General features: G+C 42.6%; 1 pseudogene; it reads left to right on the top strand.

Moving 5' to 3' along the window:
- The first annotated feature begins 29,609 nt into the window (after window positions 1–29,609).
- On the top strand, window positions 29,610–62,927 carry LOC144263791 (bifunctional heparan sulfate N-deacetylase/N-sulfotransferase 4 pseudogene; annotated as a pseudogene).
- Window positions 62,928–72,089: the final 9,162 nt, after the last annotated feature.

Here is a 72,089-nt window from a genome sequence, read left to right as displayed (position 1 = left end):
TATTACACACTGCCGAATTGACATTCACAATTATGTCAAGCAACAGTTGAAAAAATATATACAACTCATATCTAAGTTTGAAGATAGTGAGGAAATCCCATCTTAATGTTGTAATGATCTTTATAGAGGTTGGCACTAGGATGGATTATTCCCTTGGAAAAGTTCACACTGAGTACCTCTCTTTAAGAGGAAAAATAAAACAGGACAACAGTGTCATTGGATCACTTCAGATTCTTTATGTGGAATATAATTTAAAATATTATAATGTATATTATTATATCATAATTATAACCAAAGATTCTTTATATGGGAGAAAATGGCTACTAAAACATTTTATTCGAGGTAAATTTAATTAGAGGTGTTCTGGTAGATATATATCTCTCTTTCTAGTTTACCTGATGAATTACATTTAAAACAAGAGAAAACCTCAATTTAGGAAAACTTCTCTATAGAGCACTGGTCTGAATAGGGGTAGATTTAAGTATGTGCTTAGTAGAGCTGGTTGAAACAATCTTCTGCCAGAAAATGCCATTGCAACTAAACTGATTTTTTTGTGAAATCTTGTGAATTTTAGGCAAGTTTGTTTTGAAACCAAATTGGAAAAGACACCATACAAACATCAGAATATCCTGATTTGATGTTTTTGGAATGGGAAAGTTTTGATTTTTTTTAACTTGGTAAAAATAAGAATGAAACATTCTGATTGACCCAAAATGGAACATTTTTGGAATCTTGTTTTGTGGGGAAGATGTTGACATATTTTTTTTTCTTTTTATCCACATTAAGGATGAAATAAAAATTTGAAATCCTGAAATTTTGTTGTAACATGGAAATTTTCCATCCATCTCCAGTGCATAAGGGCCTTCCAGAAATTGGGGCCTAGGTTTGCATAAGTCAAAGGAAGAATAAAATAAGATTTTCTGCCTTTTAAGGAGTGGCTCTTTGGAGCTTGGGACATGGATATTTTGGATCCCAAAACGTTTATGATCCCATCAGTGGCAGCAGCAGGGAGGGTCGCATAATACATCCAGCTTTTTTATTTTTATTTTCCTCAATTTGGCCTAGATCATACAACACTACTGGTATAATAGTAAGTAAAATCATGTGGATGCAGGCATAGGCACCGACTCCATGGGCTGAGCACACCCCTGCCCCAATTCCCGGGCCCAGAGGAATCCGGCACCTATGAATGCACGGTGGTAGGAGAACTACACTCCTTCAGTTCTGGCAGTGGTCTCTTCATTTTCATACCCTTTATGGCCATGTTATATTCACATTCTAGTATCACATGACTTGTCAAATTGTTTTGAGCTTCTAGTTAAAAATGTCCCAGATATTTTGTAGAAAGGTGTGGTAAGCAAAGTGCTTAATTTAATGCTGCAGGAGTTTATTAAAAATAATTGATGTTTTCTTCAGTGAACACCCATGTTACTGTAACTTTAAAGAAATATTTATTCAGTGAAGTTGGCAGTGTAAGCATCCAGACTTTAATTTTAGTGCTGCATCAGAAAATACATGGTTTTAAGATCAGGCCAAATATCAACATAGTACGAAAATGAATGCTTTGGAATATAAGTCATACTAGTGGGTGTATTTTAGTAATGAGATTTGGATACTGAGTGAAGAAAGGGCAAGCATCAAAAGGTTAGAAGTTTGAAATGTTTATCTGTCTCTCTGAACTCTCAAATCTTTTAAGGCCCCCAAGCCTACAAAACCAACCCTACTTCATTAACACCCCCCTCCCCTTTTCCAGGAAATAATTTGGAGGGAGGTTCCCTTGGTTTCATACCTTGAGACCCTAGTCACCTGGAGATACATTCAGGGCAGTTATAAGATTTATTTACTTTACTGATCCAATATTACTATCAAGAAGGAAAAATAATGTTCTTAATGGATGCTTATCTTTTCAGTAAAACTAGTTTCACTTGTCAAAGTGGAGAATTCTTAAGTTTCAAGTGCTGGAATTTCTGTAAAAATAAATAAATAAATAAATAAATTCCAGTGTGATTCTGCCTTGTGAACAAAAACTATCAAGCCTTTCACCCTGCTAAGCTGGTTTCAAAGAAACAATCTGGGTACTTATCATGGCCCCAGTGTCTAAAATATCCAAGCACTTCACAAGCATTTTATTAATTATCACTACACTGAAAATAAGGAAGTAAAATACAGAGAGATGGTTAAAAAACTATTTTTTTCTCTGTGTAAAATCTTGATTTGTTTTCAGCAGAAATTTGAATAATAAAATCTAGTTTTCACGTGTTTGGTTTTTGAGTAAAAAACTGAAATTTTCCACAGAAAGCACTCTTTTTCATCATAAATGTTGTTTAGTTGAAAACCCAATTTTTAATTGAAAAATAGTTTCAATAGAACATTTTTGACCAACCCTAGCTATATCCCCACTTTACAGATGAAGAACTGAGGTAAAGAGTAACCAACCTGCACAAGTTAAACTCTAAACAAATGACTCTCACTGTGTTATACTGATCTGTTTTTATACTCTTCCATGAACTGCTATGCACTTAAAGTAAAATAGAGCTTGTGGCCTTAAGAAGTTTAGGCAATTGGCTTCCCCTTTGTCCACATCTCTGGTAGTCACCCTGTGAGTGAGAGTGTTGGATGATTATGAGGTAGAGAGGTGTGTGTGAAGAAGTTTCAGCCAAGAAGCTTTACTGGAATTTGATATGTTTTGGTTTGGGTGAACTGCAGTGCTTGATCTCTGTGGCATGGGGTGCGTTGAGAAGTAAATTGTGAGTTAAACAAAATGGAATCTTCTGTTGTAACCTATATTTTAAGTAATAGACAGTAGTAATTAAATCATCCCAGCAGATGATTTAGTTGGGGTTGGCCCTGCTTTGAGCAGGGGGTTGGACTAGATGACCTCCTGTGGTCCCTTCCAACCCAGATATTCTATGATTCTATGACTATGTAGGCTGAGCAATGGTTGTTAATGTATGTGTTTACTTTTTGTACTGCAACTGGGAGTTTTGTTCACGCTTGCTACAGAGAAAGTAAACTATTTTTCAGTCTCTTCCAAAAAATTAAATTGACAGTTTTGATCTGCTAATGCAAGGTAATACTTGCTCATGCATAGCAGAAATGTAGCCAAGAAAATAGATCTTATTCTTAGAACCTACTTTCCCCTGGAAAAGTTATGCAAAATCCCATAGAAATCCTTGGTAGAGGTGGAAATGGAACACAGGTCTCTTGAGTTCCAGTTCAGTGCTGCACTCACAAGAACATCTTTCCTCTGCAGTTTTGTTTTCACTAGAAAGAAAAGGTGCATCCTTAAATTCATAGGTTCATAGATTATAAGGCTGGAAACCATTATGATCATCTAGTCTGATCTACTGTATTCTTGTTTGATCTCTGCTTGTGAGCTTATGTGTAAACTAAAAACTCCTTGTCTTCAACTAGAGTTTACCCCAAGTTCCCTAATTTGAGGTAAGAATACACTTTTTCTCTAATAAAGGCAGAGTCTCAATCAATTGGTCTCCACTGGATATAAATTTATAGTGAAATTTTCCAAGCCACTGAAGAGATTTGAATGCCAACTGGACATCCAAATAACCAAGGAAGCTTTGAAAATGTCACCCATAGTAACAACCATATGTAAGGGGATTGTTGCCCCCTTACTAACAGTCAGTGAGGGTGTTTTGGTTGGCTAGCTCCCAGTACTAAAAGGGAAGGGTCTCTGGGAAATCAGGACCCTGACACTGACAGGCCCCACGAACAATGGGGAGAGGCCAATGCTCTGGGTCAGCCTGAATGACAGGGCGGGCAGGCAAATCAGGGAGTCAGGAGGCCAGGGAGGTCCCGTCCTCCGTGTGAGCTGGATTTGCCCTGGTCAGACAGAGTGGGGCTGAGCTAAGGAGAAAGCAGGGGCCCAAGCTGAGCTGGGGAGCAGACCTGGGCCAGATCCAGAGGGACCAGAAAAGCAGCCCAAAGAGAGCAGACCCTGTCCTGGGAGCAAAGCTGCAGCCCCAAAGCCAGAGGCACAGCGCAGAGAGAGCAGACTTGCCCTGGGAGCAGAGCTGCATCAACCAGAGCCAGAGAGGCCAGAGAAACAGCCCAGGAAGCAGGTCAGTGCTGGGAGCAGAGTCGCAGAAGCAGCCTGCAGAGCAGACCTGTCCTGGGAGCAGAGCTGCAGCACCCAGAGGCAGAGGGGCCAAAGAAGCAGCCCAGGGAGCTGGAGGCAGAGCAGCAGCAGCAGTGCAGAGACAGAGTGGTGGAGCTGGGGCTGGAGCAGTCCGGAGCTGGGTGCAGTGAGCAGCTCGGGAGAGCGAGGGGGACCCTGGGCAGCAGGCCCAGATCAGGGAGACGCCTCAGCCAAGGGGCTCTGCAGGCCAGGCTTGGATCATAACCCCGACAGGGCGGGGGCGATACTGGGAAGAAGGGTCCTACCACTTAGAGCCTGAGAGCGTGTGGCCACTACCAGAGCAAGTGTCCAACTCACAGCATCCCTACAGCATAGCGAGGGCCTGAGAAGAAGGCCTGGGACTTACAAGGAACAGACTGTGAACTGCCCTGACATTCCAGAGACACTGTTCGTGATTTTCCCTGCCACAGAGCGGGTTGATGTGTTTCCTTTAACCTTTCCCATTTTCCCTTATTCTTTTTAAAATTAATTGTTGATTAAATAACTTGCATTTGCTTTAAATTGTATGTAATGGTCAGTGGGTCAGGGAAGTGCCCAGTGCAGAGAGAGTACCCCAGAGTGGGGACATCCTAGCCCCTGTCCTAGATAACCACAGCAGGGTTGGGGGTTGAGCCCCCCAGGAATCCTGGGCCCAGCCTTGTTGGGGTTACGAGGACTCTGCCAGACAGCAGAGTGGAAGGGGAGTCCTCAAGGGCAGGGAGGCCACTGGGTAAAGGAAGTAGGAGCGAGGACTCAGATCCTTTTGCTAGCCCACTTCACCGGGGTAGTGCAGAAGCCAGGAAAGTTCCCCACAAGAGCGGGACTATTCCCCCGCTTACACATATATAACAGGTTGTTGTTGTTGTTGTTTCCAATTTAATGTTTAATGTTTTTATAACAGTGAATGTAATTTGAAAATCTCCAGCTGGTCACAGATTGTGTCTGGGTATGATGTAGCTGGATTTCTCTTTAAACCATCACTGTGGTTTCAGTTCAGAAAAGTCCCAGAAATTTTAGAAAATTGCAAAGAAGTGTGTAACATCAGAATATTCCTCCAACCAACTTATTTGCTATTTTGTTTAGTGTATAAACATGGTGTTTGTTTTTATTTCTGTATGAAAAAGGAAGCTGACAAACTACTACCATTATCTTCCAGAAACAACTATAGCAAAAGCGTCATTGACTGAAATGGTTGTGTGTGTCTGTATTTACAGAATCTAACCATTATAATGTTAAAAAAAAATATTGTGCAAAATACACAAAAAACATATTGGAAAACAAATTGGGATCTTTAAAAATGAGACACAGTAAAATCGAAGGCAATGAAATATATTAAACAATTATCACAACGCCTCATGATTTATATTATATAAAATTGAAAGTTAACCCTCATTAGTAATCTTTGTCTCACCCAACTTTAAATACTCCAGCACAATCTCATAGTTATGTCTTACAGAGAGTTTCACTTTGTAAGCTATTGTACATAAAGAACAGATACAGCCATATGATCTCTTGGCCTTCCTGGGAACTTCTTTTCTACATGCATATGGAAGAGATTTCACAAAGAATCATAGAGTATCAGGGTTGGAAGGGACCTCAGGAGGTCATCTAGTCCAACCCCCCAGCTCAAAGCAGGACCAGTCCCCAACTAAATCATCCCAACCAGGGCTTTGTCAAGCCTGACCTTAAAATGATGGAATCTCCTTCCTCTAAAAGATTCTACCACCTCCCTAGGTAATCCATTCCAGTGCTTCACTACCTTCCTAGTGAAAAAGTTTTTCCTAATATCCAACCTAAACCTCCCCCACTGCCACTGCCACTGCCTCTGCCTCCCGCACTGCCATTACTCCTTGTTCTGTCATGTGCTACCACTGAGAACAGTCTAGGCATCCTCTTTGGAACCCCCTTTCAGGTAGTTGAAAGCAGCTATCAAATCTTCCCACTCATTCTTCTCTTCTGCAGACTAATTAATCCCAGTTCCCTCAGCCTCTCCTCAAAAGTCATGTACTCCAGCCCCCTAATAATTTTTGTTGCCCTCCGCTGGACTTTTTCCAATTTTTCCACATTCTTCTTGTAGTGTGTGGCCCAAAACTGGACACAGTACTCCAGATGAGGTGTCAACAATGCTGAACAGAGGGGAATGATTACGTACCTCGATCTGCTGGTAATACTCCTACTTATACAGCCCAAAATGCTGTTAGCCTTTTTGGCAACAAGGGCACACTGTTGACTCATATCCAGTTTATCATCCACTGTAACCGCTAGGTTCTTTTCTGCAGAACTGATGCCTAGCTGCTTGGTCCCTAGTCTGTAGCAGTGCATGGGATTCTTCCGTCCTAAGTGCAGGACTCTGCACTTGTCCTTGTTGAACCTCATCAGATTTCTTTTGGCCCAATCCTCCAATTTGTCTAGGTCCCTCTGTATCCTGTCCCTACCCTCCAGCGTATCTACCACTCCTCCTAGTTTAGTGTCATCTGCAAATTTGCTGAGGGTGCAATCCACACCATCCTCCAGATCATTTATGAAGATATTGAACAAAACCGGCCCCAGGACCGACCCCTGGGGCACTCCACTTGTTACCGGCTGCCAACTAGACGTGGAGCCATTGATCACTACCGGTTGAGCCCGACAATCTAGCCAGCTTTCTATCCACCTTATAGTCCATTCATCCAGCCCATACTTCTTTAACTTGCTGGCAAGAATACTGTGGGAGACCGTGTCAAAAGCTTTGCTAAAGTCAAGGAATAACAGGTCCACTGTTATATACTTCTGATATGTCAACTGTTCATACAGATCTGATATTTGCCTGTCAAAGGCTTAATTTAGCCGTGATAAAAAGTCCGTCAAGCCATTCATCAATAAAAGATTATGTTTCTTTGTTCCAAGAATGTTCAACAACAGAGCTGCTGGGGATAAGATGGTGGCTGAGAGCTTTATAAAAGTCCATCACCGAAATATCTGAATATGATAAAGTCCTTAAAGTCATGGGGGGAAGGCTGGTTCAAGTGGAAGTTGGACTTCTTACATACACGTCCCATAATATCAATGCATTTACTTTGAAAACCTAACTCCATCTTGGAGCTATCAGTTGGGAATGCTGTGATACTGCCACTTAAAGATTCACCCAACATCTGCTTAACATTTAATTGAGAATGGGGTGTGTTGCAAGGGGGTGTGTGTTGGCAGACCAATCTCCTAGAATCTGGAAGGCACTATAGAAGGTCATTCCTCTCCAGTGTCATTCCCTCTTACCCATTTGGAGTCATGTCACAGAATTTGGCCTTGGGCAGGGGAAGATATTTCTCAGCCACACTTCATAGCCACCATTTGGATTTTCTTAGCTTTCTACATGCACAAAGTCTAGCTAAAGGACACAAATTTGGGCCAGGATTTGTTCAAGGATTCTTATTCCGACAAGTTGTTCAGTGTTCAAATTGCACTTTGAGGTAATTAAAGTAGATGTCACTGTGTGGTTACAGCACAGGAATGGGAATCAATATTCCTGTGACTTTAAGATCAGTCACTTATCCTGTATGATTCCATTTCTTCACCTGTAGAATGGAGATAATAAAACTTCCCTGCCTCCCAGAGATAGTTTGTGGTTACATTCATGAATGTTTGTAAAGCATTTTCAGATTGTTGAATGGAAGATACTATATCAGCACAATGAATTACTACTAAACAAATTTGGCAATTGCAATGAAGGTGTTTTAAAAGAAAAGCTGATATAGCATGTAAATATATCTATCTGAAACATATTTTTTTTTTCTAAATGAATGACCTAGCTGTTCCAAATATTTATATATATATAATATTAGTGGCATTCAGACCTTTCTGAGTTAGCAATGGAAGAAGTGCCTAGAATGCAGGACAGTGCCTAGAATGGGGGACAGTATTACAGCAGAGGCATCACCAGTACTGACTAGTGAAAAACAATTACCTTATGCAGACATTAAATAGAGATTATGACCAATTACTGATATGTTCATTTTAAATTATTAGAAGAAGTTTGTGTCTAGTGGTTAGAACAGGAGCCTGAAATTCAGAGGTTTTGGCACTGATATATACTGTGTGGCTTTGAGCCAAGCACTTAACCTCTCTGTTGTTCAGTTTACTGTGGAAGTAATTATGGGCGCAATAATAATTACATTAATTAGTTACCACCTCTGTCTGGGAGATAAAGTGCTTTGAGATCTTCAAAATGAAAGGTAATATAACTGCCAAGTATTAATTACATTTCATGACTCTGCTATATATTCATTGTTTGTTCAGGGTACCAGGATGCACAAAAAATAAATTAAAAAAAAACAAAAAAAACCTAATTTCTTGAAGACTCTTTGAATGTTCAACAAGCCTTGAAGAAAGTCCACATTATTCTCTTCTTCATTCTTTTCTTTTCTTTTTCTTATGTTGTTAATAACCATAGTGTCCTTTATATGGTTTTACATTATGTTGTTAGAGATAAAAGGTCAGAACTAGTTTTGTCTTTGAGGAAAATATTAGATATTAAAAAGGAAATCTTCCTATTAAAAGAAATTTGATAATGAAAGTTGGGCATGAATTTAAAATCACCATTACACTTTGAACATAAATGTGTTAGACTGAAATAACAAAATTACAGTGGACAATAAATAAAACTATAGTTTTATTGCTACAGCAAAATGAATTTTTTATAATCATGGAAATTATAATATTGCTAATGGAGAGATCTTTCTGAGAAGCAGACCAGACTGTCGATCCCATTTCAGCACATACAAAAAGCATTCATCATAGTTCAGTCAGCTTTCTTTTATCTGTAGCAAATTGTCATATGTGGTTGATGTGATTTATGATTTAGATGACAGTAGCAAAAACCAGTAAAATAACCATAGTGCCAAATCCTACTCAGTTTACTTTTGCCATAGAAAAATAAAGCAAGGTGAGCAAGACTTGGTGCTAAAGGCATAACAGAAAATTGTTAATCGACATAGTTAAATGTGTAACTGTTTACCATGCCAAACATAACTTAACACTTGTTTAATTGACTGCCAGTGACACAAAATTTGGTCTTGTCTGTAGGGTTTAACACAATATTTACTGTGCTCCATCTGCACTGACTCTTTGCTTGTAAATAATATTGGGGACATTTAAAATGTTTACTTGTTAAAAATGTCCTCAGACATAAACAAAATTATAAAATAATTTGGTCAACCTGTCTTCTCTCAGCCCCAAGTATCTATATTTTCATTTTCAATCTTTTTATACTAGTGGCAAAACATTAGAAAGAGCACTGCTTACAAGTAAATTAGGAAATGTATTCTCATATTTCGTATTGCATTTGAGCACATTTAAATCTGAATTCTTTAAAACACAACAACAATATTTTACATTGCTCTTCTGTCGTCCATATTTCAAATCAGCCTTGACTTAACTAGCGCTCATACAGAAGAGCTAGATAAGCTGAATTACCTGCTAAGTATGGTTGCACTAACTGATCATTTCCAACATTTTTTTCAGGTGTGTCCTAGAACCTAATGATTAATGCACATTTTGGATTAGCGCTTTCATTACAATAACACTCAAGCAATTTGGACACATCTCACAAATCTGTAAAATAATTTTCGTATACAGTTATAAATGATCGTTATACTCCATTCCAAGAATTAATGGAAACCAGTTAGGTTTTCTAAGTGTTCAAAGTCTCCACTTTCTATGTAAAAGGGTTGTCTGCTCTGGGTTAAAAGCCTTTGACTTACCACCTCAATGACATCACTGTTAAAGTTTGGCAGAATCACTGCTCCTGTGAGATAGATATAATGGAATCTGTGAGGGCTCCATTCTACTAGTGACTAGGGCTTTGAGTCTACCACTAACACTTTCATTTGAGTGAAATTGCATTTTATGTTTAAAAATATCATTTTGGAATAAAGGCATGGTGTGTGGCATCAGTTTTTTCAGCAAAATTACAATTATAATAGATGCATATGCAATTCATTAGCTATTAGCAAGGTCTATCTGTAACTATGGTCTGCAGGAATTAGAGCAGCAGGTATTTATTTATTTTTATTTAATTCCACTTCCCATTCGCTCAGTAATAACTGGTAAAATGCTATCTGTGCTGTAGCTTGGTACTCAACTGTTGTACAATGCAGATATAAATGGACTAGATGTCCCTAAAGCTACAGTTTTCAAAGATTTTAATATTCCAGTGGCATCCCCAAGTATGATCGGATAACAGTACTGAATGTCTTTGTTGGCAAACTCTGAAGTAATTCCCAGGAGTACAACCCACCAGCTTGATTCCGATTTCGCAGCTGATGTCAAATCATATTTGATTCAAACGGTCCCATATCAATATGCAAAATAATCACAGGAACAATTCTAAAATACCATATTTAGATTCTCCCCAAAAGATCCCAAATGCAACTGATTAAGGGTGTGATCCTGCAAGGTACTGATTCTGCCTTTAAAGGGACTTTGATTAATCATGTTTATTACAATAGTGCCTAAGGGCCAGCCTAGAGTGGGAACCCGTTGTGGTAGGCACTGTACAACCAGACTAGTAGATGGTTCCGGATGCAAAGAGCTTATGATCTAAATAGATAAGACAGACAAAGCGTGAGAGTTGGTATTTAACACACAAGCAGCATAAACTATGTGTTGGTAGCAAATGTCATGTTAGTTTCACAGTGCATGGTTTTGTTCTGGGGTGTTACTTAGGAGGGGTTCAGTACATAGAAAGAAAGGAGGGGGACAAGTCAGGGGACAAGATGGTGCAGGTGTGAAATAAAGCTGAGATAAAGAGACTGTAAGAGAAGAGGAGGTGGAGCAGGAGCATGGGCAGCTTGTGAACCTCCTCTTTGGGGAGGCTATCCCCTGGCTCTGCCCCTTCTGCCATAGGCCCCGCTCCCTCATCCACTGGAGCCTCTCCTCCCTTCCCCATGGCCAAAAGTGCCCTACCCCAGCCATGCTGGCCCAAGCTGCTGGCCCAACCCCTAGGTTTCTGGCTGACCTGAGCACCAGCCTGTCCCCTGGCTGAACCAAGCCCCAAGCTCCTGGCTACCAGTGGGAGCTGAGCCCTTGCCAGCTTCAGGGGAGAGGGGGAGTGAGGGTGGGACCTTGGGGCAGAGCACGGGTGAGGCCACGGCCTAGGTTGGGAAGGCTTACCCTCCCCTGGCCTTCGATACCCATCACCCATGAGCAGGAGGTTTGGAGGAAACAGCCAGTCAGCAAAGGGCAGAAAAGGTCTAGTCAAAACTGTAGAAAGTTTTTGGAACGGCCAAAGGACTAAAGGTGCCTGCTTTGGCTGCTTCTGTCCACACCAGCTGGAGTCTCTGGCTGGCTTCTCTCTGCAATGTTCACATTGTGGAAGGTGTCTCTTATTCTTAAAATTAGATTTATGCTACCTTGCTGAACTGGGGCCATTGTTTTATGCTTTTGCATCAGACCTAGAATTAAGCTATTATGACAAATTAGGATTTATATATTTCACATATGTGATAATCTGGGCCCCCTTATTGTTTGTGAGAGAATGACATGTTGTTTTGTATCTTTTAAAACAGCAAGGGTTCTGAACCTATTTAGAAAATATGATTTTTGTGTCTCAAGAGTATTTTGGAATCCATTTTTGTCATTTGAAGCAACATACCTTTGAGAAATAGGAGGCAGCAGAACACAAATGGTCTCTCCAAGTCTACAGTGGAAAGGGCCATACTGACCCATTAACTATTGATTACTGGAACATCTCTGTTGGCACACACATGACACTGGATTAATCAGGGTGGGAAGAAGGAAAACCACTCTTCCCCAGGTTGTACTCCTAAAATAAAGATAGACTTTGTCTTCATATATGGAAAATTGTTTTTTGACAGCAAGCTAACTAACATCAAATAATAGCTCACTGGTAAATCCTAGGTGGAGGCAAGGTACTTGTAATGTTTAGCATGAGGTAGCTAGGTGAGGTCAGCTATACCACTTGCCCATGGTGACTTTGCTTAGTTTACCTCAGTGTAAAACTAAAGTGCTTTGTAGCCCCTAGGATTTTACAGTAAGATAGATAATGTGCTAGTTATCCCACAGTAAAAACTTGTTTGTCAGTGAAGATATAATCGAGGTCTATAATATATGTTAATAGATCCCTAGAACCAGCAGGGAGGGTAGATTTTTAGAAGAACAGAGATGTTGGCTAGGAATAGAATCATAGGACTGGAAGGGACCTTGAGGGGTCATCTAGTCCAGTCCCCTGCACTCATAGCAGGACTAAGTATCTAGACCATCCCTGAAAGGCGTTTGTCTAACCTGCTCTCAGGGCCATCCTTAGGCATAGGCGGCACAGCATACCGGGCTGTGTAGGGCACCCAAAAATTTGGGGCGCACCTGGGTCTTAGTGTCCACCTTTCTGCCTCTTCCTATCCCTATTCTGACCCTTCCTGCAGGCTCCCACAGCTAGCTGTTGCAGCCTGGTGACTCTTATTCTGGAAGGGATCTAGTAACTTAACAGTGAAAAAGGATTCCAGCCTGCCAGACCTATTAGCACAACAACTGAAACTGTTAAAGAGTCATTAAAGTGGTAACGAAGCCATTTAACAGGCATTTGCCAACCCCCAGGTATATACTGTCAGTTTCTGAATTTACTGACAAAAACAGTTGTGCATTACTGTAATATTTACTCAGAACACGTTAGTCTACAGGACCTTAGTTTAAAATCTGCTTTAAAATATTTCATTAGTGTGTTGCTGAAGATGATAAAATCACATCTCTAAAAAATCCTTAAAGAGAGCCTGTAAAGGGACAACACCCCTTTCCTGTGAGATAGTTGGATAAATGAGTTTCCCTTTCTTTACTTCTGACTATTTGATGAACTAATTTCAAGAGAACCCTCTAGCAAAATCATTACCTTAGTAAGATATAAAATCCTTTGTTATTCCTAAAATCTTTGGAAACATTATTTTTTAAAGTTGGTGAAATTTCACAAATGTCTATTGTTATCGAAATCACACAAAGTAAATTAGTGTTCCCTTTTTCTAAAAGCAATGAACATTGTTATGAACACACTAAACCTCTGTGACTGATTAATTTAAAATAATATCTTTGTTTCAGTGAGTTAAATATGTAGTAATCTGGAATGATTATTTATGAAGGCTTAAAGGTACATTTAAAATATAAAATCAGCCTAGATATACTGATTAAGAAAATGTAAAACAGAGAAGAGCTGCATCATGTATTCCATAATATTTAATGTTGTATTCAGCAGGACAGCTGACTTGCCCTTACTACAAGGTTTTTGCAAATAAATCTCTGACAAACTTCAGAATATATCAAAAAACCTGTGATTGACATTTTTTGATCCCAAATTTAGTACTTTTAATTAGGTACCTTCTGCATGTCCAGTTTTCACCTTCTTGCATGCAGTGGAAAACATGCTCCATTTTCTTTAGAAAGAAATTGCAGAAGAGTATTTTTTTTCAAATGTCATTTGTTTCATTGGGGTTCAGGGATTTGCATGGAAGAGGGTGTTCAGGGAGGAGGAGGAAGACAGTGGGGAGAGGGCGGGGCCTGGCCAGAGTGGGGGCGGGGCCTGGGGCAGAGCAAGGGTGGCGTATGTGTGGGCCCACAGGTGGTCTGGGAGCTAGCCTCCCCAAGCAGCAGCTTCACCCACTGCCCACGACAGCAGATAAGAGCGGGTTGGCTCCCGCACACCCACTGCGAACTGCAGTCTCCTTAGGCAGAGGACGTGAGTGAGAGGCTACGGTGCTCTCTGCAGAGAACTGTGACTATCCGGCTCAGTATCCTTTGCTGCTTTGTCCCTCCCCCCCGCCATGAGTACGATTCCAGGCTTCCCATCGGGCATAGGGGCACCAGTTTAATACTACTGCATAGGGTCACATAAATCCTAAGGACGGCCGTGCCTGCTCTTAAAAATCTCCAATGATGGAGATTCCACAACCTCCGTAGGCAATTTATTCCAGTGCTTAACCACACTGACCATTAGGAAGTTTTTCCTAATGTCCAACCTAAACCCTTGCTACAATTTAAGCCCATTGCTTCTTGTCCGATTCTTAGAGGTTAAGAAGAACAATTTACTCCCTCCTCTTTGTAACAACCTTTTATGTACTTGAAAATTGTTATTGTGTCCTCTCTCAGTCTTCTCTTCTCCAGACTAAACAAGCCCATTTTTTTCAATCGTCCCTCATGGGTCACGTTTTCTAGACCTTTAATCATTTTTGTTGCTTTTCTCTGGACTCTCTCCAATTTTTCCACATCTTTCCTGAAATGTGGCACCCAGAACTGGACACAATACTCCTGTTGAGCCCTAATTAGCACAGAGTAGAGCGGAAGAATTACTGCTCATGTCTTGCTTACAGCACTCCTGCTAATACATCCCAGAATGATGTTTGCTATTCTGCAACAGCACTATATTGTTGACTCATATTTAGCTTGTGGTCCACTATGACCCCCATATCCCTTTCCACAGTACTCCTTCCTAGGCAGCCTTTTCCCATTTTGTATGTGTGCAACTGATGGTTCCTTCCTAAAGTGGAGTACTTTGCATTTGTCCTTATTGAATTTCATCCTATTTACTTCAGACCATTTCTCCAATTTGTCCAGATCATTTTGAATTTTAATCCTATCCTCCAAAGCACTTGCAACCCCTCCCAGTTTGGTATCATCCGCACACTTTGTAAGTGTTGCCGGCACCCAGTGCCAGAGGCGAACAACAGCAGGGGTTCGTTACCCGGTGTGCATCACTCAATAATCACAACGGGGTGGAAAAGCAGAAAAGTTTATTTACAGCTGCAAACAAGGTACAGGGAGAATAGAATCTCAAATCCTGCACACCAGAGCAGGTCATTACACACACTTTTATATTCCTTAATGCTACTGCACTACACATCAGCCAATTAAAACTTTGCACAAATACTCTGCCTTCCTTATATGGGTTACAACAGTGTTTATTTCCTGCAACCTCTAACAAGCATTCCTAGCAACTTAAACAACCAGCACATCCTGTCTGGCCTTGTAGCTGTCTCTCCTGTTATCTTTAACTTGGCGTCAGCAAACCTTACACTATAAGGCGTTATCTGCGGTGCAACATTGTTTTAAGAGCAAAAGAGCTTACTCAAACCAGCCAGGCCTGAATTCTATTAAGGGGGGTTGAAAAGAAGCCCTTAGGCCTTCAGCAGGGAGACCTCCTCAATCCTTATGGCCTTCCATCCTCTCAACTTAACTAGTGGCCATGCCCTGGGGTCTCCAACAATTCCCTCCTTTGAAAATACTCATTTCTATTGCTTGAGTCTTCTCATCTTTATTTACTCACTAGCGGGCTATGCATAAAATTAAAATTTTCAAAACTATACAAAATAAGCATTTTTACACAGTACCACATACAACACAGTAAACATAACATGATTAATACAGGAAAAAAACTTAAATAATAGGCTAAACAACCCACTTATCCACGGGGAAAGGCTCCAGCCAGAAAATAGAGAGCCTAGCCAATCCTCCCCAGTTTGCTGATGAGTGCCCTTTGCCAGCTGCTTTAGGCATTGTAAATCAGCTTCTACGAATGGCCCTGCATCTGTTATATTAAAGCAACACATGCCTGCAAACTCCTGGCATAGGTGACCATGGCGTAGAAGCAAATAGTCCACAGCCAGCCTGTTCTGTAGCATACTCTGACGTACTTCCCCTAACTCATGTGAGAGTTGGGCCAGGACGGTTGAGGTTAAGTTAATGGCCTTTGCTACCGTGCAGGCAAGGTGCTCTACTGCGTGATAATTATGCACCACAAGCCCAGGGATACCAACTAAAGAAAAGGCCAGAGCTGCTGCCTCACTCTCTGAGAATAAGGTTACCTCTGACCTACAGGTGGAATCAAGGGGAATAGCATCCCTTTTATGACGGGCAGATAACTGCGGAGGGTATGGAAAAATCAATGGGGCCAAGCGACCAAGAGAGCAGGTACCCCCAGAACTGTTGGCCGGGACATAGGAATACGCATGTCTGCCACATATAAGGAGCCACCCTGCTGGCAATTTCATGTGCCCGTAGGCAAAGGAGATTTCCACACTGTTATTACGTTTAAGTTCTTCATTGGTGAGGTTTTCCCCAATGTGAGTAGCATTTACAAATCTCATACAAGAGGGGGCAGGGTTGTATTGGCTAGGAAATAAGAAAACATGGAGGCATCTAACTTATACTGGGCAGATCCAAGGGTTTATAAATCAGTATAAGTAAATGTTTTATTTATGGTTTTTAACAGGGAATAATCATGAACCAGGGTTGGGGCTGCACATACACCAATAAAACAAGTCTCCATGATTTCATCCACTGAAAATGTATGTGGCAAACAAAACGATGTTGCGTTCACTGCACTCTGGGCCAGTGCCAGCCAGGTATTTACGGGTACAATGCCTGAAACAGCAGTACCGGTTAGGCACATGGCCAAGAGGGGGAATAAAATATATCCTCCCATCTATTTTTCTGCCTTCCTGGCGGGCTGCCATTTAAATAGTAATTTTAGTCCAAGATCGTCAGTGGAGGGGGCTGAATGCACGGTCTACCTTTCAGCCGGGGGGGGGTTGACACCGCTTTCAGCCGGGTATAATGAATCCAATTCTTGTGTTCCTCGACCTTTGCTGCCGTGTGGGAGACCAGCAGGATGGTATAGGGTCTGTTCCACTCTTCCTGGAGGGGCTCGTCTTTCCAGGTACGTACGAGCACTGAATCACCAGGCTGCAGGGAGTGGATGGGCGAGTCCAATGGTAGAGGCTGGGAATCCTTAGTATACCTGTGAAGAGACAAAAGAACAGCAGACAGGGAACACATACTGAGACAGAAACCCATTCCCCAATTCCCACTCTCCCCCTGACACAACCGGTGTACCATTCATAGGCTATGCCCTTCCAAACATAATTTCAAAGGGACTGAGCCCTAATCTACCCTTCGGGAGAGCACGGATGTGGAGCAGAACGAGGGGCAGGGCATCAGGCCACCATAGGGAGGCCTCCTGGCATACTTTCGAGAGATGTCGCTTAAGGGTCTGATTGGTCCGCTCCACTACCCCACTGGCTTGCGGTCTCCAGGGTGTATGGAGTTTCCAGGGAATCTGTAAGGCGTCTGAGATGCTTTGGATGATTTCTAACGTGAAGTGTGTTCCACTGTCAGATTCCATCCACTGGGGAAGTCCAAAGCGAGAAATAATCTCCTTAACAAACTTGAGAGCCACTGTCCTGGCAGTGCAATTGCGACATGGAAAGGCTTCCGGCTATCCGCTGAATCTGTCCACTATAACAAGGAGATACTTGAACCCTTGGGTGGGGGGAAACTCAGTAAAGTATGTAAAGTATGTAAAGTATGCCGTATGTAAAGTCTATTTGCCACACCCATCTGGGGCTTGGAGTGGGTTCCAGGGCCGCTGGTGGTACTGGGTGTCCTGGTCGGGGGTTATTCTTTTGACAGACTAGGCATTCCGCCTGTACCTGGGCAGCCAGGGGTCTGAGTCTGGAGGTTATGAAGTACTTTCCCATTAGTTGGATAAGTGCCTCCCTGCCAGCATGAGTGGTTTGATGTAATTTCTGTAATACTGGCAGAATTAGGCCCTTTGGTAAGAGGACTTTCCCTTCTTGGGAATGAAGCCATCCCTCCTATTCTTGGAGACCAAGTTTGTCAGCTAGCTGTTTCTCCTCCCCAGAATACTGAGGGGTTGGGAACTCCCCCACTGATGGGATAAGGGTATGCATACAGGTGTTCTCAGTCTGAGGGGACATCAGGGTGGCAGCATGCTTCGCCTCTCTATCTGCCCTGGCATTACCCCGGTCACATCTTGATCCTTCCTCTGATGGGCCTTACAGTGTACCACTGCCACTTCCAAAGGGAGTTGCACTGCTTCTAGAAGCTGGAGAATTTGGGGCCCATACTTGACTGGGGAGCCTTGGGCTGTCAGCATTCCCCTCTGCTTCCACAGGCCAGCATGAGCATGCAGCACCAAAAGCATATTTGGAATCAGTGAAAATATTGACCCGTTTTTCTTTGGACAGTTCGAGTGCACGGGTCAGAGCCACTAGCTCAGCCAACTGGGCAGAGGTCCCAGCAGGCAAACTTTCAGCTTTCACGGTGTCATTGAGGGTCACAATAGCATAACCCGCCCTTCTTTGCCCATTTATCACCATGCTGCTGCCATCAGTGTACCACTCATAATCTGCATTTGGGAGGGGCACATCCTTCAATTCCGGGCGGCTAGAACATTGGGCATCTATGATCTCTAAACAGTCATGTTCCTGTTTCTCAGTTTCTGGTAAGAGGGTGGCAGGGTTAAGGGATGGACAAGGCTGCAGCGTGACCTCAGGGCTCTCTGAGAACTTTGCTTGGTATCTTGCCATACGCGCTTGTGTGAGCCAGAGGCCGCCCTTAACATCCAGTAAAGCGCGTACCATGTGTGGTGTAAAAACCTGTATTGTTCCCCCTAGTGTCAGTTTCTCTGCTTCTGCCAGGGTCAGGGCGGTGGCTGCCACTGCTTGCAGGCACGCTGGCCAGCCCTTGGCTACTTTGTCCAGTTGTTTAGAAAAATATGCCACCGGACGTTTCCATGCTCCTAGCAACTGTGTGAGTACTCCCAGGGCCACCCCCTTTCGTTCATATAACTGAAATGGTTTGGAGAGATCTGGCAGACCTAGAGCCGGGGCTTCCATCAGCTTTCTTTTTAGGATTTTAAATGCCCTGTCAGCCTCTGGGGTCCAATGAAAGGGGTCATGGTCTGCTCCTTTTACACAGTCGTACAGGGGTCTAGCCCATAGTCCAAACTCTGGGATCCATATCCTATAGAAGCTTGCCATCCCCAGAAATGCTCTGAGCCGCTTGCGATTACTCGGGATAGGAACTTGGCATATGGCTTCCTTCCTCTCATTTGAAAGCTGGCGTTCCCCCTGCCGTATGTAGAACCCAAGGTACTGTACCTGCGGGAGAGCAATCTGAGCCTTACTTCGTGCTACCCGATATCCTCGGATTCCCACAACATTTAGGAGACTCACGGTGGCTTTAAGGCAGGGAGTTAAGCCCACAGTGGCAATTAATAGATCATCTACGTATTGCAAAAGGAGGGCTTCCTCATTATCCCACTCCTCCAGATCTCTGGCCAGAGCCTGACCAAAGAGGGCGGGGGAATTTTTTAAACCCCTGGGCTAACACTGTCCAACAAAGTTGCTTTTTAACTCTGTTCCGGTCCTCCCATTCGAAGGAGAAAATCTCCTGTGCTGAGGTGTCAACTGGGATGGCAAAAAAAGCATCTTTTAAATCAAGAACTGAAAAATGGGTATACTGTCCCCCTATAGAAGCCAATAGGGTATACGGGTTAGGGACAAGAGGGTGCAGAGTCTTAACCCGTTCATTAACTGCCCTTAGGTTTTGAACCAGCCGGTACGTGCCATCAGGTTTCTGTACGAGTAAAATGGGAGTGTTCCAGGCTGACTGACATTCCCGGAGAATACTGTACGTTAGAAATCGATCTGTGGTTTCCTGTAACCCCTCTCTGGCTTCCTTCTCAATTGGATATTGCTTTACCCGCACCGGTCCTTTCCTGGGTATGAGCTGGACATGAATGGGGGTTTGGTGAGTAGCTTTTCCTGGGATCCCTGATGCCCACACAAGGGGATACACTTGAACTTCCCACTCATCCCATTCTGGGGCTTGCATAGCCGAGGGTTCAACTGCAAGGGTCAAAATCCATGCATTTTCAGGGGGTAAGGTAAGGGTTATTTCATCTTGAGTAAAATGCAGGGTGGCACCTCGGCGACACAGCAGGTCCCGTCCCAGCAACGGTGTTGGGCATTCAGGGAGGTATACCAGCTTATGGGACATAGTTCTGTTTCCCAAAGCACATTCTGCTGGGGCATACATTAGGCACTTGATATCTTTGCCTGTGGCTCTTGTCACAGTTAGGGAGTCTGCTACTGGTAACTGAAGGGGTTGATTTACGGTTCGCGCCGCTCCAGAGTCCACTAAAAAATGTATTTCTTCATTTCCCACCCGCATTTTTACTCGGAGTTCCGGGGGTAGCATGATCCGTCTCCCCTGACACCCCTATTCCTGTTCTTCTATCGCCATCGTAGAGGTACCCCCCCTTTCCTTCTTGTTTGGGCACTCATTCTTCCAGTGTCCCTCTTGCCGACACAGGGCACACTGATTGCGCCCCAGTTGTCTCTCCCACGGGCCTGGATGTCCGCGTCCACAGCCCCTCCTTCTTGTTCACTTCCCTTTGTGCCTGCCTGCACCGCCGCTACCATCAATCTCATAGAATCATAGAATATCAGGGTTGGAAGGGACCCCTGAAGGTCATCTAGTCCAACCCCCTGCTCGAAGCAGGACCAATTCCCAGTTAAATCATCCCAGCCAGGGCTCTGTCAAACCTGACCTTAAAAACTTCCAAGGAAGGAGATTCCACCACCTCCCTAGGCAACGCATTCCAGTGTTTCACCACCCTCTTAGTGAAAAAGTTTTTCCTAGTATCCAATCTAAACCTCCCCCACTGCAACTTGAGACCATTACTCCTCGTTCTGTCATCTGCTACCATTGAGAACAGTCTAGAGCCATCCTCTTTGGAACCCCCTTTCAGGTAGTTGAAAGCAGCTATCAAATCCCCCCTCATTCTTCTCTTCTGCAGGCTAAACAATCCCAGCTCCCTCAGCCTCTCCTCATAAGTCATGTGTTCTAGACCCCTAATCATTTTTGTTGCCCTTTGCTGGACTCTCTCCAATTTATCCACATCCTTCTTGTAGTGTGGGGCCCAAAACTGGACACAGTACTCCAGATGAGGCCTCACCAATGTCGAATAGAGGGGGACGATCACGTCCCTCGATCTGCTCGCTATGCCCCTACTTATACATCCCAAAATGCCATTGGCCTTCTTGGCAACAAGGGCACACTGCTGACTCATATCCAGCTTCTCGTCCACTGTCACCCCTAGGTCCTTTTCCGCAGAACTGCTGCCTAGCCATTCGGTCTCTAGTCTGTAGCGGTGCATTGGATTCTTCCGTCCTAAGTGCAGGACCCTGCACTTATCCTTATTGAACCTCATCAGATTTCTTTTGGCCCAATCCTCCAATTTGTCTAGGTCCTTCTGTATCCTATCCCTCCCCTCCAGCGTATCTACCACTCCTCCCAGTTTAGTATCGTCCGCAAATTTGCTGAGAGTGCAATCCACACCATCCTCCAGATCATTTATGAAGATATTGAACAAAACCGGCCCCAGGACCGACCCCTGGGGCACTCCACTTGACACCGGCTGCCAACTAGACATGGAGCCATTGATCACTACCCGTTGAGCCCGACAATCTAGCCAGCTTTCTACCCACCTTATAGTGCATTCATCCAGCCCATACTTCCTTAACTTGCTGACAAGAATACTGTGGGAGACCGTGTCAAAAGCTTTGCTAAAGTCAAGAAACAATACATCCACTGCTTTCCCTTCATCCACAGAACCAGTAATCTCATGATAAAAGGCGATTAGATTAGTCAGGCATGACCTTCCCTTGGTGAATCCATGCTGGCTGTTCCTGATCACTTTCCTCTCATGCAAGTACTTCAGGATTGATTCTTTGAGGACCTGCTCCATGATTTTTCCAGGGACTGAGGTGAGGCTGACTGGCCTGTAGTTCCCAGGATCCTCCTTCTTCCCTTTTTTAAAGATTGACACTACATTAGCCTTTTTCCAGTCATCCGGGACTTCCCCGGTTCGCCACGAGTTTTCAAAGATAATGGCCAATGGCTCTGCAATCACAGCCGCCAATTCCTTCAGCACTCTCGGATGCAACTCGTCCGGCCCCATGGACTTGTGCACGTCCAGCTTTTCTAAATAGTCCCTAACCACCTCTATCTCCACAGAGGGCTGGCCATCTCTTCCCCATTTTGTGATGCCCAGCGCAGCAGTCTGGGAGCTGACCTTGTTAGTGAAAACAGAGGCAAAAAAAAGCATTGAGTACATTAGCTTTTTCCACATCCTCTGTCACTAGGTTGCCTCCCTCATTCAGTAAGGGGCCCACACTTTCCTTGGCTTTCTTCTTGTTGCCAACATACCTGAAGAAACCCTTCTTGTTACTCTTGACATCTCTCGCTAGCTGCAGCTCCAGGTGCGAATTGGCCCTCCTGATTTCATTCCTACATGCCCGAGCTATATTTTTATACTCTTCCCTGGTCATATGTCCAACCTTCCACTTCTTGTAAGCTTCTTTTTTATGTTTAAGATCCGCTAGGATTTCACCGTTAAGCCAAGCTGGTCGCCTGCCATATTTACTATTCTTTCGACTCATTGGGATGGTTTGTCCCTGTAACCTCAACAGGGATTCCTTGAAATACAGCCAGCTCTCCTGGACTCCTTTCCCCTTCAAGTTAGTACCCCAGGGGATCCTGGCCATCCGTTCCCTGAGGGAGTCGAAGTCTGCTTTCCTGAAGTCCAGGGTCCGTATCCTGCTGCTTACCTTTCTTCCCTGCGTCAGGATCCTGAACTCAACCAACTCATGGTCACTGCCTCCCAGGTTCCCATCCACTTTTGCTTCCCCCACTAATTCTACCCGGTTTGTGAGCAGCAGGTCAAGAAAAGCGCCCCCCCTAGTTGGCTCCTCTAGCACTTGCGCCAGGAAATTGTCCCCTACGCTTTCCAAAAACTTCCTGGATTGTCTATGCACCGCAGTATTGCTCTCCCAGCAGATATCAGGAAAATTAAAGTCACCCATGAGAATCAGGGCATGCGATCTAGTAGCTTCCGTGAGCTGCCGGAAGAAAGCCTCATCTACCTCATCCCCCTGGTCCGGTGGTCTATAGCAGACTCCCACCACTACATCACTCTTGTTGCACACACTTCTAAACTTAATCCAGAGACACTCAGGTTTTTCTACAGTTTCGTACCAGAGCTCTGAGCAGTCATACTGCTCCCTTACATACAGTGCTACTCCCCCACCTTTTCTGCCCTGCCTGTCCTTCCTGAACAGTTTATAACCATCCATGACAGTACTCCAGTCATGTGAGTTATCCCACCAAGTCTCTGTGATTCCAATCACATCATAGTTCCTTGACATCACCAGGACCTCCAGTTCTCCCTGCTTGTTTCCAAGGCTTTGTGCATTCGTATATAAGCACTTGAGATAACCTGTTGATCGCCCCTCATTCCCAGTATGAGGCAGGAGCCCTCCCCTCACAGACATTTCTGCCTGTGCTTCCTCCCGGTATCCCGCTTTCCCACTTGCTTCTTCTCCTTCTCCACTTCTCTTAAACTATACACTCGAATTGCTGCTTCTAAAATCTGTGCCATGGTCATACCCATCAAATCCTCCTTTTTCTGTAGCTTTCTCTTAATGTCGGGGGCTTCCCTGCTTGTAAATACTCTTTTAATAATTGCCTCAGTTTGCGGATCATTAGGATCTGCATTGGTATACTGTCGGATCGTGTCTCGAATGTGCTGTTAAAAGGCTCCAGGGCTTTCCTTTGGATCCTGCACTACCTCATATGGTTTAATCCAATTATTCTCTCTGACAGCTGCGTGACGGAGTCCATACAGTAGCAGCTCCTTATAGGAGATGAGGTGGGTCATAGCCTGATTGTCATTTGGGTCCCACCTAGGATCCTTTATAGGAACCTGATCATCTGGGATCGGGACATTGTTACGGTCCTGGTCATATTTCTTTTTGCTTCCTCCCTTGCTTTAGCTATGACCTGTTCTCGTTCAACCTCAGTCAATAATGTTCGCAGAAGGACATTACAATCATCCCAGTCTGGCTTGTAGCTACTAAGACATCCCTCAAAAACCAATACAAACTTGCTTGGGTTGATAGAAAATTCTCCAGCCTGTGCTTTGAAAGTGGCCAGGTCCTTAGATTAAAAGGTACATGGGTATAGACCTGCATGGTAAGGGCTGGCCTACCCTCAGCTGCATTTCGGGCAATTTTAGTCTCGGTAAGTAACGGGTATATTCCAGCAGATGGAGCTCGAACCTCACTATGAGCTTCACTAGGAATCTTACTCTGAGCCTCGCTCTGTGTGGGTGTATGGGCCGAAGGGGACACACTCTGTATGGGTGTAGGGGCCAAAGGAGCCTCACTCTGTGTGGGTGTAAGGGCCGAAGGAGACACTGGATCTGCCATTACATTTGGGGTGGGGGTCCAGGGACTGACATTAATTGCTACCGGGCCAATCGGGGTTAAATTACAGCGTTGTAAAATATCAGTATGAGACCACAAGGTCATAAACAAGTAAGCATACGAATGCTCATTCCACTTCCCCGTTCGCTGACAGAACAGGAGTAACTGGAGGATTGTATTATGATTTAGTGATCCTCCAGGAAGCCACTGTTCCTGGTCCTCTAATTGCTACTGAGGCCAGTCAACCGTACAAAATCGCTTCAATTTACCCTTAGTCATTGGATCTGATCCAAATACCTTCCAATTTACTAAAATACACTCTAGGGGCGTGCACCGTACCCTACCTCCCGTGCTCTGTTCCTGTCCCATACCTACAGGGTAACTCTGGGCGTCCCCAGGTTCCAACAGAGCATATAATCCGGATTTCAAAAGGTTCCTACCTTATCCAAGGGACCGGTTCCCCACCTTCGCCCGCAGCTGCTCCTCCACTATGTCCAAGGGACCGGTTCCTCACCGTCGCCCACAGCTGCTTCTCCACTATATGAGTGTGTTGCACCATTGTGCCCTCCGAGGTCGATTAAATCGCATCTCCTCCAAGGCCCCCGATGAACTCACCGGTGCACGCTGGGCATCGGTTGTCGCTGCAATCCTCGACCCCCGGAAGGGATCCGGGCAAGGCTAAATTGCAGCCTTGTCGCCCCACGTTGGGATGCCAAAAGCTGTTGCTGACACCCAGTGCCAGAGGTGAACAACAGCAGGGGTTCATTACCCGGTGTGCATCACTCAATAATCACAACGGGGTGGAGAAGCAGAAAAGTTTATTTGCAGCTGCAAACAAGGTACAGGAAGAATAGAATCTCAAATCCTGCACACCAGAGCAGGTCATTACACACACTTTTATATTTCTTAATGCTACTACGCTACACATCAGCCAATTAAAACTTTGCACAAATACTCTGCCTTCCTTATATGCTTACAACAATGTTTATTTCCTGCAATCTCTAACAAGCATTCCTAGCAACTTAAACAACCAGCACATCCTGTCTGGCCTTGTAGCTGTCTCTCCTGTTATCTTTATCTTGGCATCAGCAAACCTTACACTATAAGGTGTTATCTGCGGTGCAACATTGTTTTAAGAGCAAAAGAGCTTACTCAAACCAGCCAGGCCTGAATTCTATTAAGGGGGGTTGAGAAGAAGCCCATAGGCCTTCAGCAGTGAGACCTCCTTGACCCTTCCATCCCCTCAACTTAACTAGTGGCCATGCCCTGGGGTCTCCAACATAAGTGTACTCTCTATGCCATTATCTAAATCATTGATGAAGATATTGAACAGAACCAGACCCAGAACTGATCCCTGCAGGACCCCACTCATTATGTCCTTCCAGCATGACTCTGAACCACTGATAACTACTCTCTGGGAATGGTTTTCCAACCAGTTTTGCACCTGCCTTATAGTAGCTTTGTCATAAATATAAAGGGAAGGGTAACCACCTTTCTGTATACAGTGCTATAAAATCCCTCCTGGCCAGAGGCAAAATCCTTTCACCTGTAAAGGGTTAAGAAACTAAGGTAACCTCACTGGCACCTGACCCAAAATGACCAAAGAGGGGACAAGATACTTTCAAATCTGGAGGCGGGGGGGAGTTTTTGTCTGTCTGTGTGATACCTTTGCCGGGAACAGATCAAGGATGCAAGCCTTCCAACTCCTGTAAAGTTAGTAAGTAATCTAGCTAGAAAATGCTTTACGTTTTCTTTGTTTTTTGGCTTGTAAATTCGCTGTGCTGGAGGAAATGTGCATTCCTGTTTTTGTGTCTTTTGTAACTTAAGATTTTGCCTAGAGGGATTCTCTATGTTTTAAATCTGACTGCCTGTAAGATTATCTTCCATTCTGATTTTACAGAGTTGTTCTCTTATCTTTTTTTGTTCTTCTAACAAAGTTCTGATTTTTAAGAATCTGATTGGGTTTTTTGGGTCTTAAAAATCCGAGGGGTTTGTGATCATCTTGTTTATTCTCAAGCCTCCCCAGGAAAGGGGGTGTAAGGGCTTGGGGGGATATTTTGGGGAAGGAACTTCAACACTTGGTGGTGGCAGCATTTTACCTAATCCAAGGGCAAAAACTTTGTGCCTTGGGGAAATTTTAACCTAAGCCAGTAGAAATAAGATTAGGGGGTCTTTCATGCAGGACACCACATCTGTACCCTAGAGTTCAGAGTGGGGAAGGAACCTTGACAAGCTCCATCTAGGTTGTATTTCTCTAGTTCTTTTTTATGAGAAGGTCATGAGAGACAGTATCAAAAGCTTTGCTAAAGTAAAGATATACCATGTCTACCACTTCCCCCCATCCAGAAGTCTTTTCATGGATGGATATATTAGGAGAGATTATAAATGCATGTATGTGCGTGTTACTGGCCACAGCTAAGTTTGGGCTAAATTCTGCTTGGTCTTTAAAGCAGATAGGTCCCAGTAAGGCAGAGGGAGAAAAGAGTCTCTATCACCTAGTTCCCCTTTACATGAGACATGTAAGGGACTAAATGAATTCCAATCATTCCCTATTCTTGCAAGGGCACATAGTACCCGGAAGATGGAGGCAGGGCCAAAACTTCACTCACTGATGCTCTGGGCAGTAGCTTTGATTAGCAGCATGGAGGGTAGCAAGCTGCACATCACAGCAGTGTTTCAGTGAACGTGCACAATTCATGAATATAAATTGTCAGGTTAGGCTGTTTTTAAAAGGCAGTAATTTGAAGAGTTAAATACCACTAAACAAATTTTTCTGAATAGGCTCAGCACCCTTGCTTTTTTTGAAGGATGCAAAGCAGCATGTTATTCTGTCCCAAAAATATAAGAAACCTTTGTTTTCCAACAAGCTATATGAATTCATTCATATGTCCCTATAGTTAAAATAATTCAGTTTTCAAAGTTTTTTAAATTTTCTTTTCTGATAAATTTTGGACAAAAGCAGAATGGATTTTGAGATGTTAATTAATTTTGAACAGTCTGAGAGGCAGCTGAAATTCAGCCCCAAATGTTGGATAATCAAACCCACTGTAGACTATCTTGCTGGTTATAAACACATTCTATTCAGAACAGATTTTTCTTGTCATAAGTCCATATGCATATAAATTCAAGAAGAAATAAGCATGCAGTGAACTTCAAGTTTAAATTTTATTATGATGGACATAACCTAGCTTATCCCTGAGCTAGATCCAAATTTAATAGTGCAGATGGAACACATGGGAACTGGATAGCACCCAGATTCTATACTATATGGCATAGCTATTCTGTTTTATTTTTAACCACCAGACTGTTATTTGAACTGCAAAGATGATATGTAGGAGAGGAAAAGAAAAGATTACTTTTCCAAGCTGTGATTCTCTGTTTTATCCCTGCAAACAAGAAAAACGGAATAAAATCTAGCTCACATACAGCAGCAAGTTTATTTTTGCTTTTTCTAACAAGGAGCCCTACTAAATTTGGTTACTTGATGGAGAAAATGTTACATTAATATTAGGTTTCTTTGCCATCAGTGGTTATGATTTTGATAGGGAGTGCGGATTTTTTTTTATTGAGACATTTTGGATAAGTCATGAAAATTCTGATGTCATGAAAATTAACAAACATTAGCTACATTATTTGGCTAGATAGTTGCTTTGCCTAAGTCATAGTTGTGTGTGTGCATGTGTCCCAGCATTTCCACACTTCTACTTAAAATATTCTTGTCTTTGTTAGTCAACTTTTGCTGTATATTGAGTATTACAAATGAGTCAGATTTCTCTGCTATTTCTCTGCTATATTGTGAATTTGTGTGTGTGGGGGGGGGAGGGTTGTGCGTGTGTGTGTGATACTGTAGGAATGCTGGGACACACACACACAAAAACACAAATTCACAATGTAGCAGAGAAATTCCAGAGGCTCCTCTGACTCATTGGTTACACTCAATGTACAGCAAAAGTTGACTAACAAAGACAAGAACATTTTAAGTAGAAGTGTGGAAATGCTGGGACACACACACACACACACACACACAAAACTATGACTTAGACAAAACAACTATCTAGCCAAATAATGTAGCTAATGTTTGTTAATTTTCATGACATCAGAATTTTCATGACTTATCCAAAATGTCTCAGTAAAAAATGTCCCCGTCCCAATTTTTTACACTTGCTATCTGGTCACCCTAGTTGCACTAGTCATCCAAAAATGGAGGTGAGATCACAGTTTGGTGCAAAGAGTAACAGACACAGCATTCTCTCCCAGGATGGCAGAAGTTACTGCTGCAGAATGTGTTGTGTAGGATTCCCTGCGGGCCTTCTGTCTGAGTCTGCCAGAATTCTTCCTGTGGAAACCTGCTCTGAGGCAGTCCTTCATTCTGTCCTTCACAAGATGTGTCTATTAACTATAATCAAACTCTCATCTTCTTATGATTTTCTTTTCTCTGTGCTGCTCATATTCTCTATGGTATTTTGCAAATTCAGTACAATATTTGAAAAAAAAACCCACTTAACTGACATTGTTTAGATCTTTTTATTAAAATGAGTATTGGGTATATATTTATTAAAATGATGTATTGGGTACATATTTTCTGTGAAGGAACTAAGTTTGTCTGTATAAAATGACTTGATGCTCTCAGGGCATTTTCTTCAAGGATCTGTGCTCCTCAAGCATACTAACAAACAAGGGGGAAAGAACTATAATAATATCTGACATTTTTGTTGTTGTTTTCTTATCTTAGGTTCTGAGTGCTTTACAAATGAGGGGCCAGATCTACAGTGCAGCATCTACTCCCTTTGCAATTTAAGTCAATTGGACCTCAGAATCCAGAGATCTTGCAGGATTGAATGCCAACATTGTGTATGCAAATCACTTCATTACAATGAAAATAGGAATAGATTTTTCTCCCAACAGTTAAGGAGTTTCTTTTTATTTCTTCCATCAATGGAGTCAGGTAACTCCCTTTTGGGGGAAAACCAAAAAGGTTCTGAAGATTCCCTTAACATATCCAAAGATCATGTGATAGATATTATAAACACATGCAATATTACCTTTATATTAACAGTATTAACTTTATAAATGTTATCTGTACCTCTGTGAACAAGGAATTCTATACTGGCTTCTTGAGCTCCATCCAGGAACTAAAATCAGTAGGGGGTAATTACTGCAGACCTGGAACAGATAACTCCAGAGAAGTCCTGGCACCTGGGGAGGATTGCATATATTGGTTCAGACCAGGTTCAAGAGGCCTAGGAGACAAGGAAAGAGCTTGTGATCAAAGGGCCAGCTCAAACTGACATGAGTTTATAAACAAAAGGGCAAGCACTGCAGGAAGGGTTTGAAGGACTTTAAACCCTACCAGATTCCATATGTAGAAGATGGGTGATTTCTGGTAAGTTTAGCATGCGTGTGTAGACCTTTTATTGTTTTATGATGTTTTCTCTCTAATGCTTATTTCTTAAAAATAAATGTGCTTTGGTTTTTGAAGGCTGGCTGCTCTCTGGTAACACTGTCATACCCCCTAAGAGAAAACAAAACTGCAGGAGCTGAGCTAAGGTCAGACTGCTGTGAAAATCACAGTGAATTGTGGGGGTGGGGCAGAAGCCTAAATTCCTCGTCTGGAGGGAGAGGAACACAGCTCCCTGCCATAGAGATGTGGTGGCTAATTGTCTGAGACCTAAGGGGCATCCCTTGTGCACACCACAGAGGGTTAAGAGGTACAGTTACCCTGAAATTGTGTCAGATCTCAGGGCCATTTAGTGCGGAAGTGCTTTGCTGCTGTGCTCTTTCCTGGTCCCCTACAGTTCTCCTTCTATTTTAGCACGGTTGGAAAATCCAGTTATACTAGGGGTGTGCTATTTATTTAAAATGTAATTCATCAAGCTATTCTCTTACTCAGCTATTGAAATATACAGGAATGTTGGATTCTAATGTCAGTTTGGGCATTTATCAGTTACAGGAATCAGTTGCAGGCATCTGAAAATGACTCGGATATTACTTTAAAACAACAGTAAGTATTTATTATGTTTGTGCCATTTTCTACCTCCTTTCCTATATGTATCACAATATGATTTATCAGAATTGGTATGTCTGCATATTCTGTGAAATATTATAACATACCAGACAACAAAGACGTGGCAGTCTAATGATCTTAATATTCTACATTGCAGTTGGCTAGCTCTGTGATCCTATACTCACATATTCAGGAAGTTGTGCCCATAGATAGGAATAGGTGTAGGAATTACCAGTAGAACCAAATGCAGAATGTTAAAAATGACCCATAAACTTTCAGATTCTTCTGCCAAGGCATATAACTAGAACAAAAAATGGCACCAAAATATTTTATTGTAATGACACAGACTGTAACAAGGAGTTGGGGGAGGAAGGTATAAATCTCAGTCATTATTTTGACAACTTCAGAGTCATAATCTTTTGCTTGCCTTCAGATGTTGTAGGATAGAATTAAAAGATTATAATGAAGTTGTCATATAAATTAGTTAATTTTATATTATTTTTGCATTAAGGCTTCAATTCTTGTTACTAGAATTGAATGTGTGTTGTATTTTCTCCACTCATTTCAATTTTAAGACTGTCATGCAAATGGCTTACATTGAAGAATGAGAACTGATTTTCATTCTTTCTTGTTTTCATCTTCATTCCTATGACAAAAATCATCAGCAAAGCAGAAAACAGTACAGATGTAATCCATTCTAGTGTCACAAGTAATCCATTCTATTGTCACAAATCATAAAATGAAAATAATAAGGTAACAATTTATGTTTATGACATGCCTAAATTACTCATGAGAATAACTACATTTTGTATCATTTCAAATTCCTGTATGAATCTCAGAATGATTTTAAAGTAATTCATGTGCAAAACATTGTAACGGGAATACAAAATAGTAGCTAACTATTCCATTTGGGAATATTCAGAGCTGCAAATATTAGGGCCTCCATAGACATTACATGTCTGGTTGGTATCTGGCAGGGTATCATAAAGTACATGGAAAATTTTGAAGAGCATTAATTTTATAAATAAGAGCCCTCATAACAAAATCCTTGCAAGTGTGCAGAAATATCCCTCTGAAATACATAGGCCCAGGGGCGCAAGTAAGGCGGTACGGGCAGGTACGGCGTACCAGTAAAAAGTGGCTGCCTGTACTGGCTGGTACCGCTGACTTTAAAGTGCTGCTGTGACCCTGCTTAAAGAATGGCCGCGGCAGCGCTTTAACATCCTTGCCCCTTTTGCCCCCCCCAGGCTACTGACGGGGGGTAAAAGGAGCAGCTACCCCAGGGCCAGCGATTTTAAAAGGACCCGGGGCCCAGCCCCAAGCCTTTTAAATTGCCACTGGAGCCCTGGGCAGTGCGGGCGGGCTGGCTAGGGGACACTGACCCGCCCCCCCCAGCCCTGCCCCTTCCTCCCAAGGCCCCACCCCTTTGTGGGGAGGCAAAGCTGCCCCGCCCCATACCTGTAAAAGAGGAATTTTACTTTCACCCCTGCATAGGTCCAAACATATACGTGTTTATATGAAGTTTGACATGTGCCAACTAGAGATTGCTAAGTACAGTAAAGCTACTTAATCACTCCTGTCTTCACTCACCTTAAAGTGGAATTTATTGAAAACAAATATCCCATGTGATATTTAGGCCACACAACTAAGCACTCATAATTTAAGAAATAACAAAGTTAAGGAAATGCATGCCTCAGGATGAGCATGCATTATGATAATATTTAGTTACACAGTGACGTATTTTTCAACTAACATCATATTATATCTTTTCCCCTTTATACTTTCCAATGGCACTTCCTAGAAATGGTGAAGTTCATGACACAGAGACAGAGAGCTCCACCCCTTTCATATCCTGCCCCACCTCCAAAACCATGGAAGCTACTCAGTAGTGCTCCAAATGAAGAGCTTTTGAATGTCCCCAGGGAGGGTTGGGGAGAGATAATCCTTTGTAGCAAGCATTTCCATCTCTTTTATTATATATATATATATATATATATATATATACAGACATGCACAAACTCCCTCTACTTGTGGTAATAGAGAGGTCATTCCGAGTTTATGAAAACAAAATGAGTAGATGTGTGCTTATTCTTGATTAGATCATTCACACTTCAAGCAATTAACTGCTACTCCTTCACTTATAGTATATACTATTTCATTAGTTATTGTTTGACAGTGAACTCAGACTACCAGAGCTACTGTGTGTTTACAAACTTGTGAAATAATTTTCTTGTCTAGCCTGTATGTTATCTCTATCTCTGTATCTTCTTTTTGTGTTATAGTGGAACATGTCAGGTAAGGCTGGCCTTGCTTGTCACTTTTATTAAGGACAATTATTTTTATGACAATTGGATACCTTGAGTGGCGGTGAGGGGTGAAAGTAAGTCTAGGGACTTACCGGTACAGGGCTGGACTGGGGCCAGCTCTGGCCTCCGGAAAGGGCGGGGCCTCAGGCAGAAGGGGTGGGGCTGGGGCTGGGGGAGGTCAGAGCCAGCCCTGGCCCACCCTGTACTGGCAGGTGCCTCCTCCCCCTTCCCTGGGGTAACAGCGGCAGCAGAGGGCTCTGGCAGCAGTTTAAAGGGCCCTGGGTGGTAGCAGCAGCAGGAGTCCTGGGCCCTTTAAATCATCCCCGGAGCCCCGCTGCTGCTTCCCCAGGGCTCCGGCCGCCACTGCTGCACCGGGCCCTTTAAATCATCCCCGGAGCCCCGCTGCTGCTTCCCCAGGGCTCCGGCCGCCACTGCTGCACCGGGCCCTTTAAATCATCCCCGGAGCCCCGCTGCTGCTTCCCCAGGGCTCCGGCCGCCACTGCTGCACCGGGCCCTTTAAATCATCCCCGGAGCCTGCCGGAGCCCTGGGGAAGCGACGGCGGGGCTCTGGGGATGATTTAAAGGGCCCAGGGCTCAGCTGTTGCTACTGCCCTGGGTCCTTTAAATCTCCGCCCCAGCCCTGCTGCTGCTACCCCAGGGCTCCGGCAGCGGGGCTCTGGCAGCAGTTTAAAGGGCCGGAAGCTCCAGCCACTGCTGGGAGCCACAGGCCCTTTAAATTGCGCCTGGGGAAGCCGATCCACCCCAGTATGGCACACCGGCTTTTGCCTGTATGCCGTACCGGGGCATACCGGCTTACTTTCACCTCTGACCTTGATAAATATTTTACACGAATAGTGTCTGCCAATATGATTTTATGTTAAAGTATATATCAGTTTCAGGGCTGCTAATTTAATTGCTGTACTTTAACGTGTAATACATAACATCAAATACCAATTTTCTAGAGTCTCCTGTTTGTCACTAGTAATTACAATTTGCTGACTTTCTCCCAGGTTAAGGATAATTCTTTAATTTGTGGGGGAGTGTTCAGCGTGGTAATGATTGTCAATCTGGCAATGAGAAGCTAAAGCAATGAAGATAGGAGAAAGGGAGTATTGCCATTGACTTCAGTGAAGCCAGGATTTCAGCCTTCTGCCTTATTCCTCTCCCATTCTGGCTTTCCCCTGATCTTCATTTTTGTGGTGGAGACTTTTTTGCATTTTCGGTCACATGGGAAAACGATGTATGCATCATTTTACTGGCCTGCTTTAGGTCTCTGACATCCCATGAACACCAGCAAGGTTGGTGGAGTCCTAAAACCAGGTCCTGGTAATTTATACCATGTCAGGAATCTCATCAGTAGTCAGGTAGCAGATGATATTTAATAAACTTTATAGTGTGTATAATTTAGCTATATTAACATTGTAAAAGTAGTCTTCTTATCTGGAATTTCTTCCCTTTCTTGTGCTACATTCAACTTAAATTGTGATTCTACCTTTTTTTTTTTTTTACTCTGTAGAGATGGCATTCAGGGCTTTTATATTTATTGTTCTCCATGACCTCATAGAGTCTCTGTTCAATTTATTATTTATAAAGATTAGATCTAAGATCTTCCTACCCTTACAGACTCAGACAGGAATCTGAAAACTGAAGCTGTGGTTTTTTTTTTTTTTGTTTGTTTGTTTGTTTTCTGGCTTATGCATCACTGATAATGAAGATTCTGCCTTCAGTTAACAATAATTCTGTTAAAACAGAAATAGAATCCACTTCACTTCCTTAGAACTCTGTTAGCTCTGCAGTGCTAACACAAAGTAGAAGTAGTAGCCATTTATTTTAGTTAGTAAATTAATCAGGTATGATTCTGAATGCACCTAGGTAGCAAATCAGAATAAGGAGGTGTCGTCATGTTTTATAATAGAACTGAGCTTTAATGCTGAACAAATGCTAGTTTTTACTTGTTTACCTCTGTCTGCTTGTATGTCTATCCATTATAAGTATTTTCAAGTGCCCACTGCCAAAACATCTAGGGTGCGTACAGACACACACACACACACACACACACACACACACACATTTTGAGATGAATTGAGAATTGTGACTTTTGTAATAAACAATACTTTGAATTCATACTTTTTCTTACTCGTAGAGCCCTGTTCATATTAGAAACAAATATTTGAGGATCTCTAAATTACAATATGTAATATTTAGTCAAGACTATTCAGAAAGCTATAGTAAATTAGAATCTCCTGTTTTGTTAGTAAACTGTTATTATTCCCCTCTTGTTGTTTTATGACTAATACAGGTATCCTTGATTATCTGTCTACCCCAGATATGTATTCCCTGATTTAATTTTGGCACAGAAACTCTATAGATTGAGTGGATGAAATATACCACATGATGTCATCTTATTTGCCTGAATTTCATTATTGTATCGCTGATGCTTTGTTGAAATCAGAGTTATGATTTTGAACATAAAATTTTTTCCAGTTATGGTAAAACAGAACAACAAAACAAACAAAAAACAGAATACACCTTGAAATTTAACAGCAGAATGGGTTGTTCATTGAATACTTGAAAGTCCATGACAGGAATGTAAAGAAAATATGAAGAATTTTAGCCTGCTACTATTTCTAACAGTGATTTTCCACACACTGTCTTATTTGCAATATATTGTAGCACTATATATGCTTTGACAGGTAAGGGATTTAAACCATAAATGAAATGTGCTATGGCTCAGTGTAAAAGCTCAAATGGTCAGATAAACGAGCTAATTATTCTAACGGTTAAAAAGCCATGTTTTATATCTTTACCAATCACTTTGTCGGCAATATATAACTAATGGAACTATATGTCAGGAGTAAGGGCCCACAGCTAGACTGCTTACCTGCTAGCTCAACCTGCAGGCAGTCTAATGAGTGCAGCTGGGCCCTAGTTGAGTTGTCTGATTGGCCCAACCACCCGACTGGCTGAAGGGATCAGCAGATCTGCTCTTAATACCAGCAACAGCATTAGGGCCCTGTGTGCTTAAAGCATTTGCCTGCACCTGTGTTTGCTCCTGCTGTGTTCCAGTCCTGTTCCAAATTCACTCCTGCCTTGGATCCAGCCCTGCTCCTGCCTTCCCTGAATCCCGGTAACCTGGTTCTGATCCTTGGATCAGGTTCCTGGCTCTGACTCTGACTCTGGCTTCTGACTCTGGTTCTGGTTCACTTTTGTTTCCTTCCTTGGAATACCTGCTCTGACCATTAGGCAATATTACCACATCCTTGTACCTAACAGTATTACAATTTACACTAGCTGATTGGCCCACTACACTCGGGTGGTTGGGCCAATCAGACAACTCAACTAGGGCCCAGCTGCACTCATTAGACTGCCTGCAGGTTGAGCTAGCAGGTAAGCAGTCTAGCTGTGGGCCCTTACTCCTGACATATAGTTCCATTAGTTATATATTGCCGACAAAGTGATTGGAAAAGATATAAAACATGGCTTTTTAACCGTTAGAATAATTAGCTCATTTATCTGCTCCTGAAATTTTGCAGACTCCATCAGCAGGTTGTCCTGAAATTACAATTTTAAATTTCAAATACTATGTTAATGAAATAGAAGTGGATTATTAACTATATCAGTGGAGCCTATTTTGTCTGATATTCTGATCATTGTTCTTTTGGCAAGTACAGCGCATCCCTTAACAGTAGAGATGGGCCTGAGCCATAGCTCTAGCTCTGAGCTCCTGGTCTGGGTTTGTATAATAGTTTATTCAAATCTACCTTTACAATAGCCTCAGTCTCAACATCCCCAAAGATTGGGAAAGTTTAGCTCCTGATTTCAACCTCCAAGTTCAAGATTGTTTGGATTCTGCGGTTCAGTTGTGCCCTTTAGGCAGACAGGTCTGATCCAAACATCATATCTCTAGCATCCACATACAATTTTATAGACATTAACTAATATTCCTCATAACACCACTGTATACTGAAGTTGTTTTCCATTTGATAGATGAGGAAAACCTGAGGAAAAGAAGTGTGTAAGAGACTTAAAGCCAAAGAGGGAGTCATTTCTTTGCTCCAGCCACATCCCTGACAAAGGCATAGGCTTCTTGGTGTACATGCGTTGTGTCCAGACTGCAATATATGTTAGATCAACACCACCGAGAACTAGGTCCCTGGCTGCCTCATCTTTCCCACTGCTATATCAAAAGACTAGCAACTATAGAACAAAGCTTATACTCATTCACTTTTAGGTAAGTGTTTTTGGCAGGAAACAAATTAGTATTGGAATATTGAGGGCAGCCTTGCTTTAAAGAAACTTAAACAATTGAATACCCTTTCTTTGGTTTGACAGACATCTGGGTGCCTGAATTCATAGTCCTTTTTCTGTCACCAGAGAATAAGTGTCCATGTGTGAATAGGCTCATCTTGATTTACTTTGTCATAGCTCATTTACATAGCTCATTTTGATTTATTTTGTCAGTAGGGCTTCTTGATGAAATTACTACCTTGCTTTATACATCTGGGCATCCATTATTGCTTATATTGTATTTATTTATGCATGAACAGCAGACAAAGTTTTACTGTGGAATTACAGTGACATCAAAGAGAAGGTGAACTGGCACTAACATTATTGGGACATGATTGTTACACAGCATGCACATTACATTATATAGCCGTATTGATAGTACAGTCACTATACATTATGATAACTCTTGCAGTCAGATTGCTGTTAAAAATGTAGTATATTGCCATTAAGCTGAAAATAAAATCTGGTCAAAACTCCAAAACTCCAAAGCATACTCCAAAACAATGAACAAAAAAAGAACTTCCTAATTTACTAATCAGTGAGCAGCAATATAGAAACTATAGTCCCTTAATACCACACTAATGGGCAACCTTAAGAAAATCTAGATAAATAATTTTAAATGCAAAATGTACACTAAATCAATGCCATGCATGTAGTTTTAAAAGCACAAAAGTCAATATGTGCTTCCCGCAATAAATAGAATCGTATTACTCTATATGGCATCATATTTATTGCCAGATATGGTGAGTGTAATCCAATGTACAAATGACACCATGACTTAAAATATCTTGGTGAGGGAAGGGGGCTGCATGAGTAAAATCTTGGCTATAACAGTTCATTAGAATTATGTTTCTGCATTTGGGGTAGGGGGATTTGAAGAAAACAAGAAAAGGAAGTAGCAGAGAAGTTGGAACTCTTACAAGAGTCTGTTGAAAGCCTCTGTCATAAATATAAAGGGAAGGGTAACCACATTTCTGTATACAATGCTATAAAATCCCTCCTGGCCAGAGGCAAAACCCTTTCACCTGTAAAGGGTTAAGAAGCTAAGATAACCTCGCTGGCACCTGACCAAAATGACCAATACGGAGACAAGATACTTTCAAATCGAGATGGGGGCAGGGGAACAAAGGGTCTGCCTGTCTGTGTGATGCTTTTCCTGGGAACAGATCAGGAATGCAATCTCAAACTCTGTTAAATTAGTAAGTAATCTAGTTAGAAATGCATTAGATTTCCTTTTGTTTAATGACTGATAAAATACACTGTGCTGAATGGAATGTATATTCCCGTTTTTGTACCTTTTTGTAATTTAAGGTTTTGCCTAGAGGGATTCTCTGTGTTTTGAATCTGATTACCCTGTAAGGTATTTACCATCCTGATTTTTACAGAGGTGATTCTTTTACCTTTTCTTTAATTAAAATTCTTCTTTTAAGAACCTGATTGCCTTTTCATTGTTCTTAAGATCCAAGGGTTTGAGTCTGTGTTCACCTGTACAAATTGGTGAAGATTCTTATCAAGCCTTCCCCAGGAAAGGGGGTGTAGGGCTTGGGGGGGGGGGTATCTTGGGGGAAGACGTCTCCAAGTGAGCTCTTTCCCTGTTCTTTGTTTAAAACGCTTGGTGGTGGCAGCATAGGGTTCAAGGACAAGGCAAAGTTTGTACCTCAGGGAAGTTCTTAACCTAAGTTGGTAAGAATAAGCTTAGGGGGTCTTTCATGCAGGTCCCCACATCTGTACCCTAAAGTTCAGAGTGGGGAAGGAACCTTGACAGCCTCTCTTGCCATTTAATAATAGCACCCACCATAAAGACTCTAGAAGTAAACAGGCTTCTAAAGTCTGCAATGTTTTAACTATGGAAGGTCAAGTAGCATTCACTAAATCAAAAATGATATTTTTCTTTCTAGTTGACTTTGCAAGAGAGTAATGATGAACCAGTCCCAGTATTTTCAGATCAATTCATCATTCAAAAGTATTCAGTAAATTCAAGCAAACAAATCAGTCTGTAGATTATATACAAAACATCCACTTTTGGTATTAAAACTTCAAAACTGTCCCCCCCCCCGCAAGACTCTTGTGGGCTGGACACTATATCAAACTGAATACTCATAATCAAATGCATATGATCAGTGTAGAATGTGTTTTTTGACTGAATCATACAGACTGGCATAGAAGTTTTGCAATTTTGGAAATACTGAAAGTTCTGTTTTATCCTGAGCTGTGACTCTGTAGAAATGACACTGTGGGAAGGGCGGTGTCCTGGGGTTTCCATGTTCAATGTAGTGCAATGATTTCTACCTCAAGCTTACTCAGTTTGCAAGTAAAAAGAGGTTTCTTTCGGTTTAACTGTGTGCCCAATAGATACACCCCAGGCTCTGACAGTCAAATTTGATTCTTTCCATCTCTCGTCTCATCGCAAGTAATAGAGCCTTTGCAGGCCAAAGTATGCCATTAGCAACATCTAAACATCATTGTGTTCAGATTATGCCCTCAGTGACACCTGTCACCTGCATTAGCCATCAGTGTAGTTGGAAAACATGTTGCTGAAAGCATAATCAGGAGACGGTGGTGTTGTGCAGGTGTCTCTATAGGCATAACTGGGCCTGCAGAGCCTCTCGTGTTGGTGATGCTGCATGAGATGGAAAGAATCCAATTTGACTGTCAGATTCCAGAGTTATTTTGTGACTGTTAGAAAACACAAGTTTTACTTGCAAATTGAACAACCCTCATAGTGAAATCTCTAGATTGTAAATGTGGTGAATGCTCTCATGAGCTACATAGAAATTAATGAGTTTCACTAAATATGAGCCCTAATGATGTTAATTGCCTACCTGACAATGTTGTATTTAATTTCCTGTGACATCCTTAAATGAAATGTTTTACAGGAAGCACAAGTAACATTATGGGCCTCGTTTTTGAATCCATTCTGGTTTTTTTTGAATTGCTCTAACTGTGTAAGGCTCCTGGCAAGCCATTTCACCGACACTGGCAATTTCCTTGAGTATGAGGAAATCTCGCGGGTGGTGTATTTTACCCCAGAATTTGACATTTCTGCATGTACCCCAGAATTTGACAGTATTGCAGTCAGCAATTTTGTATGTTCAGCCACTGCCAGCTGAAAACCAAACACTGGAAGCTAGGAAAATCTTAGGCCTTTGTGAGACAAGATCAGACAGCTGCATACTTGCAGTTTAATCAGAAAGAGAGTATGGGACAGAAAGTTAACAAGCATGGAAGAGAGTGAGTGAATAGCGACCTTGGTTTTAAGTGCCCCTGACATATTATTGTTATGACTAGAAATCTTTTGATAAGAGATAATGAGTATTTTTGCTGAAATTAGGAGGACTGGTGATCCACTAGGAGTCACTATAGGTTATGTGCTTAGGCTAAAGAATATGCTTTGGAGCAGTCTGAGGAAGCTTTCTTTGGGCAGGGATTGGACAGCTAAGTTCCCCAGCAGCTAGCTGGAAGGCAGCACTGCTGGAAGATTGGCCGCTAATGCCTCGAAACCATTTCTGAACTCTAGGTAACTATACTTGTTTTGAAATGCTCTAATGCTACTGTGACAGCATATGTGTGTGTGCTTGAGATCAAATTAAAAAGTAGTTCTAGATGAAAGCACTCTGGTTTATATCAATCTTTCATCAGGTAGAAGTGCTGTGTTCCCTTGATTTATTCCTGGCACCGCCTAGAGAGAACCAGTTAAGTTACCGCTGTTTTGCGTTCTGAGAAAACCCAGGTAACAGTGTAAACCACCATTGCAGCAACTATGTCACCCTCTTCCCAATCCTAACAAGACATGGATGGGGGAAAATGCAGCTCCAAAGCAATGTTTTGGCTACTTTAGATCACCCCAGACAGCCAAATGCAATTCAGAGCAAGACTGATCCCCAGCATGACTCCTGCCAACCGAAACTGTGATGCAGTGCAAAGGAGTTTAGAGCAGATGGGCTTGAGGGAAAAAAAGTTTAGCTCTAAGTCTGTCTAGGAAACTGCTGATATTCTGACTGTGTAATGTATTAATGTAGTTGCAGCCTCCCTAGACCTTTTGAAGAAAAGGATTTGGGATTGACTGTAGCTCCTAGTAATTGAGAACTAACTTTCTTTGAGGGGGAAAAAAAAAGCTATTTGTGTTACAAGTGGCGTTATGCGGAAATGGGAATGAAAATATCTGATTGGAAACAAGACTCTTGCAGCGAAGCACTGTCTGAAAGTGACAGTTTAGTGTCCGTTTCAATGTGTTTGTGCTGCAAAGAGAATCCAAGTAGGAAAAAAATGTGGTTGAAGAAGGAGAAAGCAAACAAAGAGAAAACAGAACACCTTCACCTCCCTCTGCTGCCCTCAAGCAAGCCTTGAGCCTGTCTTCTAAGAGAATTCAGTCGGTGAAAATGAAAAATATTGACAAAGAACTACATCACTTCCTCCTTATTGTTCCCACCCATTTGAGGTGGGGTGGGGGGAAGGACACAGGAGGCCACTAAGAGAGGGAAGAAAAAATGTTAAAGTTTTTGTCACAGACTTCCTCAAATGTAATGGTTTACTAGTTTTGGGTTTTGGAGACTGCATCCCCTCTCAATCCTATAGTTATGGCTACAGTCTTGCTGGGCTTCCTTTCCATGATAGCTGATGGATCCACTTGCAACAGTTGAGGTGTAGACACAGAGGGGACCCTCAGGGAGGTAACAGATCTGAGCTGTATTTTCTGCCTGGATTTCCACATAGAAATCTAGCCACAGAATAGACCAACTTCTCTGTGCTCCAAGCCCATCCCCTTGAACTCTGAATCACCTTCTCTATGGCGCTCCAATAAATGTCATCTAGGCAGGGCCAAGCAAGCTGCCAGGATGGCAGCGATAAGCTTTCCATGTTGCAAAGGGAAAATCCATGCCCAGAGGGCTCCTCTAGTCACCTAAATCAGATTGAAGAGAGAAATGGTCTTCAAAATAGAAGTAATGTGTTTGTTAAACACAGACCATAGATTTGTCTTTAGGATGGTGCAGGCTGCAATTGTGGCTGGTCCTTATTCAAACTGTATAGGAGGAAGGCTATTTACCTCTCCTCTGTGCATCCACCTACCAAGGCAGATTATTGTGGCTGGTTCTTATTTCTGTCTCTAGGGCAAGCAGTTGTATAATGAATAATTTACTGAGTATAATGCTGTTTTATAGCTGATTGGAAAATGTCAAAAAATTGACATTTTTCTCTCTCTCACACACACATACAATAAAAGGCAAAAACAGTGTCATGGAATGTTTTTACAGATTTGCATTTGTTTTCTATATTTTGACCAGCTTCTCATTATTCTTACATTGCTTCATTTTGCCTGGAATAAACCTTTATTATATTGTATTGGATTACATTTGACTAGAAGTTTTGCTAGTACATTATATCTCTTTATATCTGATAATGTTAAAATTCACAGATGCACTGTCTAGTTTCTCAAGAAATTCTAAACAATGGATAATATTTTAATCCCAGGAGACTCTTTCAGAAATGAGATGGAATTTTCCCATTGTTCTGAAGTGCTTGTAAAAGCAAAACATTTTTCATAAACATGGAATCAAACAGAGTTAGGGAAATATAACTGTGGTGATGCCATCCTCTTCTTGCTTCCCCTGCCCAAATAGAACAGTAAATACAAATTTTCAGCTTACAGAAAGCTCAAAAAGGACTAGAGTTGTATGTATGCCATGGAAATAATTTAAGTGATTGTGCAAAATATATTCAATCTAGGTATCAGAATTATTTGTTTCATTTCTTAAAAACAAATCGTTATGTTTTGGTTATCTGAAGCATCACTGATAAGGAACTTAATTAGGCAAACATAATAATGAAAGCATATTCGGTATATATTTTGTTTACCTATGGCTGACAGTTTCTTCATATTCTTGAACAGCTTTTGCTACTGTAATATTTTGCTATTCAGCATTTCGATCTACTCTCCAGCTTCTCAAATGTAGCCTTAAGGCTACAGAATTGCAATTAGCAGTAATATTATAGTTCAGTATTTATTATTGCCACCTTGTGCCTTGATCCTGAAATTGGAAATCCTGAGAAGACCTTTGCATATGCTTAACTATATGCATCAACTTAAATGGGACTAGTCACAGTGTGTAAAGTTAAGCACATGTCTCTTCCTTGGTGGTGGATAAGTGCTCTTTGGGGACATCTACTTCAGTTGCGTAAGCAGCAGCAGCAGAAGCTGCCGCCACGTCATTCACTGCTTGCTTACTTCTTTCCTTTGAAGCAATTTTCTGAGGAATCTTCATATTTCCCTGCAAAAACACCTTCACCCTTCCTTTTTTATGTTTTTTTTTTTTTTTTTGATGAGTCAGGAGTATTTTTACATGATTTTTGCTGTAAAACTAGAACAAAAGTGGGAGATTCCAGAAATCCCTGCTACGTCACTGAGCACATCACCTGACCTTCAGGTATGTATATCTATCTGAGACATTTACAGTGCTAAATTAAGTTGTGCTCATATGATTACACTAGTATTCCTACTATGAATAGCAGCACTAAGAACATTGTGCTAGAGGTTGGTTTTCACTCCTCAAAGACATCACCCATCTCTTATTTTCTAGACAACTACAAATGTGGTTGTCATAATCTTGTATATTTAATTATAATGCAGGAATCTGTAAATTCTGATTTCAAATGAAAAAGAAAAATCCAAAAAAATGTTTGAGGTGAATTTATTTTCACCAGCTGTGAATAAAATGATGTACATCACATACCCATACATGGTAATAGCTGTGTAACCTATAAGTGTGTTGCGGACAACAGCTTAGTCTGAAAACCTGAGTTAAAATGAGTCCAATGAAAATTTCAGTATTTAAATCTAGGAGAAGGTATCTACTAATGAATATTTATAAGCTGAGTGTGTGGCTTCCCTATCCTGAAATTAGGAAAACTAAGGTGAGATATGAATGCTCTGGATTTGGTATTCTCTAATGAAAAAAGAATGGGCATCTTGGAAGCTAATGTGATTGAGTTTCAAAGACCCAGAAGATCTTGAGGACAGTATTTTCTATCGGTATCTCAGGATATTGGGTGTGAGAGCTGGTGCTAAGGGCAAGGAGGGAATTCAGTTTACAGAAAACTGGGTCCACAAATTACTAGAGGTTGAATCTGACAGGGAATGGGCCATAGAAAAGGTTCACATTATAGTGTTGTTTCTTATCAGTCCCTTCTTTACCACTTATTTGAAGCCCCTCTTGGTATCCTAAAAATAACACAGAGCAGCATGTACTCATGCCTCCTTAACCAGGATGCTCAGGATATCATTGGATATCTGAGAAAGGTACAATTCAAACTGTGAAGTTCCTTGATACGGGATTCTTCAACTAGAAAGGTTCTAGGTTACTTTTTCAATGAAAATACACAATCAGTAGAGCAGTCCACTTTGGTAAATGAAATTTCTCCATTGTTGCAATAAAGGCAAGGAATCCAGACTGAGTTGGCACTATGGGAGATGCCATGTCTGTGTAAGGTGTTTTATTTCCACTTTGGATTTTACTTACTACTGTCTGGTTCAGGTTTTTCTGGGTGGTAGATGGAAACATTTGGAAGTGAGATTCTGGCACTGGCATTCCTAATGGGAAATTGCTATTTATTTCAAATTTGACGTGCTCACAGAGAAGAGTGGTTTGCTGAAGCTGTTAGTGGTGCAGGGCTTTTAATTTCTTCACTTAACCTACTAGGCACTGCCTTGCGTGTTAATAACTTGATTAAACACTTGACCATGATGGGTGTTTTTCCAAAAGTTTTTGAGATCTGAAAGATGAGGTTTGGTGGCAGTCCATAAGTGGCCTAGGGAGAGCCATAGTATCTATAATAACATGGACCACTGGTCCCAGGGCCCTCATTTGGTCAATGAAGATTTTACTTTTTTTATAGGTAACCATAAATCACCTGTCTAAAATTACGTATGTCTCTCAAAAGCACAAAATATTATCTATAAAAATACTTTAAAAGTCTCAGGCAGCTGGAGATTGACATGGCACTTGAATTTTTGTTTCTTCTGAACTCCATTGAACTAATTTCAGAACAAATTAATTTTTTTCACTTCAAATAAGATCCTTGTGTGGATAATATTCACTGCTATAGATCTTTTAATGGCATATGACTATTCACGTGTGCATATAAAATTGGAATGAATGGAAATCAGAGAGATGAGTCAGCACTGGAGATTTATTTCTGCCCTAATACAGTATAAAGGGATCTTTGAGAAAACAGGAAAAAATGCCTGAGGAATTCCCACTTAGCCTAGGCCTGGGTGTCTTTTAAGAACACAATTTGGGGTATTTTTGTTAAAACAAAGCTGTGAATTACTTTTTTTTTTTTTTTTTTTTTAAATCTTCCATGGCAGATTCATATATAGTGGGGCAGGAAACTCCATGAGATTTTACTATCTCCTCTTTCCTTGGGGAAGACATGTACCCTTTTCCCCATAGAATGCATAGGGCATAACAGCTTGATCTCTAAAACCTGTGAATCTTGCATAGCAGTCCTGTTGGAGCCATCCATGCTTTAGGAATGGGAACCTCATTGGCTAATTCCCCCACAGTTGTGCAAACCACAGTTGCTACTGTTTAAAGAAACAACAACACCTTCCCAAATATCTATTGTTTGTACTTGTATGGCCCCCATTACTTTAGCATCTGAGTGCCTCACAATCTTTAATTTATGAATCCTCACAATAGCCTTGTAAGGTTGGGATACTAGTGCTGAGGCTCTAAAGGTGTGTCTACGCTGAAATTAAAAGCTTGTGGCTGGCTCATACCAGCTGACTCAAACTCATGGGGCTCGGGTTGAGGAGTTGTTTACTTGTGGTGTAGATGTTCAGGTTCAGGCTGCAGCCTGAGCTCTGTGATCTTCCCACCTCACAGGCTCCTAGAACCTGGGCTGCCTCCAGCCCAAGTCTGAACATCTAGTGGTAATTAAACAGCTCACGAGCCTGAGCCCCATGAGCCTGAGTCATGGATTTTTTATTTCAGTGCAGACATACCCAAACCATCTAAATGGCTTACCCATGGCCACACAAGAAGTCTGTGGTAGAACTGGGAAAATGCATAACCTGTAGGTATCCAAGTAGGTAAGGGCACATACTGCAGAAAGCAGCTACTTCCTAACTCAGCACCTTCCTTTTCATCCCTATCATCAAATTCCCCTGGAGGCCTATGTCCACAGATTTCCACAAAGGAGCATCTGATGGTTCTAGAAAGGCAGGGAGCATACTGTGGAGTCATCACCTTAATATATAGCTGATAGTGCAGAACCATTGTTAGAGGAAGCAAAAATGAGGAGGAAAAATAGAGAATACCTTTTTAGGTCTGGAAATAATACATTGAAATACATCTTTAGCAGTAGAGAAGGTAACATCTTACTTGCAAACTCAAATCCTTTTTAATTAAATAGCCTCTCTCATCATGATCCAAACTAAGCATTCTAGCACCCAAGGATAAGTCATGCTAACAGCTCTTCCAGTTGACTAATTCAGCCAAAACTAAATCCAGAGACTCAGATTCCAACCTGACTGGATTGGAATTTTCACAAGGGATACTGGGGGAGAAAGGAATCCTGCCCCTCAGGCCATGGAAAGCCTGTAGAGCTTCCCCTTAGAGGCTACTTCAGCTCAATAGCTGAAGTAATTCAGTCACTCTCAGTCACAGGCTGGTAGGGTTCTTTTGTTGATCCATCCTTTTAGCATGTTTTAGTATCTACAAAAAGAAGCTGATTGATTCATGTTGGCTCTTCTGACAAAAGCAACTGGTGTCTAGGACAGGGGAGACTTTATGGAGATTTATGGATTTGTTTTTAAACCAAGTTACTCATATGGCCAAACTGCTGGAACATCAATAGAAGCCAGAAGGGATCATTTTGATCATCTAGGCTGATCTCCTGTATAATACACAAGCCATACAATTTCCCAGTAATAATTTCTGCTTCATTTCCAAGTCCTCCTTCAGATTCTGGTTGTGGGTTCTCTTTTGTCTGGAGAAAATCCTAATTTCAATCTGATTTGCTTGGATTGCAAATACTTGGCTAACATGCAACCTGAGATTTAATTTCTGCATAGTGTTTGGCTTGAAAATAAGATGTTACCTTCTCTACTGCTAAAGATGTATTTCAATGTATTATTTCCAGACCTAAAAAGGTATTCTCTATTTTTCCTCCTCATTTTTGCTTCCTCTAACAATGGTTCTGCACTATCAGCTATATATTTATTATATAACCATCTTTCTGCCTACTTGCAGATGAATGGGATGGCTAACAATTATGTTCTGCTTTCAAAGAGGGATATGAGAAGGGTTGCTTTTGTCCCTTTACTCTCACCATGTCCCTTGGTATTAAAACTAGAAAGAGAGAAACCATCAGATGCGTCACCTTGAAAGATAAGCTAAACAAGCTTTGTATGTGTAGTGGGGTGGTCACCCTGCTCCAGCCCTGAAGGGTTAAAAGCAGCCCTGGAGAGGGCTGTGGCTGGGAAAAGCTGAGTGAGTAGCTGATCACAGGTGTGGCCAGTTCAATCCAGGCCCAGCTGGCCCTTATAAGAGGGCTGGGGGCCAGGAGCTGAAGAAGTCACTCTCTCTAGTCTGGGAGTGAGAAGAGCTAGTTGCTGGGGAGCAAGGTACCTGAAGTGGAGCAGTGCTGGGGAAGAGCAAAGGGAGCTGGGGAGCTCTAGCCTGGTAAACCCCCAAGCTGCAGGCCTTGGTGAAGGCCTACAGAGGTGCAGCCTGGAAATAGGCTGAGGCAGCTGGTCTTAACCCCTTGCCAATGATGAGTGGCCATCAGACTGCAGTCTGCCTCAGACTGGGGGTTAGATGATGACTAGCAGTCTCCACTGAGGCAAGGTATGTTTAGAGGGTTGGGGGTTCCCCTGGGAGGGGAGACCCAGAGTGTGGGGGTACTGCTGGGACAGAACCCCAGGGTAAAGGTCACCGGGGTCCAGGAGGGACTTGGGGCCAGTGGCAGGTGAGACACTGGCCTGCAGAGGGAGCTCCAAAGGCTGGAAAGAGCTAATTCCCAAGATGACCAGCAGGAGGCACTGTGCCGGTGAGTATTCCCTTCGCTACAGTATGTATCTGCTGAGTAGGGCCCTACCAAATTCTCGGTCTGTTTTGATCAATTTCACAGTCATAGGATTTTAAAACCGTAAAGTTCATGATTTCAGCTATTTGAATCTGAAATGTCACAGTATTGTAATTGTAGGGATCTTGACCCAAAAAGGAGTTGTGGGGGAGGGTTGGTCACAAGGTTATTGTGGGGGGCGGGGGGTTGCAATACTGTTACCCTTACTTCTGTGCTGCTGCTGGTGGCAGTGCTGCCTTCGGAACTGGGTAGCTGGAGAGCAGCAGCTGCTAGCCGGGAGTCCAGCTCTGAAGGCAGAGCCACCACCAGCAGAAGCACAGAAGTAAGCATGGCATGATATGGTATTGCCACCCTTACTTCTGCACTGCCGCCTTCAGAGCTGGTCCCTCAGTCAGCCACTTTCCAGCCACCCAGCTCTGAAGGCAGCAATGCAGAAGTAAGGCTGGCATGGTATGGTACGGTATTGCCACTCTAACTTCTGTGCTGCAGCTGGCAGGGCACCGCCTTCAGAGCTGAGCACCTTGCCAACAGTTGCCACTCTCCGGCCGCCCAGCTCAGAAGGCAGCGCAGAAGTAAGAGTGGCAGTACAGTGACACCCCCTCCCTAAAATAACCATGTGACCCCCCCCTGCAACTCCCTTTTGGGTCAGGACTTCCAATTTGAGAAATGCTCAGCTCCCCCATGAAATCTGTGTAGTCTAGGGTAAAAGCAGACAAAACACCAGATTTCACATTCTGTGATGCATTTTTCATGTCCGTGAATTTGGTAGGGTCCTACTGATCAGTCTATATATCACTAAGCCTACTGAAAATATCAACCATATCGTAACTAATGAACCAAGTCCTCCTCAGTACATAGCATAAAGAGGAGAAAAACCAAAGAGGCTGCTTTGTTCTTTTTGTGTATTAAATCTGTTTCATGGATTCAATATTGAATGGAAACTGCAGGGGGTTGATTAGGCAACCACTACATATAAACAAATGCTACATACTTCAATGGGAATTGTTGATATATAGCGACTGCATAATAAGGCCCACTGCCCAAAACATTTAGGAGTTCATTATCATTGAGATTTAGAAAGGTAACTAGTTCATGCTAGCAGGGTCTACATGGGGCAGTTACAGCACGACATGTTAGTGTACGCTGTGAGGCTGTGTAGACAAGTCCTAAATCTTTAGTAAAGAGCGCTAAGACCTACTTCTGCCACAATGCCTGGAAAAACAAAACCCAACAACAACTAGACAAACAAGTATAAATATACCAGTCATTAGCAGTGCTACCTGTCTTTTCCATATCTGTCTTTTAAGATGTAAGTCCTTCAAGGAAGGGATTGTCTCCATTTTTGTTTTGTATACTGCTGAACACTTTACATTCACAATTATTTATATGAATAATTAATACATGTTTCTTGTCAGGTTGTATTTATTTGGTTCCACGGTAATCTTTGCGCCTATAGACACAGTTAACATTATTTGTACTACCAATAATGAGTAACTGATTAACTGGTATCTCTGAAAGAATGTTGCACAGCATTAGTTATAACTAAACATTCTATGAAATACAGCGGGGGTGTTACTATGTCATTTCTCCTCCTCTCCCCCCGGCCCCTTCCTGGAAGGTTTTCAAACATTATGGATGGCAGTACAAACCCCTCAAGCAGAACTGACATGAATAATTCAGCTGGTGCAAATTGTTCTAGATTCTTAACTTTAGTGTGACTATACTGATTTATATCAGATGAGGATCTGACCTAATTTGCATGTGTTTGTTATAGAACTACTTATTTATTGCAGTACATTATATGTACTCAAATAAGACAGTAGACTGAGAACATAGTAAGAAAAAAATAATGTTGTTCATTAGTCTCCTATTGAAAACTCCAATTAAACCTATAATAGGTTTGATCATAAACATGTTGTCAATCTTAATTCTATTTTTAAGGGACTGTAATTGCATAGTAAGACTCTGAATGAGGAAATGGGTTTGAGATGGTGACAGGACATGAAGCAAAAGCTTCTAGATCCCCAGTGGGAATGGTATGAAATTCCTCTTTTCCTACTTCTGCAGCTAGAGAGAAGAAACTCAATTAAGAAAGAATTGCATTTCTCACATGAAAGAGTATATGTAATCTCCAGAAATTAGTTATGCTTTTTGCTTTCTCTCTCTCAGCCCTTGAAATCCTTCTGCTTGAAGGTCAATATGAGCATGTTATCTGCTACCTGTCCTGATGAGAGAAATTATGGGACTCAATTTTATGCCAGACTGTTTTATTTATAGGCTTTTCGATAGCCTGTCTCTCCACAGATATGAACACTTCAGTTATTAGTGAATTATTTTCACAACTCGTCTGCGAAATAGGGATGAACTACTATTATCCCTATTTTACAGTTGCAGAACTGAGGCACAGAGAAATTTAGGGGCCTGCTCTGCAGCCCATTGAAGTAGAATAGAAAATCTGCCATTGACTTCAATGGGCTTTGTCTAAGGTCACAGGAAGTCTGGAGTAGACCCAGACATCAAACGCGGATCCCTTGAATTACTGCCTAGTATCTTAATCTGAAGGTACATCTACACTACAAGTGCTACAGTGGCACAGTTGCAGCACTTCAACTATGCTGCTGTAGCACTGTAGTTTAGAGACTATAGCAACAGAAGGGTGGGGTGTTTTGTTTCCCCCTCCCCCCATTGAAGTAGTAAATCCTCCCCTTTGAGAGGTGATAGTTAAATTAATGCAAGAATTCTTCCATCAGCCTAGCTGCATCTACTGTGGAGATTAGGTTGACCTAACTCAGATGCACAGGATGTGAAATTTTTCACAGCCCAAGGCAATGTAGGATAAGTTTTTAGGAGTCTACAAAGATTATGTTCACCAAGGGATTTGCTGCAGCTCCTCAGAAGGTGTCTATACAGTGCTTCCAGCCTGCAAAAACTACTCCATGGGGCAGACAGTTGATTCTAGCCTGTCTAGTTTCCTAAGATGCCCTATGTGCTCCTAGCCCACTTCAGGATGTGCAGTTCAAAAACTCGTCCTGTCAAAGATTTGAGGCCTGTGACTTTTTTTTTTTCTGACTGATTACTTTGTAGCCAGACTAAAACAGCTCCATGGCTCAAAATTTGTTTTAGCCAAGAGCCAGGTAAAAATTACTGTATACAGACATCTTTTGTCAAACTCCATGCTAGGGTCAGAGGCCACTCAAGACAATCTGGCACCTTAGACCAAATTTCAGATTTTTAGGGATTCACTCTTCCAAATATCCACTGCCACGGAAGCAGCAGTAACAAAACCATAAGGAGTGTTAGACGTTGAAGACAACTTGGGAGCAGCGTACAGGAGAGCGCTCTTAGGGGAATAATCAAATATCACCTTTGGGGTTTTCTCTTGGGGCTTAACGTACATACAGCAGTTGCACTAGCTTAACTAAAGGAGTGGTGCTGTGTTGAGCTACTTCAATTGTTGCAACGTGTGTGTGTGTGTGTGTGTGTGTGTATTTTAAATCTGGCATGCATCAGTTTGGCTTGCCCCTGTTGGCTGTTTGACAAGATAAGCTCCTCTATGCTTGGTTTAAGCTGATGTATGAGTGTTCACATGCAAAGCTGCACCAGTTTATTTTAATCAATGCAGCCTCGCACCTTTTAGTGAAGCTGATACAACTGTGTGTGTAGACCAGGACTAGGGGCACGTCTACACGGGCAAAGTTACAGTGCCCGCAGTTACAGCGCCGCTCAGAGAGCACAGAAGGAAAACCACTGTGTGTGTTCACACTGACAGCCGCCTGCACAATAGCGTGTTCACACTTGTGGCACTTGCAGCGCTATTTGGAGCGGTGCATTCTGGGCAGCTATCCCACAGAGCATCTCTTTCTCTTATGCTGCTAAGACTTGTGGGAACATGAAGCGGTTCACGGGGCATCCTGGGTCCAGTCCCAATGCCCTATGATGCATTGCTTTGCATCCCAGCAGTCCCTGTGCTTCCAACCACATTTGGTGCCATCTTTCAATGGTTTGTGTACTCTGTGCCCTGCCTCTTTCGGGCTGCAAGAATGGATCCCGAACTGCTGACCAGTATGCTTCTCGCTCTGACCAACATGTCACGAGTGGCAGTGGTGTTATTCCTTAAACTGCAAAGGCAAAAGGAGTGCGACATTGATCTCGCCACATGAAGTAACTATGACACGAGATTGCTTGTGGCATTCACAGAGGTGCTGACCACAGTGGAATGCCACTTTTGGGCTCGGGAAACAGGCAGTGAGTGACGGGATCACATCATGATGCACAGCTGGGATGATGAGCAGTGGCTGCAAAACTTTCACATTAGGAAAGCCACATTCATAGCTCACTCCAGTCCTGCAGTGGAAGGGCACGACAATGAGAGCTTTCCTGTTGCTGGAAAGCGCACGGCGATTGCACTGTGGAAGCTGGCCACTCCAGACTGCTACTGATGGTTTGCTAACCAGTTTGGAGTGGGAAATTCAACCGTTGGAGTCATGTTGATGGAAGTGTGCAGGGCCATTAATCACATCCTGCTCCAAAAGACCGTGACTCTGGGCAATGTGTGTGACATTGTGGATGGCTTTGCATATATGGGCTTTCCTAACTGTGGAGGGGCGATAGATGGCACGCACATTCCAATTCTGGCACCAGACCATCGAGCCACCGAGTACATTAATTGCAAGGAGTATTTCTCAATGGTTTTCTAGGTGCTTGTGGATCACCATGGGCATTTCACAGACATTTAATGCAGGCTGGTCCGGAAAGGTGCACTACGCACGCATCTTTCAGAACACTGACCTGTTCAAGAAGCTGCAAGCAGGGACTTTTCCCAGACCAGAAGATCACTGTAGGGGAAGTCAAAATGCCCATTGTGATCCTGGGAAACCCCCCCTACCCCTGAATGCCGTGGCTTATGAAGCCATACATGGGGCAACTTGACAGCAGCAAGGAGTGGTTCAACAACAAGCTGAGCAAGTGCAGAATGGCCATTTAAAAACCTGCTGGCAATGCCTGTATGAGAAGCTGGACATGGCCGATGACAATATTCCTAAGCTTATAGCAGCATTCTGTATGCTCCATAATATTTGTGAAGGGAGGGGTGAAAGCTTCACTGAGGGCTGGACCACAGATGCTCAGCTCCTGGAGGCTGAGTTTGAACAGTCAGAGACCAGGGCTATTAGAAGGGCACAGCGCGGGGCCATGAGGATCAGGGATGCCTTGAAGCAATTTGAAGCTGAAAGCCACTAATATTTGTTGCTATGCTTGGGATTTCAGTGCTTGTAATGCATGCTAGCAGGTGATTGGTACACATGATGCAAGAAGGGGCCTTAACATAATTGTATATTGCTTTGCAGTGCTCTTTTTGCTTTCACTTAGTAGAATAAAGATTGCTTTCAAACAAACACAAGTCTCTTAATAAAAGACAACAATCTGAGGAGAGTCTCCAATGAAAAAAATAATCAGCAGGGAGGAGGATGGAGTATAGGGGAAGGGAAGGTCTACAGAGGAGGAGGGGTCCCAGGACGGCTACAGATTTGCATATGTCCAGGGATCATACCCAACCTTCTCCTTTGGAGTACAGTGCAGTGGGTTCTGTACTTCATCAGGGGAAAACTGCTGAGGGATGGGTGTAGTGTGCAGGAGGTAGTGGGAGTCCACAGTGCTGGACTGTGAGGAGAGAGGAGTGGAATGCTGCAGGTATAGACTGGAGCCAGGAGGTTGATCAGAGTGTGTTGGTGGCAAGGGAGGGCACATAGGAAAGAATTTTGTGACAGCAGCTACAGGGGAGGGCAGGTGTGGAGCTGCTTAGTTTGAAGAACTAGTATTGCCTGGAGCATGTCCACTTGGCTCTCCATAACGTTTAAGAGCAGCTACATGGCTTCTTTCTGGCGTGCCACGTTCTCCTTTCAGTCCCTCTTCTCGCTGTCTCACCACTCCTTCAATTCCTATTTCTCGGCGGCAGAGTGCGTCATAACCTCACAAAGTCCTCCTTAGTTCTTTGTGGCCGCTTTCTAATTTTGCACAGCCTTTCCGCCTCTGATAACAAAAGGGGAGGCTGGGCTCCCAAGGTCATCTCTGTGAAGTTTTAAATGCAGCATTTTACAGAACCAGTATTGTTTGCAACACAGACAACACTGTTTCAGTGCTTTAAAACATAGCCAGTAATCTCACACCCGTCACTAACTGGCTGCCCCCAGGCAAGCACACATGAGCCACGACACCCCCAAAATGGTGAGTAGCCGCAGGGACAGGGTGAATCACTCTTCCTGGACCCTGCTGTACACTGGGCACACAGTTCTTGGGGAGAGCCAGCACTGTAGGGGGGGGCCTGATAATTATTCCTGTCCCCCAACTTTCCACAGGAGGTGATCATTATGGAAAATATCTCACTGCTGAGGGTGAGCAGTGAATCAAGGGAGGGTCTTCTCCAAGCCTGCGGCTTCTGCCTCAGCCCCTATGCAGTTCACCTGTGTGCAGCAATGGTCCACCCCAACCTCCTGTGATGGCACAGCGGTGCAGGAAAGTTACCGTTAATTGGGCAAGAAACAAAGCAGCTCTGCTGAGGACCCTGCAGCAGTGGATTGCCCAGTATCTCTATGAGAGTTTCCTGGAGATCTCTGAGGGAGATTCCCGTGAAGTGAGGGAGTCTATCAAGAGCCTGTTCCGCTGCTCAGATTAGGCATGTGGTGGGAGATAAGCTGGTTTTCTGCAACCCTCCTGCCCCCAACAATCGCTTCAGCAATTCCCCAAATCAGATTCACTACCAAGGGCCTCCTTTCCTGTTTATGCTTCACCAAGATCCAACTGCTGTGACTGACTAGGCTCCTCTGTGGTAGAAAAGAGCTCTTGATTGTATGCATCTCTGGCCTCCAAGTTATCCTCTCCCTCTTAGTCCAAGATTTCCTCCTCCTGGCTCGGTCCACTCTCGACTGGCACACGAACCAATGAAGTATCCACAGGGGCCTTTGCAGTGGAGGTGGGGTTGCCACTGCGTATTGCAGCCAGCTCCTTGTAGAACCAGCAGCTCATGGGCGCAGCACTGGAGCGGTGGTTTGCCTCCCACGCCTTGTGGTAGGCATTCCACAGCTCCTTCACTTTTATCCTAAACTGCAATGTGTCCCGGTCATTGGCCCCTTTCTATCATGCATCATGAAAACTGTCTGTAGGTAATAAGTCCTATGGCGTGACGCAGCGGGGACTGGACAGCCTCCTTTCCCCAAATACTGATGAGCTCCAGCAGCTAGGCATTGCTCCAATCAGGGGATCGCCTGGTGCGTGGAGCAGGCATGGACACTTGGAAAGATGCGCTGAAACCACTGCACGCATCACTGAGCAAACAGGAAGGAGACTTTCAAATTTGAAAAGGAATGTATGGGGTGAGGATTACAGTTGGTCACCTGAGGGCAGGGCAGTAGATTTCAAACCGGTAACCAGAGATGTGAGAACAGGCATTGTGGGTCACCTCCCAGAGGCCAATCGCAGCACTATAATCGCCACGTTGTCTACTCTGGCACCACAGCGCTGTAGCCTAGGTGCAGAAAGCTCTAGGCTATACCTCTCATCGGGGTGGTTTTTTTACAGCGCTACAACTGTGCAGTTTCTGCACACTAAGTGGCTTGGTAGTGTGTACACCTCAGGAGTTACAGCACAGAAAACTGCTTTACTGTGCAGAAACTTGCCAGTGTAGGCAGGGCCTGAGAGGCAGGGCCAGCTCTAGGCAACAGCAAAACAAGCAGGTGCTTGGAACAGCACATTTCTAGGGGCAGTATTTTGGTGCCGGCCATGCTGCCCCTAGAAATGTGCCCCCAGCTCGCCTCCGCTCCGCCTGCTCCCCTGAACGCACTCCTCCTCCCTCGCTTGACAGGGAGGGGGGAGAAGCAGAGCGGCAGCGTGTTCAGAGGCGCAGGCGGAGCAAAGGTAAGCTAGGGCGGGAGGTTGGGGGGGGGGGGGAGGGGAGGGGAGGGAAATGTGGCATGCCTGGGGGAGGAGGCAGGGCCAGGGTTTTGGGGAAGGGGTTGGGAAGGGGTGGAGCTGGGGGGGGCACAAAAAAATGTGGGTGACCAAAAATTGTTTTGCTTGGGGCAGCAAAAGTCCTACAGCCGGCCCTGCTGAGAAGAAAATAATTGAACAATGAAGGGTGTGTCCTTGTACCTCTACTGATCTCTGTACTTAGGTCAAAAACTGTAGTCTACAATCAACAAGGCGTGATGAAGGGCCCACCCATGCTGCCATTCTATGGTTGTAGAATTTACTAAGTATCTAACTTTTTCCAGAACAGTGTTCTAGAATCCAAGTTTATGAATAAACTGAGTATAAACCAGTGCAATGATGTCTTTCTTAGATCCTTATATTCTATAATATTATCCTTATATTCTATAATACTATCCTTATATTATTCATAGTCCTCTTTAATTTAATGGAAATGTTTAAACTTTCTGCAGTAGTTTCAGATTTTTTTAGTCTTGGTGCAAAACTTAGGTCCAGCTTGATGCAGAGTCCATGGGATCCTGATTCTGGTCCAGGGGCAGGAGGAGATCATTGAGGAGTGAAACCAGAGCATTCTCAGTGATATTCCCAGGTCTAAAGTTGCTTTGAAGAAATATAATATATATAATCTAGGAGCTACCCCAGTTGTTGCTCTGCCTTCTTCCCTATCTCATTACTTGTCCAGTGTCACCCCTAAGTCTGTATCAGCATTACTGCATTCTGTTATCCACTCTCCCATTGTATATCTGTGTTTTGGATTAATCCCTTGCCCCTGTAATAGATAAATTTGCGTCTTTCATAAGGTTAATGAATCACACAGTGTTCCCACTAATTTTTTGATATAATACAATGAGCACTTTTCCAGCGTCTAGAGTTTCCAGCGTCTAGAGTTTCCTGTGTACCGTCATGCTTGTGGCTAAGGTACTTTTGTTGCCAACTCTCTTTCTATCATCATCGTACTCTCAAGAGCACTCTGCCCCTGTAACAAGCACACATTCCACTTAAAAAAAAAAAAAAAAAAAAAAATCCTTACTACTCAAGTCCAGCCACCAGTTCAAAAAACTGACAACTATGTGAGGCAGGTTCTGTTCAAACGTAACTAGTGACGAAATTCATGCATGCTAGACTTGTTTTTTTGCTAAAATATGTATCGGGGCATCTACAGTATCTACAACTAACATCCAGTAAAACAGTAGACCTGCAGCTGATACTGCCAAAGATTTAATGTTCCATTTGTATTTTTCCTTACAAATATATGTCCCATTTTGTTGCTGTTTTACCTGTAATGTAAAGAAAAAGATAATTTTAGAGTATTTACATATTCGTGAGTAGCACAGAAACAGAAAAAATCTTCATTGTTTGGAAAAGCATTAGATTAATTGCAGGCCCTATCTCATTTAGTTACACATCAATCTTGAATCACTACTTACTCTTTCAGATTGAAGGCTCTCCATTATTCTGGGGACATCTTTAGCTGTCTGTCTTGGTAGCAGCAAGTGACATTTATTGGTCTCTGCTAAGAAGCTGTGTAAATCTGAGAGCAAATGGTGCAACAGCACCACGACAGACCCAGAAGATCTTTGGGAAGTACCTAATCAATCACATGGGTGTGAGAAGAATGCATGATCTCTGAATTTCCTTCCAACAAAACATATTTTTTTTGGAATCTGGGAGGCAGTGACCATGAGTTTGTTGAGTTCAGGATCCTGACGCAGGGAAGAAAGGTAAGCAGCAGGATACGGACCCTGGACTTCAGGAAAGCAGACTTCGACTCCCTCAGGGAACGGATGGCCAGGATCCCCTGGGGGACTAACTTGAAGGGGAAAGGAGTCCAGGAGAGCTGGCTGTATTTCAAGGAATCCCTGTTGAGGTTACAGGGACAAACCATCCCAATGAGTCGAAAGAATAGTAAATATGGCAGGCGACCAGCTTGGCTTAATGGTGAAATCCTAGCGGATCTTAAGCATAAAAAAGAAGCTTACAAGAAGTGGAAGGTTGGCCATATGACCAGGGAAGAGTATAAAAATATTGCTCGGGCATGTAGGAATGAAATCAGGAGGGCCAAATCGCACCTGGAGCTGCAGCTAGCGAGAGATGTCAAGAGTAACAAGAAGGGTTTTTTCAGGTATGTTGGCAACATGAAGAAAGCCAAGGAAAGTGTGGGCCCCTTACTGAATGAGGGAGGCAACCTAGTGACAGAGGATGTGGAAAAAGCTAATGTACTCAATGCTTTTTTTGCCTCTGTTTTCACTAACAAGGTCAGCTCCCAGACTGCTGCGCTGGGCATCACAAAATAGGGAAGAGATGGCCAGCCCTCTGTGGAGATAGAGGTGGTTAGGGACTATTTAGAAAAGCTGGACGTGCACAAGTCCATGGGGCCGGACGAGTTGCATCCAAGAGTGCTGAAGGAATTGGCGGATGTGATTGCAGAGCCATTGGCCATTATCTTTGAAAACTCGTGGCGAACCGGGGAAGTCCCGGATGACTGGAAAAAGGCTAATGTAGTGCCAATCTTTAAAAAAGGGAAGAAGGAGGATCCTGGGAACTACAGGCCAGTCAGCCTCACCTCAGTCCCTGGAAAAATCATGGAGCAGGTCCTCAAAGAATCAATCTTGAAGTACTTGCATGAGAGGAAAGTGATCAGGAACAGCCAGCATGGATTCACCAAGGGAAGGTCATGCCTGACTAATCTAATCGCCTTTTATCATGAGATTACTGGTTCTGTGGATGAAGGGAAAGCAGTGGATGTATTGTTTCTTGACTTTAGCAAAGCTTTTGACGGTCTCCCACAGTATTCTTGTCAGCAAGTTAAGGAAGTATGGGCTGGATGAATGCACTATAAGGTGGGTAGAAAGCTGGCTAGATTGTTGGGCTCAACGGGTAGTGATCAATGGCTCCATGTCTAGTTGGCAGCCGGTATCAAGTGGAGTGCCCCAAGGGTCGGTCCTGGGGCCGGTTTTGTTCAATATCTTCATAAATGATCTGGAGGATGGTGTGGATTGCACTCTCAGCAAATTTGCGGATGATACTAAACTGGGAGGAGTGGTAGATACACCGGAGGGCAGGGATAGGATACAGAAGGACCTAGACAAATTGGAGGATTGGGCCAAAAGAAATCTGATGAGGTTCAATAAGGATAAGTGCAGGGTCCTGCACTTAGGATGGAAGAATCCAATGCACCACTACAGACTAGGGACCGAATGGCTAGGCAGCAGTTCTGCGGAAAAGGACCTAGGGGTGACAGTGGACGAGAAGCTGGATATGAGTCAGCAATGTGCCCTTGTTGCCAAGAAGGCCAATGGCATTTTGGGATATATAAGTAGGGGCATAGCGAGCAGATCGAGGGACATGATCGTTCCCCTCTATTCGACATTGAGGCCTCATTTGGAGTACTGTGTCCAGTTTTGGGCCCCACACTACAAGAAGGATGTGGATAAATTGGAGAGAGTCCAGCAAAGGGCAACAAAAATGATTAGGGGTCTAGAACACATGACTTATGAGGAGAGGCTGAGGGACCTGGGATTGTTTAGCCTGCAGAAGAGAAGAATGAGGGGGGATTTGATAGCTGCTTTCAACTACCTGAAAGGGGGTTCCAAAGAGGATGGCTCTAGACTGTTCTCAATGGTAACAGATGACAGAACGAGGAGTAATGGTCTCAAGTTGCAGTGGGGGAGGTTTAGATTGGATATTAGGAAAAACTTTTTCACTAAGAGGGTGGTGAAACACTGGAATGCGTTACCTAGGGAGGTGGTAGAATCTCCTTCCTTAGAGGTTTTTAAGGTCAGGCTTGACAAAGCCCTGGCTGGGATGATTTAACTGGGAATTGGTCCTGCTTCGAGCAGGGGGTTGGACTAGATGACCTTCAGGGGTCCCTTCCAACCCTGATATTATATGATTCTATGATATTCATATGTAACATGCTCATAGGCCAAATTTTGCTGTCCCTTGCACCACAGATATAACTCAATTCAATTTGACGAAGTTAGTCCAGATTTACACTGGTATAAATGGTATCAGACTATGGCCAGTGTCTCCACATGGTAGTCTATATTCTGTCATTCCCAGGGCTCAAATAAATAACAAGGAACTACCCTTCTAGTCTGATGGATCTCTCTGTCTAAAGGCTGTGAATAATTATGTATATGTGGGTACATGTGCTAACATGTGTACTCTTCATTTTCTTTTAAAAAGGTTGGTCCCGCTGCCTTTTCAGTTGGTGCCTTTTCAGCACTTTCAAAAGTTACATGAAATGTCTCTGCCTAAAACACACATGCTGAGAGAACAGTCTGAAGGAGGGGGAGGGCACTGTATCGAACAGCTGCTGTAGGGTTTGAGAGCAGAGAAATAGTTTTTTCTCCCCGTCAGTGTGTCCTGGTGTAATTGTTGGGTCAGGGTGAGATGTGTTGCAAATCATATTGAGTAGAAAACTGTAAATCATTCAAGCTGGCTGATTCTTTTAAGTGGGCTCCATGAAGAAAGACTTTTATGCTAGGAAGGGTGAAGTTCCTGATGCACCTGGAGGGGCATGGGCATGAGCATGAAGGGTGATGGACTGTGTGAAGACCCACAAACTCTAAGGCTTTAGCTTAATTCAGAAAACTTTAGGGAATCTTCAAGCAGATGAAAATAGATTTGAGAAGAAAAGTCCTAGCATTGTCCCTGCTTGTTCCAGCCAACAGATTGCTTCTTTTGAAGGAGTTTAAGGATGGGCATGTGTTAACTTTGAGCTTCATTAGATGCATTCAATATCCTTATTCATTTACAAAGCAGTCCCAAAGATACACCTTGTATATTTTAGTGGGATTGTATTAACAAATTATTATTAACTACTTTATTATTTTTACTGGGGTAGCCCCTGTATAAGAAAGGAAAAGAGGATCCCAGCTCCAAACAGAAGTCCTTGGATCTTTGAGCTGATTAGCGTAGAGCTGGTCAACATGGTTTGAATTTTTCAAATGTTAACAATTTTTTTGATGGTTTTGGGGTAGGGAGTAGTTAAAATTTCTTCCATTTTTTTGACCTGCGTACAGAGCTGGCCACTTCTATTTTAAATTTAAATGTTTCATAATTTTTTCACCATTTTTAAACCTGCTGTAGGTTAGTGTAAATGTGTATGTACCACTCCTTTCTACTGGATGGATTCAAAACTACTAAACTTTTAGTCATAGGTTTCTAATGCCAACAGCTAATGGAGATTTCCCCTGTATCACAAGTTATATGTTTCTGGAGCAGAGGAACTAGGGTTTTATCACTGCTACTGCCATGAAAGTTCCAAATGCCGTAGGGCCTGATTGAAGTCAATAGAAAGGGTCATATGACATCAGTAGATTTTTGGATCAGGGCTTTAGTGTGCTGAATGGTGACATCCATTAAGAATTAGGTGGCTGCAGATTTGCTACAGTGTCTTTTGTATATTCCTATTCAGTAACGAAACTTCAAACTGCTGGTAATTTGTTTTGTCTCATTATAACTGACTATTTTATACCTTAGCAATTACTCTTAATTTTCAGTATGTGAGCAGACTTTACATTTTTATTGGTTATTTTAATCTGTTTGCAATATGAATACAGTTTGTGTCTTTCTTTTCAGATATTGCCATTGGAAATCTGGATTCTTCTTCTAAGTTACCTGTTTAATTTCTACCTGATAGGTAATGGAGAGACTGATCACAATATCATATAGCAAGTTTAGAGATTGTACTATGCCATGCATAGTTAGCATATAGGTAACTGAAAATGGGGACTTATATATTATGGATAATATATCAAATTCACTTGAACAAAAATCAGTTACTTACTGTAATAGTTACATGAGCTGTTAAGGATTGGTTTCAAATAATGTCCTTCCTCCCTCAAAACACAGTTAATTATCAAGACGGGCAGGGTGAAAGCCTAAACCATGAACTCTGTGGTCAGATTTCCTAAACCAGTGGTTTTCAAACTTTTTTCATTTGTGGACCCCTAAAAATTTTTTGAATGGAGGTGCGGACCCCTTTGGCAATATTAGGCATAGTCTGCAGACTGTAGGGGTCCACGTACTGCAGGTTGGAAATGTTTGAAGACTGAATGGTCTTTTGACCTTATTTTGTAGGGCAAGCATTGTTTCTGTTTAGTATTTGTGCAATGGATACAAGCAAGAAATAGAAGTTTCTAAGACTGTCCCAAAAATGGAATGTGGAGACATCAAGACTTTTATTGTACCATCGACCTGAAATGAAAAGAGATCAACCCATTGGTGGATCTAGAACTGATCCTGTGGTCCTGGTGTTGGTGGACAACCAGTATTCACAGCTAGGACAGGACATTATTGCAATCCTAGAATCCAGTAGATTTCAGTATAACATGGAGACTGCAACTGGCAAAGGTGACATTCCAAGCCTTATCAGTAAAGGAAGGGGGAAATATGCACTATTTATGGAAAATATTTTAAAATATGTAAATATGGATCTATGGTACTGAGACATTTTGGACAGATAGTGTGTGGATTACCGTGTTGGCGTGCCTGGTTTTCATAAAGCCAATGAGGACAGTTTGCTTAGTGCCCAAGTAAAAGGCTTTCCATTGCACCTGTATAACAGCTTAAGCCTTAAGGACTATTGTGTAAACTACCATTCTCCTTTACTTCACATTACTAAAGCTTCAGAAATTGTAATGGGTCCACTGGCTGGAAAAGACTGGACAATTTTCCAGATTAATTAATGTGAAATGGTTAATCTTATTAGCTCAAAAAAAAAATCACTGGGACAAGTCCCACAAGGCATTTCTGGAGTTATTTTACATGCTACTGTTGTTTGAGATTTGGGACTTCATGATGGGATTCAGTGAATTGTATTTGGCAACAACTTGAACTCTTGCCTGCACAAACTGATCTTTATAGATGCCATATCTTTCCTGTCAGGGAAAAAGCTCACCTTGTCCTTGGATAAGTGCATTGTTGTGAACATAGATAGCATTGTTTTTGGGAAGGAGAATGTATGTCAAGGATGTGATGGTAGGAGAGAACTTATTACCTTAATTGCCATGGCTTAAAGGGTAATTCCATTTTACTGCAAAAATTATAGTGCCAAGCAAAAATATAAATTGTGTTAGTGATTGTGAACTATGAACTATACACACAATGCCTACCTGTATCTGTAATGCTGAAGGCACAGATCCTCAGCTGCATGTTTGTCTATTAAGGTCAGCTGAGGATCTGGCCCTTGCTTACCTAGCTGTAACTAGAATTTAAGTAGCCATACATCTTTGCTTACTTTCTCTTTATGTACATACAGTTAAGTTTCTGATAAATTGTAATGTTCAATATTCTGCATACTTACTATCATCATAATAAATTAATCTATGCAATTTAAGTCCCATTGGAATAAATGGTTATTTTTTTTTCCTCTGACTTCAATAAAAGCAAGATTGGAACCATCCATATTAATGTGACATACATTTAACAAATTACATAAACTAAAAATGTTGAGCATAAATAGATAAACATTGTACTCAAGTTGATATTCATTCAAGATAAAGATTGCATAGAGCCTAGAGGTAATATAATTGAAGCATGGCTATTAGGTTTAAAAAAAATTGCAGTGAAAATATAAGAACATTTGTTGTGCCGAGTTCTCATAAGCTAATGACAGCTTCACTTATGTAAAAAGATGTGCACATTTTACAGTAGTTTGTTAAAAATAACTGAGGTAACATTTTCAATTTTATTCAGATTAAGTTCATATATATGCATGCACCCTCAAATTTTCACATTAATGTTAACTTTGTTAAAATTAACTACTCAGGAACCAGCCTTCAGCCTTTGCCCATGTAAGTAATCCTTACTCACACAATAAACCCCATAGATTTAATGGGACTTTTCAAGGACTAATCATGTGACAATGGGACTTCTTACATGGGTAAGAATTACTTGTGAAAAATATCAACTTCATTCTTTCTTAATTTGTTTTCTGACAACCATTCCATTAACACAGCTAGTTGTTTGTGCAGTGCTCAACAGTGGGCAGAGGGGAATGCCTTCCTAGGTGATCAGTTTATTCCCTGAAACTTAATATGAATCAAACCATGTGACTAGGGACAGGAAGACGTGAGCTGGAAAAGAGCAGAGTGGCACAGTTATTTTTCCACCTTGGGAAGTAGACTCAGTCCTTGTGTTAGCATGTGTCAGGCACATTTTTCAAGCCCTGGCTATTAGGGCAAGGCCTTTCTGAAGAGATTTTTCTTATCTGTCTTTCCTCTCTTTGGTCCTTTGGAGATAACTATCAATGTTTTTGGCAGTTATTTTTAAGATTATAAAGCAGCTCAAACACTGACTATTTCAACAGAACCAATTCCTGGGAGTAGAAGTATCCGCTTTTGAAGACTTTTATAAAGTATTTTCAGCAAATGAGTTTTCTCTCTGCCAGGCAAAAATAAGAAGCCTGCTGATATTGAGTACCTCATTGCTGCATGTGGGTTTGGGGACCAAGGACCTTATCTTGAATGGGCAGGACCCTGCACCATTTCAGAGCCTCTTTGACTCTATTAAGGCTGCATGTACGGCTTGCACAGATGAAGATGATGTCTGTCTGTATCTGTGCAAGTTTTTTCATGCAGTTGATAGATTTCCACTCCATACGGCTAAATGCAGTGCCTTGCATAATGACAGGTTTCAGAGTAACAGCCGTGTTAGTCTGTATTCGCAAAAAGAAAAGGAGTACTTGTGGCACCTTAGAGACTAACCAATCCTATTTTCGATGTCTCCGACTCAAGGAATACTTCCAAAATACCTCTGAACAACATACTAATCCACAGAGGTCTCCCTACCAACACTACAGAAAGAAGGATTCTAGGTGGACTCCTCCTGAAGGTCGTAACAGCAGACTGGACTTCTACATAGAGTGCTTCCGCCGACGTGCACGGGCTGAAATTGTGGAAAAGCAGCATCACTTGCCCCATAACCTCAGCCATGCGGAACGCAATGCCATCCACAGCCTCAGAAACAACTCTGACATCATAATCAAAAAGGCTGACAAAGGAGGTGCTGTTGTCATCATGACTAGGTCGGAATATGAACAAGAGGCTGCTCGGCAGCTCTCCAACACGAGTTTCTACAAGCCATTACCCTATGATCCCACTGAGAGTTACCAAAAGCAACTACAGCATTTGCTCAAGAAACTTCCTGAAAAAGCACAAGATCAAATCCACACAGACACACCCCTGGAACCCCGACCTGGGATATTCTATCTACCACCCAAAATCCATAAACCTGGAAATCCTGGGCGCCCCATCATTTCAGGCATTGGCACCCTGACAGCAGGATTGTCTGGCTATGTAGACTCCCTCCTCAGGCCCTACGCTACCAGCACTCCCAGCTACCTTCGAGACACCACTGACTTCCTGAGGAAACTTCAATCCATCGGTGATCTTCCTGATAACACCATCCTGGCCACTATGGATGTAGAAGCCCTCTACACCAACAGTCCACACAAAGATGGACTACAAGCCGTTAGGAACACTATCCCTGATAATGTCACGGCTAACCTGGTGGCTGAACTTTGTGACTTTGTCCTTACCCATAACTATTTCACATTTGGGGACAATGTGTACCTTCAGATCAGTGGCACTGCTATGGGTACCCGCATGGCCCCACAGTATGCCAACATTTTTATGGCTGATTTAGAACAACGCTTCCTCAGCTCTCGTCCCCTAAAGCCCCTACTCTACTTGCGCTACATTGATGACATCTTCATCATCTGGACCCATGGAAAAGAAGCCCTTGAGGAATTCCACCATGATTTCAACAATTTCCATCCCACCACCAACCTCAGCCTGGTCCAGTCCACACAAGAGATCCACTTCCTGGACACTACAGTGCTAATAAACAATGGTCACAAACACCACCCTATACCGGAAACCTACTGACCGCTATTCCTACCTGCATGCCTCCAGCTTTCACCCTGACCACACCACACAATCCATCGTCTACAGCCAAGCTCTGCGATACAACCGCATTTGCTCCAACCCCTCAGACAGAAACAAACACCTACAAGATCTCTGTCAAGCTTTCTTACAACTACAGTACCCACCTGCAGAAGTAAAGAAACAGATTGATAGAGCCAGAAGAGTTCCCAGAAGTTACCTACTACAGGACAGGCCTAACAAAGAAAATAACAGAACGCCACTAGCCGTCACCTTCAGCCCCAACTAAAACCCCTCCAACGCATTATTAAGGATCTACAACCTATCCTAAAGGATGACCCAACACTCTCACAAATCTTGGGAGACAGGCCAGTCCTTGCCTACAGACAGCCCCGCAACCTGAAGCAAATACTCACCAACAACCACATACCACACAACAGAACCACTAACCCAGGAACTTATCCTTGCAACAAAGCCCGTTGCCAATTGTGCCCACATATCTATTCAGGGGACACCATCACAGGGCCTAATAACATCAGCCACACTATCAGAGGCTCATTCACCTGCACATCCACCAATGTGACATATGCCATCATGTGCCAGCAATGCCCCTCTGCCATGTACATTGGTCAAACTGGACAGTCTCTACGTAAAAGAATGGACACAAATCAGATGTCAAGAATTATAACATTCATAAACCAGTCGGAGAACACTTCAATCTCTCTGGTCACACAATCACAGACATGAAGGTCGCTATCTTAAAACAAAAAAACTTCAAATCCAGACTCCAGCGAGAAACTGCTGAATTGGAATTCATTTGCAAATTGGATACTATTAATTTAGGCTTAAATAGAGACTGGGAGTGGCTAAGTCATTATGCGAGGTAGCCTCTTGTTTTTTCCTACCCCCCCCCCCCAGATGTTCTGGTTTAACTTGGATCTAAACTTGGAGAGTGGTCAGTTTGGATGAGCTATTACCAGCAGGAGAGTGAGTTTGTGTGTATGGGGGTGGGTTTTTGGAGGGGGGTGAGGGAGTGAGAGAACCTGGATTTGTGCAGGAAATGGCCCAATTTGATTATCATGCACATTGTGTAAAGAGTTGTCACTTTGGATGGGCTATCACCAGCAGGAGAGTGAATTTGTGTGGCGGGGTGGAGGGTGAGAAAACCTGGATTTGTGCTGGAAATGGCCTAACCTGATGATCACTTTAGATAAGCTATTACCAGCAGGAGAGTGGGGTGGGAGGAGGTATTGTTTCATATTCTCTGTGTATATATAAAGTCTGCTGCAGTTTCCACGGTATGCATCCGATGAAGTGAGCTGTAGCTCACGAAAGCTCATGCTCAAATAAATGGGTTAGTCTCTAAGGTACCACAAGTACTCCTTTTCTTTTTCCTCAAACAGTATTATTTTAAAGTAGTGTTGTTGCTATACCACATAGAGGTATGTACAGCAATCTAATCAATCTAATATTGGAGCTACGGAAATGAATTTAATGATGAGAACAAAACAATTCTTAAGGCTGTCTGTATCAATACTTTTACTATCTGTTTGTTTTGTGAGCACAAGTTCCTCTAATTAGCCTTCCATGTTCGGCCTTGTCTGCATTGTGCAATTTTAGAAAAACATTCTCACCAGCAATAGCACTGGTTACAGTATAGCACTGATGGCTAAGTTGTCTAAATGCTGAACTTGCTAGGGCTTCCAAACTGATGATCTTGTCCTTAAAAACTCAATGTATACATAAGCTCTGCATTCATATGAGCTGCAAACATTACAGATAACAGACAAAATGTTTAAGAATAGGAGCCTAAAATTAGGGACCTAAGTCCATATTCAGACATCTAAAGACTGGATTGTCCAAAATGCTTAAGTGATTTATGAGCACACATTGACTTCAGTAGGACTTGTTTTACTAAATAATGTAGGCACCTTTAAAATGTAATTTTTAGCTGCTTAAATATGGATTTAGGTGCCTAATTTAAGGCTCCAGCTTTTGAAAAGTGTGACCCTTTTCTTCAAACTTGTGAGTCATGCCCTAATATCTTGACTGTACTGTAGTTTCTCATTACTAGTTACTAGATGCATACGTTTGTCAGAGAGAGCCACTCAAGAATGGAAAAATCATTTTGGGTTTCCATAGATCTCTTGTTAAAAATCTGCCACCATGCTGAAGAGAAGTTTGGGATGTTTTTCTTGTCTGTGATGGAGTTGACCCTACTCTGTGAACTGTTAAATTATCCTGGAAATTATAAATATACAGAGAAAAATATCTCCTCCCCCCCAAAAAAAAAAGGGGGGGCAGTTTTGTTGCCTTTATAGTGGACCAGATTGTGCCAGATGGTAGAAAGTTTAAAAAACATTGCTGGAGGAGAAAAGCCCCTGATCACCCTAAAAAGTCTTTTCTTTCTCTTTAAGTTACATACGTTGAACACTCTGCCATATTGTCAGTGTTTTCAGCATTTTTTCAGCAAAAAACTCAGTAAAAAGAGCAGCTTCATATGTTTGCCCAGTAATATTGCCTTCTTCCTTGGTTATGAGAAGAAAATCTGATTCCCTACACTCTGTCTCCTCTTCTCTACAAGTACGTGCATCAGATTACATTGGTTTGTAACAAGCTAAGGAGGAAAAAACTTGTTAAAATACTCGCAGCATATCTTTATGATCTTTCCCTACTCCGACTTGTGGAGCTAGAAGTTTAGTTCCAGAGCCTTCTGTGGTGAATATTTTCCAAGATGGTTTGCTAGCTTTCCTGGTGTATTCAGGTGCCAAAACACCACGTTAGTTTTCCAAAATGAAAATAACCAGTAGTTGGTTGAAGTTCCTTCTTTTTGTTCAAGAGCAATAAGATTGCTTGATCAGAGATTTATTTATTTATTACAGTGTTGATGTTGAATTCTATAAGGTTCTCTGCACCTGTTCAGCAGCTAGCTAAGCAGCCTCCTGTGGGAGGAGTTCCATAGGATGTCCTTTAAAACTTCATCCTTTGGAGCCAGGTAGTGAGAAATAGATGGTGTTATAATAAACAAGTTGGTACTATTGGTCTACATAAAGAAATAGAGAAGTCATAACAGACAGCCTTATAAAGAGGCTAACACATTTTATTAACACGTAGAAATTAAAAAAAAAAAAACAGGATGGAATCTGACAAGATATGTGAAATTACTTTTTGTCATCTTAATTAATTTGCACCCATGTCTGGTAGATAACTTCATGCCACAAATAATTGATCAGGGACTGAAGTAGAAATGAACAATTCAGGCTGTGGTTTAAAGGGAATTAATTCTTAATTAAGTTGGCTTACTTTGGATTTTCATCTTTAGGGGAAATCAGCTGCTAAGCATTGGAGATATCTTCACTTAATTTAATATTAGGAAAAGCTTTTATGAGAGATTTAAGGCACTTTGCACATTAAGTAGATCAGGATGAAGTACCTGAATCAAAGGTCAGGAACAGAATTCATGTTGACATTTAGGGGTGTAGTATATTAAATTTTTCAATATTACAGAATCACCACTGGATTGGGTTGATCTCAATTTCTGCCAAGAAGTGAGGTAAAGCTGTGAAGTCCAGAAGTCTGTGTTTGTAAAGGAAGATGTGAATTAGTCCAAAAGAGATTCTTGTGTGAAGAACTGCTCTTTGGTGTTTTCCTTATATATTTCTATTAAGAATTTCCAGAAAGTGTATTTTAAAGATGAAAATTTATTTACAACATGCGATGTCTTTTTTTTTTTTTTTTTTTTTGTACTGGCACTTTAGACATTGCTTCTGTCTGATGTGCCCTTACTTCCTTAAATTCTGTAGTCAGACTTATACTTATTCACTGTCACTTGTTGACAAATGGATTTTTGTGCGAATTTTCAGAGCTACTTTACAACACCAGTGACATTCCTTTGGCCAGATTGGAGTCTTGCAGGTTGTTTCTGTTAGGGAAGTTGATGATGGAGTTGGGTATCTCTGATGCAATCCAGTTTGTTTACAAAAAACGTACAAGATGCTGTTTCCCTGAACACAAGAGGAATCAAACAGCAGTTTATTTCCTCACAGCCCCAAGCCCTTTTTAAGCAGCACTTAGGCTTCTCTAGGCTTTTCTCAGGGCCATGCTCCCGCACATAGGTGCTGACTCTGAGAAAAATTAGCAAGTGGCTAGCACCCGCTGGCAGCCAAGCTCCCTCCCCCACTCCTGCCCGCCGGCAGCCTCTGCTGATCAACTCCTCCCTCACCCTCCCAGTGCATCCTGAATGCTGCGGAACAGCTGTTCAGCAAGGTGCAGGAGGTGCTGGGAGGGAAGGGGAGAGCAGGGATGGGGCACGCTCAGGGGAGGAGGCAAAAAGAGGTGGGTCGAGGGTGGAGTGGGACCAGGAAGAGGCAGGGCAGAGGTGAGGCCTTGGGGGAAGGGGTAGAGTGGGGACAGGGCCTGGGGCTGAGTGGGGGTTGAGTACCCCTGGGGAAATTTAGAAGCCAGCACCTGTGTTCCAGCACTTATTCAGGCTGTGTCTGGTGCTTCCATGCTGCCTTCTGTCTCAGCTTCTCTGGTCTTCCTGACATTTCTCTCAGACACACAAACCTTCACGGGACAATAACCAGCAAAACCCCTTCACCCACATGTGCCTTGCATGGGTCATTGTTTTGGGAGGTGAGGTGCCCATGTTTTGGGGTGCAGGTTCCTATTGTTTCAGCTATCTAGTTATGTATAGGAGTTTAATGGCTTCTCACAACTATTTTAAATGAAAGGCGGTGGCTCTATCCCTGTTTCAAAGAGGGATAACCATGTTTAACCATAAACATGGAAAAAGACTATCTAAAAATGAATATGAAGGGAGATTTAGATATGTATTTCAAGTGATTTGCAGCATTTTATAATGATACATTTCTGATTTGTTTTTTTAAGCCATAAATTTACATAGAACTCTAAAAATCTAGTAGCATCAGCCAAGGTGAAAAAGAGAAGTACATTGACTGACTGATTTACACAGGTTTTAATGTGTTGTTATGGGCCAAAATTTTAAATAGACTCGCTAAATCGACCCCCCATCAATCACAGCAGCGTTGATCCCCGGCAAGCATAGACATGGGGCCAAGTTTCCATGGTGCTTACCTTCCACCACTACAAACAACTTTGAGTCCAGGTGCCCCTGAGGAATCCCCCTGCAGAAGTCCCATCTATTCAGCTGAAATGGCATAGGTATATTAACATTGTTGCATGCACAGAGGTTGGTATTGTCCCTTGTTGTTTTTGCTGTCCTGACAGCCTGATTCTGATACTCTCTCCAGCACAAGGAGAGAGTCATGATGTCATTACTTGTGTCTGATGTGTCCTCCCCCTCTTGTACAAGTCTGATTGAATCTTTCTGGGACCTTCCTCTGCTCTTGTACAAACTGCTAAAATGGTTCACCTTGCTACATTCCTTGCTGTGCCATCCTAGTGTGCACCTGTTCATTGCTGTCTCCCACAGTTAGTGCATCTCACTAAAAGAATGGATCTATATCCCCTGCCCCACAGGGATGTTTGGGATCTTACATTTACTACTTGTAAAATAGTTCCATTCACCTTTAAAATAAACCTGTCTGAAGGGGGATAAAAATTCAAGAGGAGCAGTTGGATACAACACAGTCGTGTAGCAGTCGCTGTGCATAAGGCAGTAACATACAAATCCATTTCCTCCCCTTCAGATTGGGCTATAATGAAAAACCAGTGTTGCTCCACAGTTTGATTCTGCTTTGAGAAACAATAGAACTCCACAGCTCCTAGGAATATTGTGAGGCTTCAAGCAGTAGTGAGTGTCAGTGTGGTGCAGATCTGTCTGTCTTGTTCCACAATAAGGTAAAATAATAGTTTTACCTTCCTGCTGTGCTCATCTTCCTGCATGGCCAGGCCTGTGCATAGCTGGAATTCCTCCTTCCATTGGCTCCATGGTGGGACTAGATTTATGTCTGTAGAGTCCAGGGCTCCAGGTGGCTTAGAGTTCTGTGGCTCACTGAGCCAGCTGCTGCACTGCAGAGAACTCACCCGCTCAGATTCTGTCACCATGTTTCATTTCAGAAGAGTGAAGCTGAATGCAGATTAAGGTGCACAAATGGATTAAAAATTAGGTCCCAAAATGTAATTGTAAATGGGAATCATAATCAGTTAGGGGTGGTTCTACTGGGGTCCTGCAGGGATCAGTTCTTGGCTCTATGCTATTTAACATAAAATCATCACTGATCTTGTTTTTAGATGACACAAACTGTGGAAGTGGTAAATAATGAAGAGGACAGGTCACTAATACAGAGCAATCTGGATTACTTGTTAAAC

Source organism: Eretmochelys imbricata, chromosome 4 (genome assembly GCF_965152235.1).
Source record: "Eretmochelys imbricata isolate rEreImb1 chromosome 4, rEreImb1.hap1, whole genome shotgun sequence".
Taxonomy (NCBI): Eukaryota; Metazoa; Chordata; order Testudines; family Cheloniidae; genus Eretmochelys; species Eretmochelys imbricata.
The sequence above is the reverse complement of the archived record's forward strand: the minus strand, read 5'-3'. Positions and strand labels throughout refer to the sequence as shown.